This window comes from Epinephelus lanceolatus, chromosome 17, assembly GCF_041903045.1.
Source record: "Epinephelus lanceolatus isolate andai-2023 chromosome 17, ASM4190304v1, whole genome shotgun sequence".
Classification (NCBI taxonomy): domain Eukaryota; kingdom Metazoa; phylum Chordata; class Actinopteri; order Perciformes; family Serranidae; genus Epinephelus; species Epinephelus lanceolatus.
Genome location: NC_135750.1, coordinates 43,081,441 through 43,142,388, shown reverse-complemented (window position 1 = coordinate 43,142,388; position 60,948 = coordinate 43,081,441). Strand labels below are relative to the sequence as shown.

Below are 60,948 nucleotides of genomic sequence, written 5' to 3'. Positions count from 1 at the left end.
CTGGACTTTGCATTGCTGCAGCACACCCACATCACACTTTTCTCTGCCCTTTTCTCTATAACAATGACAATAAACTATTGAATTGAATTGCCACAACCCAGCCTTTGTTATGAAATTTAAAGTTAAAGTAGAGGAGGCTGACAGGTTTTCCCACTTGCTGCTCGTGATTGTGGTTTGACCAGTCTATCTATAGTGGTTTGTGATCTGGACCTGGTCTAATGTGCTCTGGATGGAAAAAAAAGCAGTAAAATCAACCTTTTTTGCATTTTCACAAATAGAATGAGGGTTTCACAAATCAGAAACTGTGTTTTAATGAGTCTCTGGAGTCTCCATGTTAATCTAGTCCAGATTTGACTAGTCTAAGTATATTGTTGTTGCTTTTTGTATTACAGTAAAATGAATAAAACTCAGGATTATTATACCCTTTGACATCTCCTGTCATACTGGAGTATTAGTTTCGTAAGACTTTTTAATACAGAGCAAACAAGACCACAGCAAATAGGCAGAAATAGCAAGACTGAAAAGCAGTTTACCATGAGTAAGGACAATAAGAAAAATATGCTACAGTTAAAATGGTCAAAATATAGGACAATTGAACTCTACTGATCATTGTCAATTAAATTTCCCCATATTTGTTCAATTTTTCAGTTCATAAATTAGCTTTAAACTGACTGAATACTGCCATCTACAGGCGTTATGCGACATTTAAGGTGGATCGAGAAATTCCAATCGGAAGCTGTGAATCGGAAGCCAACTTCAGCCTTGTGACAAGATCACAGTAGATCTACCAGAGCCTTCGAGAGCAATGGCAATGTTACAGAGTCAAAGTTATGTTTTACATTGTGGCAACAAGCGCATAATCCTTGGGACTCCAAGGCAACCATAATAAACAACAGCCTACTATCAGTATCAGACAGTAAATTAAGTATGCGCTAGGCTGAATAACTTCCGGGGCACAGAAATGAGAGAGATTAAATATCAAAATCGGCATCGAGACCGTTTTTTAAATGTTCTACTTTTGACCTGCGCACTAAATGAAATATTTGAAAAAGAAGTCGAAATCTGTTTTTTGTTGGACATTGAAAAACAAATAATGAAATAACAAATCGTTTTTCATTTTATTGTTTTTTCATTCTTAGTTGAAATTCAAATGAACGACTGGTACACGGGGGCGGCACGGTGATGTGGTGGTTAGCACTGTCGCTTCACAGCAAGAAGGTTCCCCGTTCGATGCCGGGTGTGGGAGCCCTTCTGTGCTGAGTTTGCATGTTCTCCCCATGTCAGCGTGGGTTCTCTCCAGGCACTCCAGCTTCCTCCCACAGTCCAAAGACATGCAGATTGGGGATTAGGTTAATTGATAACTCTAAATTGTCTGTGTGAGTGTGAGCGTGCACGGTTGTCTGTCTCTATGTGTCAGTCCTGCGATAGTCTGGCGACCTGTTCGCCAGTGTTCCATGCTTTGACAGGCTGTGACACTGTATCCAGCTTTCCTGGACATGGAAAGAAGGCAGCATGGTCAACGTGGAAGTCGCTGCCAGAACTGACAGATGCACTACTGATGCTGGCAAGTGGACCAAAGGAGATCCCAGATGATGCAATGAGCATTACTGAGAGGTTTGTCAAACTTCTCATGCTAAACAGAGTCGGAGAAATACTGATTTGCAACATTAAACTTATGATGTGTGGTCGATATACATTTCTTGTTGTTCATATGTTTGAGAGACTTCATTAACTTTAAAAATTTTAACAAGAAAAAAGGAAAAAACAAAAAAGAAAACCTTTTAAATGGGGATAATTTTGCAAATGTAGATCTGTGTATATGTAATTTCCCTGGCAGGATCATGAGGTTTGCCATAAAATTCAATGAATTAACATTGCTTTCAGATGGAAAAAAAAAAACATCTTTGAGACTTTACAGAATAACCAGTATTCCTTAAAATAGCCTATATATACCCAAATCTGTCCAAAACAGAATAGAATGTGAACAACTATAAAACAAATGTACCAATGTTTAAGGTTCATCATTGCAAAATACATTTTTTTTTAATCAGAGTCAGCAAATCTTGACACCATTGCATTAGACGGATAGAAACTATGCCAAATTTTAAAATGAATGTCTCTAATCTCTTTGAAATACAGAATTTGAAGGGGCAAAGCTTTCTGCCATTCAGTGTCACATATTTGTGATGTTCCAGACATGGGCGTTGATATAGACAGTGCAGGCAGTGCTGTTTCACTGAGGCCCATGGGGTGACCCGTACAAGAAACTGGTTAAAGGCCTCGCTCTCTCTAGAGCAGAGAATGGGCCCTTGCAAGTGACTCAGTTTGCCACCTCAGAAATACACCTGTGTTCAAAGAAGAACTCATGTTAAACTACAAATGCTGTCATTTGCTATATATGCCCCCAAGAAGGCAAACCCATCATCAATGTTTCTTTTTTTCTTTTGTGAAATAGTCAGTAGCAATCTATAACAAAATTATATGTTCATTTTACAGAAACTTTAAAAACTATAAACTATTTAAAAAAAACCTAATGAATAATTTCTCATTTTACTTGGTATTTGTCATATACAGATTTTTAGTGATGATTGCAAGGTAATATGTTGATGTCGTCTAATGTCTGTCTGTATTTGATGCTGTTTTATGCTTTGAAAAGTCATGTACAAAATATATTTTCCATACAATGAGTGCCTGCTGATAGAATTTGGATAATTTGAGGTAGTTTGGTGATGTTGTAAGCGCATGACAATAAGAACTTGAAAATTTCTTAAAGATATAATGTGGGGAAAAAAATCCAATAAAGACTCAGGAGATTCTAACCACATTCCAAACATTTAATCTGAAAGGTGTTGATCATATCCTCAAAATCCAATAACTCAGTCCCGCCTTCTGCCCTCTGAGTGCACAGATAACTTTTTTTTTTTAATCATTTAGCATGATAGCTTCTCTTTGAGGCGTCACTTCCGTGTCCTCCCTAGCAAAGCAAGATGGCGGCCGTCGTAGAAAGAGTTGATGGATGTGTTGGGTCCTTGGAGTCTGACACGGTGTCACCGAGACAGCCCAGCCCTCCTCCGGACCAGCCGCACCAGAACAACCCGCTGTTAGGACTGCCCATTGTGGCCATCGAGACTATTCTCAATTTTCTGTCTTACGATGAAATCAGCCTGCTGCGCTCGGTAAGAACAAAAACAAGCCAAGTAGAAGGTGAACAAAGCTAATGCTAGTAACATGCACTTGTTATCTTTGGACACTATAAACGTAAAATCTCGGTAGAAACAATTGTGGACAGTATTTAAAGGCCCTGTTGAAAGTGTGTCCAGCCGTCTAATTGCAGCCATGGCCCGCAGTGCTCATTGCGCTGTTGTTAGCTAACGTTAATGAGCAGGACATCCCTGCTAAGCAGACCCAAGAGTAACGTTATACGATACATCGCGAACACAGGAAGAGATCAGTGTTAATTAGAGAAAGGATTAACCGAGCTGTTAAACTCTGGATGGGTTTTACTCTTGTTAGATACAGTTCACACATTGACTGTCTCTATTAGATATGTAACGTTACTGTACTGAGATTATCCTGAAATCATTCAGTGGCCGGTTTACACAGTCGCTGTGCCTTTCACTTCCGCTCCTCTAACAGTGCACCCTCTTTATCCTGGTAACGTTACAGGCAGAGTTAAGAGGTTGTGTCAACGCTTCATACACGGTCACGTGACTTTTGTTGGCGCTTTTGGGTTCCCTTTTATATTTTTTTGCCATGCAAAATTTTCAGCCTTAGTTTGTGCCTCACATGTTATCCTTTTGTGGCGTGGGCAGATTAAAAGCAAATGGAGCCCTGGAAACAGACAGGTAATGGGCCCCATGTTGCTTTAGTCCCAGCTGGAGATGAGGATGTGCTATTAGACTTCATCCTGTCCTGCTACAGTAGATCCACGCTGACGCTCCTCATTACAGAAAATATAAAAACAGCTCCATAGCATTTGATACAAAATATTAAAAGAAAGCTCTGATGCAGTCTTATTTTCTTCACTCAGCACTATGTTTCTCTCAAACATGTTTTAAGTGTTTTACTAGTTTCAATTAGGGGTGGGCAATATATTGAATATTCTCGATGTATTGTGGCTTATTCCACGTGTAATGTATAAAATGATGATATCACAAACATCAAATATAAATGATCATGTTGGTTTTTTAAGCCACTGGCATCAGACTTGCTTTGGCATTTCAGTTCTCTAGCTCTCTCCTGCAACTCTCTCCCTCTCACAGACACACAAAGCAAGACTCATAAATATGATACACATGAACAGTGTTGGGTAAGGATTACTTTAAAAGTAATCAAAGTACGTTACTGCGTTACTTTTTTAAAAAGTAACCAGTTACTTTACTGCGTTACTCCCTGAGTAAAGTAACTCAGTTACTTTAAAAGTACTTCCAACGTTACTCCCTGAGAAAAGTAACTCAAGCACTTTTAAAGTACTTTTGAGTATTCTACATTTCCTATTGGGCAATGGACCACAGGGCGCTAAGCCTACATTTTTTTTGTCTCCAAAATTAAAGTTATGGACCACTTGCCCTTCACTGAGATCCAATTCTCCCATCACAGCCGTCACTTTGACCAGTAGAAACACAAAACGATCTGCTGTCGTAGACAACTGTATGACAACAACACCCCAGCATTTTTAATATTTCCTCTAGGGATGTTACCACACAGAGTAAAAGGGGGAAATGATGGTGTGAAACAGCAGAGGCACTTTGTCAACCCACTGAGTTAACGTTACTGTCATTAGTATCAAGCTAGCAAACAATGGTACATCCTCACGGTCGGACATGAAGTAATAACATTAACAAATAGCGGCGGGGCTTTTACTCACCGCAACTGCAGAGGCTCCCAGCTTCATTTGAAACAAACTACATTATAGACGGTCCGTTATTTATTAATCCCTCTGTGTGTTTATATATTTACTTTTTATCCGCTCCGTTGTCTTTGTAAAGTTAACATATCGCACCGTCATTTCAAACTCAACACTTGTTTCAAATTAAAAGCCCCTTATAACCTCGGCTGAGAGAATCCCTCCATTTTCTAAATAGACTTTTATTCTGAAACATTTGTCAGAACTTCCTGTGGAAGATACAGTAGCTTGATAGTTTACATATGGCGCTTCAAATGTAGCTCCTGCCATCTGCAACAACATGTTGGCTGGCACATGAACAGACACAGTTCTGGCAGTGAATCAAATAATAGTCAAAGTAATAAAAACAGGACAAGAATAACCCGATGACATCACACACGCCGTGAAAGACGACTTGGGATAATTGGTGAGTACCAGCGTGTAGCGTGTACCAGGCATAATGCAAGTCCTGAGTCTGAAATATGTCTGTCAGCGAGTCCTACTCCATCTATTTAGATTCCACCGTAGACAACGGCAGCATTTCTCCGACCACGTAGCGAGCCACAAGCTCCGTGGCTTCTTTCAGACTGACAGGTTTAACATCTCCGTTATTAGAACCAAACGACAGCCGTTGCTGTTTCGGAGCTGAAGGACCAGCGTTCTAAAAGTAACGGAAGTAACTGATGTCTTGTTTGAAAATGTACTTAAGTATTTGATTACTCAAACAGCAAACTAACGCGTTAGGTTACTCGTTAGTCATTTTACGACCATGGAGCACCACTGCCACTTGATGATAATATTAATATATGAGCTGAAGAGCTGTTAGTTTGTTTCCAGCTTACAGTGAATAAACCACCACGTTAAAAGGTGCAGTGCCAACAACTTAACTTTATGCTAACTGCTAACATCTGACTGTTGACTGGAAGTATCAAGCTCACGGCAAAAACTTCAACACTTCCAGCCCAAGGCGAGCTGGGTGCAGTGGTTCCGCTTTGATTTATTCAATTATAACAATACTTTATTTAACATACATACAACATATTTAACAGTATTTTATTCAACTTTATTACAACAGTACTTTATTATAACCATGTTTTATTTAACTTAATTATGACAGTAGCTACTTTATTTAACTTTATTGTAACTAGTTCATTTAATAATTTTATATTTTAGTAGTCTGCAGTACTATGGGGGAGATTTCAAAATATCATGATATATATCATGCATTGTGTTAAAGCCTAAAAATATCACAACAATATTTTTAAGCCATATCGCCCAGCCCTAGTTTCACTGTATACTTACTGTGCTGACAAAAGTAATATGTATCAGTGGTACATCAGACAATCTCAGATGAGAGTTTAATTTCAAAGGATCAGGTTAAAAAGTGATAGGGACACCCCTACTTCTGAATCCTGAGACTATAAAGTCCCTTCAAACAGACTGTTGCTCAGGGGTCCCTGGCTCAGTGCCTGGTATGCTTGGGATTTTGCTTGAGAGACTGTTGCATTGATTTTTGAGTCATAGCAATGAGAGGGAGACGTGCATAATCTTCAACAGGTCTCCTCTTTTATCCAACAAGTGGTGTACACTATATTAGACTTTCAGCCAGTACTCTGATATTTGATCCAAACAAACTTTGTGGATGGAAATGGGTTAAACGTCATGTTCACTGTACACTGGTGGAAAGAGTTCTGCTGTGGGAGATGTCTTTAGGACCACAGAAAACTTTGTTAAAACAGCAGCCTCCCAAGTGTAATAAAAAAAATGTAAAGGTGTCAACTGTTAAAATGGTGATACTAGAGACTGGAGGTACTGTCCTCTATCCAAACTACTGGGTAAAAAAAAAAAAAAGAACTCCACCAGCTCCACAGGAGCTCTGCTGCTGGAAGCTGTAGTACTTGTGTTTCACCATGTAAATCAGGGGTAGGCAACCTGTGGCTCGGGAGCCACATGTGGCTCTTTAGCCCCTGTCCAGTGGCTCCTTGAGACTTTGAGAAAAGAATTCTATGGAAATTGATTCTATGAATCCAAATGTTGCTGAACCTCGATAGCAGTGGCTGGTTAGCTATGGATGCCAAATCCAAAAAAGTAAATTGAATAAAATAGAGAACGTAGTAGTGCGTGGACAGATTTGTTTGCTCTCACTGCCAGCTCTGCAAAATTTAAGTACCAAATAATCATAGATAGTGCCCTGCAGAGTGGCCACCTTGTGGTAAAACATATTAACAAATGCTTATTTAGACCATAAGTATAAGCTAATTTAGACATAATAGGCTATGTTACCTTGATTATAAAGCTCAAACATGTTTTGCAGCTCCACACAGATTTTTTCCAATTATTTTTGGTCAAAAATGGCTCTTTTAATGGCAAAAGTTGCAGACCCCTGATGTAAATACTCATGAAGCAGAGTACCTACTGTTTGCCTGTGTTGTCCATCTTCTCCAGGTGTGTAAACGCATGGACATGATCTGCCAGCGTGTCTTAAATCAGGGCTTCCTGAAGGTGGAACGTTACCACAGTCTGTGCCAGAGGCAAGTCAAAGCCCAGCTGCCCAGGTCAGTATTACAGCTAGGTTCCAAAATTCTATGAATATTCAAGGTGGAAAATTTCCATGGGAATTTATTGGAATAAAAAGAAAATAATTGTGTTATTTCCCCAGCCTGTATTTTCCCGGTCATATGCAGATAGAAACAATCTTTTGTCATATCATAAGCAGATATAATTGTAAACCCTTCTAACGCTGCCTTCCATTTACCTTGGAAGTCAGAGGTAAGACTGACATCACACCATGTTCCAGTACAACAAGTTGGAAAACCAAGATGGTGTTAGTAATACCAGTTCAAGCCAGGTTAGCTATTGTTACCAGTACCAGTTGATAACAATGCATTATGCAGTATTTTGCACATACAAACACTGCAGCAGTATGTCCACAGTTAGAGAGTGTGTACTGTGTGTATGACCAAAAAAAAAAAGTTTCCCTATTAAAAGGTACGATTTTTATATTGAAAAATTAATTGGGGGGGGGCACAAGGTCTGCAGTCAGCTGTGGGTCTCTTGACCCCCTGTGGTCAGTGATGGTATTACTGCGGGGTAAGTGGAAGATTTTTGAAATAAATGAGTGTATATAGACTTCCTCAATGTGTGACCAGCACCAATTTCTCAAAACTCAGGTTGACGACAGTTAAACAAGTTTTGTGCTGAGCTTACAGCTTGTCTGTATTGGCTGTGTTGAGAAAGCAGCAAAACAATAGCAGCTTCAGTCCTCTCTACACTGGATGTGTTCTGCCACAGCACTGCTGTGCATTTACAGCATAGACTGTACTGTAGCGTACAGCCTAGTACAACAGTGAAAATAAACAGTCATGAAGCCTGAAAGAATGCTTTGGGTCGCAGATATAAATGGAAAATAAAAGCTGATGTGTGGCCAGCATACACAGCTGTGCTGATTAAGACTAAATACCTGTTCAATTTGATATACATGAGACAGATGACTAAAAAAAAACCTAGCTGAGTCACCTCTTTAAACTCTTCATCCTCTTCAAACAGAAGTGAAGAACATTAACTGGCTGACTGCTGAGTTTATAATTCAGTTTAGTGCTGGGCGGTATGACCAAAAGTTTCTAACACGGGTTTTTTTTTTTTTTTTTTTTTTTTAAATTTTGCTTTTTGCATGACTGGACTTTTATATAGGTTCACAGGGGCATCTTCTACTGTCAGGACTACATACAATACCTGTAAAAACATTTTAATGCTATCACATATATATGCACACACACACATATAATATATATGTGTGTGTGTGTGTGTGTGCGTATGTGTGTGCGCTGTGATTGCTGTTCCACTGGCTCTACTGACGGCATCGCATCTGACCACTGTAATCGCGGCAAACTAACGTGATGTCAATAACAGCGGCCCGGCAAACTAACGCTACGTCTGTTTTTTTGTAAAGCCTTAAAACTTCCAAAAATCGGACACAGCTCCACTCTTGTGCACATGTTCTTCTGATGCATCTCTGGTCTCTCTTTCTTCATCTTCCACCTCTCTTATCTGATCTTCTAAATGTTCTATAGCAACAGAGCCTCTTCCAGCTGTTCACAGACTGTTATGCTAACTGGCTCACTGGCAAGCTATACACAACATGCCGTTCCACAGTGTAATTCTGTAACTGTACAATTATTAACGGTCCAAATAGTTTATGTGTCACATGTAACAGTTTTCCCTGTTACAGAGAGTTAAGCCCCTTTTACACTGCCAGATTTTCGTCGAATGTTGGGCCGTTTTGCAGGCAAGCTGCGAGCGTTTAGACACACAGAGCCTGGGAGGGGCTGTTGATGACTTGTGGGAGGAGCGTTTGATGATGCCGCACGTGCGGGGCCACTGGTGGTGGACTAACTAGGAAACAGCTGATAGCAGGTATGAGCAGCTAGTAGCAAGAGGAGAACGCAAACCTGAAAGACACTGTAAAGATGAGCAACTTGGGAGACAAGGAATTGCGCGCCCTCCTTGCCCTTGCAAACGAAGAGGCCATTAACCGTCAAATGACAGGAACGGTGAGGGATGGGCCAACTTAAGAGGGAATCGCCGAAGGACTGACCAGCTGCAGCTTCCCTCGGAGTATGTCACTGTTTATGTCCAACGCTGAGCTACACATTCTGTTACTTGCTCACGCCCCCCACTGCCCTGAAAAAGGCACATTCTGTTATCACATTCATTTCGCTGCACTTCCCAATTTTGTTTTATACTGCCAATGCTGAAAAAAGACTGATTGGGCTTTCCTGCAAATTTGCACAATTCCTATTTAAAAAGGGCTTTTGTGTGGGTTATTATTGTTTTGTTCTTAAGTTCTAACCATTAGTAAGAAGGATATGCAGTTGATAGGGTTCCTTTCTCTGATTTGACAATAGCTTTTTATTACCATAGCGCTTTTTTCCCATTTACTGACCACTCTGGCAACTGTCTCAGCTATGCAGTGGTATGATAGTATATGAAAAATACATATCATGTGGAAAATCAGTACTGGTATCGTGAATGAACAGGTGTACCGCCCAGCACTAATTCAGATGCATTCAACAAGCTATGTGGGTTGAATGTGTCTTTCAAGGCTTATCACAAAGGGGTCCAATATGTGATACAGGTTCAGAACTAGGGATGCACCGAATATTCGGTAACCGAATATATTCGGCCGAATATTGCAAAAAAACACACATTCGGTATTCGGTAGAATAAGTTAAAAGCAAGGCTGAATAATAGCGGCGTGTTTTGATAACGCAATCAAACAGCGTGCTGTGACGGGCGGAATAAAATGTCGGCAGTGTGGCAATCCGTCCATAACGGCACTGGCATTTGCGACTAAAAATAGTTTTGAGCGAGCAAAGTAGGCTTAAACCATTCAGCACGCTGTGCGAGCAGCCTACAGATTTCAACCAGCAGCAGAAACGAAAGGCAAATCCCACCGATTGTGGGTTGAACGGGGGTCACAGACACAGACAGTAACGTTAATGTATTCCTGTCAAATACGGCGGCTATTGGCTTACCCGGCGACGGAGAAGTCGGTTCCAATAATATCCTCTTCTTAGTGTCATGACTGCCCAAAAGTACCTGAACAGCCGAGCCAGCCGACCACAGGTATGTGACGTGTCAGAGGAGAAACGAGCCTTTCACATTTCTGTCTTTCTGGCAGTAACAGCCCACAAACCTCACCACACTTTAGGGACCGTTCATTACTTATGAAGGGACTGTCAGGGGAGGAGGGTGGCTGGTTGATTTTTATTTTATTTATTTATTTTACTTTGATCCCCCCTATGTTAAGCACTTATTGATGCTGTTTTTGAAGTATGAATAAGTCAGTAAGTAATTTATTCCACTGAAATATCATTGATGTATTATAGAAAAGTCATTTATCTTTTCATAAATGACAAAAGGCACATTTGCCTCATTTTTGCTGTGGTATCGTGATACTACTCAGAACCATGATATTTTCATTGGTATCACACAGTGGGTCCCAATTTTGGTACCGTGACAACACTAATCTGGAGGGGGTTCATCTGCAAAAACTAATGGAAAAACTAAACAATGATGTCCGGTATTCGGTACTCGGTATTCGGCCAAGTGTTTAATAATATTCGGCTTCGGCCACAAATTTTCATTTCGGTGCATCCCTATTCAGAACCAGTGGTATAGAGGAAGTTTGTCTGACTGACCGCTGCCTCAGCTGATGTCATAGTCAGCCTCACCTTAGCTCCAATCTGTGAGCTTTCTGATTACCCTACAGTGGCTTTGAACTCTTAGCTTGATTTGAGGCTCTACAGAAACCTTTATGACTATTTTAATTCTGCATGATTGAATTATATATAAATGAGATATTTGATTTCAGCTGCTTATTTACTATCCCAAAAACTGCACTTAACTGCTTTTAAAGTCTGTCTTAACAAACCCAGATTGCACCGAAATGATTGGTTCTGTTATTTAGAAGTGTGCATAGCAACAACAGCTTCAGCTCTCACAGAAAGTTTGTAAAGTCAGACTGCCTTTAGTCAGGCTGGCAATACATACATGCATCTCAGTTTTTGACCACATCTGATCAAAAAACTTGTTAGACTTTACAGCAGAACGTAAATGGAACCAGTAAAACAAAATTGAAGAGTCAACTACTTAACCAGCTGAGAATGTTTCGGGTACCCTCTTAATTCTCACATCTACTCATTAAAGAGAGAATCACAATTCCTCAAATTAGTTTACCCACCCAGTTAAAGCTGATAAGAAGCATGGGTTGTGACCCTCTTTTCATTAGTAGAACATGAACATGCCCTTCACTGTGATAAAGCTCCAGAAAAAAATTTAAATTGCCCAGAACCAAGGCTACAAGTAAGTTGTGATGCACAGGTATAAATGATGGGAAACATAACTTGTCATAAAAGTTCTCAGTTAGGGACGTAGGTCTTCACCTGTATGTTCACCACAATTTGTCTCCAGGCGAGAGTCAGAGAGGAGAAACCATTCACTGGCCCGTCACGCTGACATCCTGGCTGCTGTAGAGACACGCCTTTCTCTGCTCAACATGACCTTCATGAAATACGTCGACTCCAACCTCTGCTGCTTCATCCCTGGAAAGGTTAGCTCAGCTGCCTTTGAAACACAAAGCAGCAGCACTGGCAGTGCTTCATTGAAAGACTTCCTTTCAGTACAGAAGGAAGCTTTCATTTTATGCCATGCCACGATGTGATGTCTCAGTTATACTCACAGACATTCCACCCTGAGTTTCAGTCCTGTGTTAAAGATAATAATTCTGTCTCTATCCTATGAAGAAGATCTGATCTAAATTTTGATCTAAGGAATGTTTGTGTTTATATCCTCTCACCATGACCATTTCCTACTAATGTACGGTACTCAATTCTACAGTTGTTATATTTGTTACAAACAGAAATGTTGAACACACAACAATGCTATATCATTATAATGTTCTGTACTGGTGATAGCTGTGGCCAGAAACAATGTTTTTTTGAGTTGTGTGTCCATTCATCCATCTGTTTGTCTGTCAGTCCGTCCAGTTCTCGTGAATGCAGTATCTCAGGAATGCTTTGAGGGATTTTTTTCAAATTTGGCTCAAACCTCAATTTAGGCCCAATCCCAATTCCTATCTTAACCCTCAATCTTAATTTTCAAGCTCAACCCTCAATCTCACTAGGGCTATCTTGTGACTTTAAAATGGGACACCCCTCAAAGGCAAATACGTCTTAAGACTGTCGGGGGCAGCAATATGCCAAAATTCCGTCCAGTCTGTCAATTCAAAGAAGAAGAAATATATGTCATCAGTAGTCGTCGATAAAAAGACGTGGCGAGTTTTTTTTTTTTTTTTTTCCCAACACTTTATTTCAATTCTTGTACAAAACAAGCAGTGACAGACATGAACAGAACAAATATGCCAGGGTTAAGAGGAAAGAAAAAGAAATAAAATAACAAATAAATAAATAAAAAAGTTCAGCAGCTCAAACAATTAAATTGTTTACATATTTTCAGAGTCTTTATAGCTTTGGAGTTTGTGGAGTGCTGAATGGTTTCTAAGTATTGCTGCATTTCATTCATAAAAATTTTGAACAAGGATTTTCTGTTACAACATTTACTCTTATGAATATGGAATTTTGCTAAGATAATAAATAGATTAATGATATAGAATTGTTTTTGTTATGAAATGCTGACATCATAAAATCCAAACAGCAGATCTTTGTACAGTAATGAAAATACAACATAAATGTTGCAATGAATACAGGGTTCCCGTGGGTCCTTAAAATGTCTTAAATTAAAATTCGGGTAATTAAGGTCTTAAATTTACCGTGAATTTGCTGTAGGTATTAAATTTTCAGCCGGTGCGTTTAATGCCTATGGGAAAGCACAGTGGCCCACCGTAAAACATATAATAGTGTGTATTTGTGTGATTAATTTAGTATGGTGCCTATATGGTACGGTGTCTTAAATGAGTCTCCGCGATTAATAGCTGTTTTACGGTACGTCTGCTACAGACGCTGACGTCGGGCATCCGCATTTCGCGGATATCGAGGTGAGCGGTTGAAGATGCAGAGATGGGGAAATGTAAATTTAACGAGAAGTGGATGGAGGAGGACGTATTTAGAACAGTGTTGGGCAAGTTACATCCAAAATATAATACATTATATATTATTAGTTACTGTCATTTGAAAGTAATTAGTTACATTACAATATTACTATCTCTGAATTGTAATGCGTTACACTACTTTTGCATTACTTTTGAGTTACAAAATAGACGCAGAAATATATGACTAAGCATTTAAAATGCTAAAATGCAGATTGATGTAGCTGATTATTTACATTCAGTGGAGGGTGATGTAACATAATGACTGTGAAGGCCCCTAAAGCTACTAACAATTTAATATAATAGGCACAGTAAAGGCTCATGGCGCAATACAATAAGTAACAATGACTGTTAGAATCATACAAGCAGACAAAGGATCAAAGTCTGTAAGTTATGATAGAGATGCTGCAAATATTTAAAGTCTTGGCCTATTCATATGAAACAAATTAGAGCTAGAGCCCACTATAACATAACCTATAGCCTTATGATATGACAAAAACACAATCTCTTTTTCTTTTAGTTTCTATTGTTTTATTCTCTTTTAATTCAAACAACACAAAGATGCCATGCACTGAATGGACATAACTTCTGCTTTATGAAAAATCAAAAAGTGCTTTTGGAGGACTAGACCTCAAGAAACATGGCTCAGTCATTTCAGTCCAACAAAAATTAACATGTAATTTAAACATAACCTACAACTGCTAATCAATAAAACACAGGCCAGAGAAACCAGGCAATTTGCCAAAAAAATGGCTAAAACGTAGGCTACCACAGAAAGGCTGGTAAAACTGCAGTCACTTATAGCTAGAACTCTAGCTAAAGCATATATTTCAATACTGAAAATAAAATAAAAGTGCATGGGCCTATTAGACAAATAGGAAATACAGCTCAGTCATTTCACTCCCAACTTCACAAAAAAATGTAAGATTGGATAAATAAATATACATAAAATTGAAAATAAAAAATGAATGCTTAACAGGAAACCTGTTGTTGCCTATACAACAGAGGTAGCATGCAGCCTAGAAGGCTGGTAAAGGAAACAGAACTATAAAGGCAGTTATGACCTGGACATAGCCTACTTGTGGTTCTAGGGTGCGGTTGGGGGGACTAGCCTATTCCACCACCCACTTGACTGAAATATCTGTTGAAGCGCATCAGGAGAAGGTGCTGAAAGCGTCCATCACTAAGACGGTTGCGTTTTGGGGTGAGCACAAGATTCCCAAGACTGAAAAGTCTTTCTACTGGTGCACTGGATGGTGTTGGGGTGTTATAGCGGAGTGCAATTTTTTTAATCCTTGGAAACGTGCAGGCTTTCCATCACAGGGGTAGAACTGAGATAAGACATTACCTCTGTTTCCACTGACATGGGTGCATTAGCTGTGGCACTGGGCTGTACATCAAAAGAAAAGAAGTCAACCTCGCTGGAGGCAACAGCAGCAGGTTGAGGGGGATCGGGCATCAGGGCTGTAGGCTCTTCTGTTGTTAGGGAGCGGCACTCCGTTGTGAGGAGGAACTTGATGTGGTCTCTTCTGGCTTCTTCTTTTACCCAGCGCATCTTGAACTTTGGCAGCGAGACAGCAGCCAGAAGTGCATCCTTGTAATCAGTCGTCGCAGCAAATCGAGTTTTGATTGTTCCCACAATAACTTCAGGCAGCCCAGTGGTCATTTGTGAGAGGCCCTGTGTCATTACTAAGGTTTTGGCCATCAAAACTTCGAGTGTTGGTTGAAGTGTTCCAAAAAAGCAAGTGTCCTCACCCTGTAGAATGTCCAATGCAACTGTGAAAGGCTTCATAATGTAACAATATTCCTTGAGAAATTGGTATTCCCTGTCATTCATACATTTAATCTGAAGCTGTGTGCATAGGCTATTGATGTCAGTGAGGGGCATTTCTATGACACGGGCATAGGCGTTATAGAATGAGTTCCACCATGTTGCTGTGGGGACAATCAACTTTCTTTCACTGACCTCTTCCAGGCACTCTGATGCGATGGTGGAGCGGCTGGCCCTTGTCCACAGTGCTGAGCATTTAGCTGTAGCACTACGATACACAGCCCTTGATTCTGGATTAGATACCAGCCAATTAACAACCTCATTGTTTGCAATGAGATTAAGTGTATGGGCTGCACATCTATGGTGGGGAGGCAGTACACATTGTCCGTGCTGCGCATCATCGGCAGTAAGCAGCACACTATGAAGGTCTGTAAACTCCACCTCACCATCGCCCTCCTCCTCCTCCTCCTCCTCCAACTCCACTTGATGCTGCTGATGCTCCTTGAACGCCTTTACAAAGTTGCTCCCATTGTCCGTCACACGTGCAGTCACTTTATTGTAGGTCAGTCCATATTGAGAGAAAATGTCTTCTAGCTCTGTTGCAATTGCGTCATACGTTTGTCGACCCCTAAATCTTTTACAAGCTATTGCAGCCTTCTATCGTGTCAAGGTATCTGCATCAATCCAGTGCACAGTGACCCCCATGAAACTTTTGTTGTTGGCACTCCATATGTCTGCTGTTGTTGACACATACTGCTGGGCTTCGAGTGTTTTCTTCAGCTCCTTCTCCATGACAGCATATGCCTTGTCCAAATCTTTGGCGAATGTTTTTCTGTCAGGCAGTACATGCTGAAAAATTAAGAAAATAGCTAGATGTTAAACTCATGCTGTGTTTAAATTGGTCAGACTATATTCGGATACCCGTTAAAAAAAAAAAAAAAAAATGAACATGAGGTGCACAGATTCTCTTCTCCTCAACAGCATGGACTCGCCATTTAGGTTGTTATTTAAAATAATAACAAGGTAGATGGCCGCATGGCCCACTCTCTATGACAACGTTAGCTTACCTTGTCATTGCTGGTGTTCACGGGGATTTTGCTGACAAGCTTTCTGAACGCTGGCGATTCTACTGTTGATAGGGAGTGCATGTCTTCCACAATATATTCTGCCACCAGTCTCCTCACTTCTCTGGCTTCAAGAACCATGGCAGACCGAGAGAAACTTAACTTTTGTTGCTTTGTCTGTCCCGTATGCTCGTCCTCTTTTTTCTTTCTCTTCTCCGCAGGTGCATCTCTCTCTCTCAGCTTAGTGTTAGCGTGGCACCGGTCCAGGTGTTTCTTTAAGTTACTCGTGCTATTTTTTGATGTCGAGAGTTCCCTCGGTGTCACACACAGATTGCATTTTACAATTATGTTTTTCTCCTTCTCTCTGAGGAACTGAAAATACTGGGGGAATGTCCATCGCGCAAATGTAGAGTCCAGCGTCGTGTCTGTTGTCATCTCAGCCTCAGCGAATTTCAGCAACAGGAAATAACTCTTACTTGCGGCTTTTTTTCCGTTGTCGGAATGTCTCGCGAGTCGCGGTGTTGGAGAATTCTTAAAAAAACAACAGCTAATCGGGTTAAAATGCATTGTAACACGCGTTACTTAGATTGTAACGGGTAAAATATTACCGAAAATTTATTAGTAATGCGTTATATTACTGCGTTACAGCAAATAGTAATAATTACTGTAATTGCATTACTTTTGTAACGTGTTACTCCCAACACTGGTTTAAGAGGTGGTTGGCACTGGCAAACAACAACGAGGCAATGTGCACATTTTGTAAGAAGACTTTTTCTTTAGGGACCATGGGGCTCAAAGCCATAGAGTCTCACATGAAAGGAGTAAAGCACCAGCGGTACATGGCAGCAGTTAGCAATAGCGGGGCCAGGCTAATCCCTGCATTTTTTCCAGCGCGACCGAAGGACGTTACAAGTTCAGACGCCACCTTTCAGTTGGCTATGACGAGATTCATTTCACCGCCAGACACCCAAAAGGCAGAGCTACTGTGGGTTCTGCATACTGTGGCGAGGCACAATTTGTTAAGATCTAACGAGGACATATGAGACATCTTTGCTGCCATGTTCCCTGATTCCCAGCTTGCCAAGTTATTCACCTGTGGTGAAAATAAAACTGCATATGTCGCCAAATATGGTATGGCTTCATTCATCAAAAAGGAGCTATCGCGCAGCGTGAGTTAGAAGCCATAAGTTGTCATGGTTGACGAAAGCATGAATGAAACGACAAAGAGCAAACAAATGGACCGTCATTTGCGGTTCTGGACTACTGATGAGACTGGCACACATCATGTCATCTCCGTTACTAAGGGTCGGAGTTCATGGGTCACTCCAGAGCCGAGGACATCTTGGGTCATTTCAGTGTAAGTAACCTTACGATTGTGTTTGAAATCACATATATTATTCATACTAAAAGTCCATTCTCACTGAGGGCGAATATCCGTGTGGATTATTCTCGCGGAAAAATATAAAAGTTGATTTTATGGGTTCTTATGGAAGTTTGCACACTGGGGCGGAACTTTCATGCGGTGAAAAAAGTTTCCGCCCAGACTTTGATCCCCCGTGGAATTCGCCGGCGGAACTACACTCTGGGCCAATGGTTTGTTTATAGTCGCGTAGACCCGGGAGAGTCCGAAATCCAGTCAGGCAGGACAGTATGGGAGAAAGGTTGATAAACTTCGTTTCACAGCACCCCGTCCTTTTTGATAAAAGATGGGATGATTTTATGAACAATGAATTAAAGGACGTCTGGCAGTCCTTTGTCCAGCTTGGTGGCTGCGGTGAGAGTGGTAAGTGCTAAAGAAAGTTGATGTTGATGCTTGTTAAACGTTAGCTTGCTAGCTCGATGCTGCTGCTGCTACTCTCGTCCATGTTCACCCACACCCGTTCACGCAGCGCGGACTTGGAACACAACAACGCGAAATTTCGCACCGCGTCCGTACCGCGCCTGTGTGTATGGTTTGAGCACGGAAAAGCGTTGCGCAAATATTCCGCCAATCCGTTTCGCATTTCTGTATCGCGGCAGTGAGAATGACCCTTAAGTATGGTGTAAAATTGAGCAATGTTAATGCAGTCCAAAGCTCCTATACTAGCGGTGTAAACACCAACACTCCCCTGGTGCTCAGTGCTCCCAATCCGGACAGAGTTGGCAGAGGACTGGTTATGTGCTATATTTAGGTCACAGGTCTATGGTCACTTTGACAATCTAACAGGTAACAACACATTAGTTCAGAGTTTAAGGGGTGTAACTGTTGGTAGATGTGGTTTATTATGTGTAAATATGCCAAATTGTGGTTTTATGGGTTGTTGTTGACGGTTGGGCAAATCTAGCAGCTAATGTAGTCTATCACTTGTTGCCACAGCAACAGTAAACATTCACGTAAGGGTTAATGAGCTGTAAATAGAGATATAGAATCAAGCTATGTTGTAAATACACATTAGATATGTTGTATTTTAGCACAAAATATATGATTTTACCAGTTAGTAAACCTATAGAAAATCATTAGTTTAATTTGCAAAATTTACCATTAAATTTATAGGCCACACACACAGAAAGACCACAGTGGCCATAGACTGACTTGAATAGAGCACATAACCAGTACTGTTACTATCTGCCAATAAATTAATATAAATAAATTGATATTTATATATTATTTTTGGGTCTTAAATTATGTTCTTTGAGGTCTTAAAAAGGTCATAAAAAGCATTAAATTTTACTTTTAAAATGGTGCAAGAACCCTGGAATATACTCGACAAAATCTTTCCAAAAAGTGACAGTATAGGGGCAGCAAAACAAATGTACAGTTACCAAACAATAATCTTCGACAATGCCGTCTGCAGCTGTGCTGACTTCATATTGAAACAGAATGCTTGATCACTAGGGGAACAGTTGCCGTTGTGACCGAGAGTTATGTTATGAATATGAACAGTTCACAACTTACAAATTACTCACTCCCATAGTTTTTTGGAGCCTGCTTGCTTTTTGTAAACTTATCTTCATTGGTGGCCCTGAAATGAATCAGGGCTTGTGTTTTGTCTGGTGGCCCTGAAATGGAACAGAGATAACAACATTACTTTCTTTTATTTTTTGGGCTACCTGTCAGATTTTCGTTAAGTTATTAGTTTAGTTTCATGTAGTATTGCAAGTATTATCACAATGAATACTGTAGTCAACATCCAGCAGAACTGGTGAGGATGTTTACACGGTCACACAAGTGTTATCTGGTGACTTTCATCCATGTTAACGTTTCACTCTTTGGGTTATAAGTTGATATTCAACCAAATAACCTGTACCACAACAACCGACGTAACTTATTCAGCGGAAAGTCACCAGATAATACGATCACTAACGTTAACCTGCAGCTGTAACGTTATCAGCTGCAGACTCTACGGCTACAGGAGGTGACACCGTCCGGTCATCTTACAAAAATGTTGATGCAAACATTTCACGTATATTAAAACAACTTAACAACTACATTATCACTGAGAAAAATTTTGTAACTGAATGACAGCATACTTGGTTATCAGAGAACCGGGGTTACATGCGGCGGGGCAGGCAAGCCGTCGCCCGCGACCAAAAATATGTGTGTTACGCTACAAAGAGGTCTATAGTCCATAAAATGATGTTAAACTAAGATAATGCAATGGTTATCATAATTTTAAAACAACTATTAACGAGGGAAATACTCACATTGATAACGCCATCTTGCATTGACTGAATTGTCTGTACTCGGCCGGGTTCGGCTGAGCTCAGCGGATGATACGCAAAGGATTCTGGGATAGCACTTATTGCCAAGGGTGGTCCTGGAAAATCTTAAAAGTGAGGGCCATACAGCCCTTTTTTTTGACCCTCCACTCAACACTCTGAGAATCGGGACAGCATTAGCACTTCGCGGGAGCACGGATTGAGGGTTAAGATAGGAATTGGGATTGGGCCTTAGACTTAACTCCAAAATCTGGTTAGATTTTGGGGGTCAAAGGTTGCTGTCATCTTGTTTGTGTCATCAAGAACAGCTCACAATTATTCATTTTTTCCCCTTCAAATTTTGGCACAAACGTCCACCGATGGTTGAAGGTCAAAGGTCAAGGTCACTGTGACCTTACAAAACATGTTTGGACAGAACTCAAGAATCCATACATTAATTCTAACAAAATTTCACACAAATTTCTAATAGGATTGAATGTTAAAGTGATGGCATTTTGTATCCAAAAGGTCAAAGGTCAGCTTCACTGTGACATCATAATGTTCTGCAAAAACACTTTTCTGGCCATTACTCAATGTCATATCTCAGGAACAGGGGAGGAGACATTTGGTCAGATGCTTGATGGTGACACAAATCTTGGGTGACCCCCTTGAAACTGTGCTGATTGTATAAATCGTCTGTGATGGGGGAACAGTGTGTGTGAAGTATCCATGTTTTCACAGACATGGATGTAAACTGTAAGAAAAACTTGACTGGTGCATGTAGGCATACAACCACGGGGCAGTAATACTAGTTTAAATAGGGAAATTGAATTTTAGCCCATTTTAATATAAGTCAAATGAGAGGGAATTATTTTCACCAAACATTATGACTGGAGAGTTACAAGTTACACTGTGTAATTTACGTGGTTGTTTATTAGCAAATATAAACTATTGCTTTCATAAATATATATTTGCTAAAGTGTAATGCAATTCACATACAAATGGAAGCTTTCTCATAGGCTTAGAATGATTTCTCTATATGTACACAGGCAGGGCTGGAGGCTGCCTTCTTGCGTCGCCATATTTGAATACAGTGGCTGAAAGGGATATACGCTCTTCGCCTTTTGCGTTTACCTAGAACTTGCCGTCACTGGAGACAGAGAAGGTGAAGCTCAATCCGGGGCGCTTCTGCGTGAACCTGCTTTGTACTTTTATGATCCTGTCGCACTTTAAATGGAGGACCACACATATGTTTTGCCCCGTAAGAGGGAAACCACGCCACCAAATGAAAGAAAAAGATCAGATAAGCGAGGATGGGACAAAATGCGAGTGAATATCGGCGTTGCTTATTCCAGGTGGAAAAAACTCCTGTGGAAGAACACTGTGGGGAACACATATATTATAATTGTACCAACCTATATTTGCTGCACTGTGCCGTGACTATCACATAAAACGTGTTATTTTAGCATTACTGTGCTAATGTTTGCCAAAACAAACAAACAAACACTCCTAACATAACATTATATCATAGATAACCTATATCTCACTGGTAAGCTATAACATATCGTAGCGCCCGCCAGGACGTGTGGAAAGGATGACGCAGTTATTTGGCAAACCACCGTTTATTACTGAACAGTACAGGTTACTGTTGGCCGTAACTACGCCAAAACGACCAACAAACAAGAACTTAGCTGTAACTCCAACTGTGCACTCCTGCTCTCTCCTCCAGCTCGCTCATACACACACCAGCACCCGCACTCACACAGCTCTCATCCCCGTCACACTCGCCCCCCGCCCCCCTACCTATACTCATTCAATCTCAAACATGCCATTAACTCACAGAACATTGACATTATAACAGAACATTTACTGCAGGGTCGCTACAATATCATAACATGGTTTAGATTCCTAAATAAATATTCACCTCATCGCTAGATAGGCCTACTCCTGAAAAACCTGAAAAACTCGTGGATGATGCCATCTCTGTCTGCGCAAGGCTTTCTGTCCTACGAGGCCACCATCACTTACCCGACGGGAGGGGTGAGGGGGTGAGCGAGTGAGCACGAGTGAGCCCTGCAATCTAGAATTTGACCGCTGATGTCACTGTTACTTACCATTTTTACACACTGAGGCTTTAAAGCCTAATGATGACTAATGATAACAGCAGCAGCAGGAGGTCAGACTTAATGGACTGTGCAAAATAGGAAAGGGGGACTGTGGTACAGAGTGAGGAGTCTGATGAGGTGTTTTAAGTTGATTAAAATTATGAAGCATCCGATAGGTTTACAAAATACTTTGGTAGAATTTTGAGATCAAGACTTATTGTGTTGTACTCGGGCTTGAATTGATCAACTACTGATCAATATGTAAATAATTTGCTTTAAATATCTCTCTGCCCTCTTCTTTCAGTTTGTAGTCAATATAGTAACTCATTATCTCAATGAAAGTTACTAAAACAAATGTATGTGAACACAAAAAGGCAATTTATTATTTTAGCTGCTAAAACATATGCTTGACCAGTGTTTTTTTTGTCGACCAGTCCATTTGGCTGATGTGTCACAAAAGCCCCTTTTCCACCAACTTTTCCAGGAACTTTTATTATCAGGAATTTTTTTACCTGGGTAAAAGAATTCCTGGTAATCTGTGTTGTTTGTGTTTCCACTGCACCTCACAAAGTTCCGGAAAATTTATTTAAATCAGGCTCATGACGTAGATGATTCGGTGTGAGCCCTGTATTTGGCTCCGCCAGCTTATTGGCTGGTGTAGAGAGTTGGGCTATTTGTCTCAGCCAGCAGCTAAGTTTAAAAGTATTTTAAGGTAAATGTCAAACTAAGTTAGTCTACATACAGACAGCTGTCATTTGAACTTATTGCGTTCAGCGTTCTTCAGCAAACAGCCCTGCCCCTCAAGAATTCCAGGTAATATGAAAAGTCCTACCCCCCTACCAGATAGTTTCTTCAGGGAAAGTTTGGGATTGAGAGAAAAAAATTTTCCCTCAGGCAATTTTGGTGTAAACGCGGCAAGGCTTTTCAGAATCTTCGGTAAATGATAAAAGTTCTTGCGGTGGAAAAGGGGCTAATGTTAATTTCAGACACTGGTCTTTTTAGTATTGTTTCAGTTGTTTGAGTTGTGTTTTTTCTGGTTTCCTGTCTTGTTTGCAATGTCACATGCTGTTGTGTTTTGTCAGGTGATAGATGAGATTTATCGCGTGCTACGCTATGTGAACTCCACTAGAGCCCCCCAGCGAGCTCATGAGGTGCTGCAGGAGTTGAGGGATATCTCCTCCATGGCCATGGAGTACTTTGATGAGAAGATTGTACCCATCCTGAAGAAGAAGCTCCCGGGAGCCGACCTGTCCGGCCGCCTCATTGGCTCTACACCAGGTAATGGACATGTGTCTCTCCTGGCTCATAAAGTTAGAGTTCAAATAAAAAATTCACCAGAGCAGCTCTCATCACTTCTGTTCTCTATGAAACAATCACATTATGTAATAAAAAATGGCAGATATTGTGCTTTGAATCAAGATTTAAATAGGAAAAATGATTGTGGCAGAACGTAGATGAACATGAATGGTCCAAAGCTTGATCGTGAAATCAAGGTTTTGACACTGATGATTGGATATTAAATGCCTATTCAGCACTTGATGCTTATTTATACATTTGACATTGGTTCCAATATAAATAACTAGAGTGGCCTCTTGAAAGCCGGAAATTCGAATTGTCGGTCGGAGACCCCCAAGTCAACTGAGACTGCTTCAAGTTGAGTAGTCTTTCTTATGCCTCCGCACCGGCGATAGCTGAGGCTGAAGGCAGTATGTTTTCAGGTTATCCATCTGTCTCTACATATGTACGTAGCCCATGATATCTGAAGAAAGAAACTTTCCACTGTAGGGCTCTGAGATAACATTATCTTCTTTCTTCTGCTTGAAAGTAAATTTACAGCTCACAGATACTTAATTCCACCCTTCTCTTCCGGCTTTCTTACAGTGCAGACGCTCTGCTGCTTGCGCTCCGCTTTGATACATTCTTTTGTGGATATACTTGTTTTTTCCTGCTAAACGCTACAGAAAGTAGATCCTGGATACTTATAAAGCATTGGTACCTTAATTTGTGAGAGATACAGAGGACTACTGCCATATTTTCACCACTTTCACAACTTTAGTACTGTGTGAGCAGGGCTGAGGCACAGTGCAAGCCTGAGTGGAGCCGACTTGTGAAGCAACCTGTAGCAACTTAGCTTGGTTTGCTAAGCCAATGGCTACATCCAGCCCTCCCGATGAAAACCAGCAACTTGTTAAGAAAGAGAGGATCATTGCCAACCTCAAGGAAGACATCCAAAGGCTGTCAGCGGAACTTAAGTCCCTGGACGTGGCTCACGAGCAGTCTCTACAGATCGCCCCGTTAAAAGCTGCTCTTCAGGACACAGTAGCCTGGGATCCTACCTCCTCTCCTCCGCAGCCCAGCAGTTCAACACCCCGTCCCCGTGTTACGGAGTGAAAAAAGGACCTGGCTCTGCGTCGGTCTCTCATCCCACCTCACCTTTTCCACCAGATTTGAGTCTCTGTCATCGCGGGTCGAAGCGCCAGACTCCGATGAGCTCAAGGATGATGCAGCCCGTCCCACGTCTCCCCAGTCCGGGAGTCATCCTGTGCCAGCAGGTCCCCTCCCGGCAGCTCCCCTCCCGGCTAACAGCTGGCAGCCTCCCCGCGCGGACAGCTCTGTGTCCCCCCTCGCACACACCATGGAAACAGAGCGGCAACAGAGGAAACAGAGTCGCTTAACTCATAAAGGTGAGACTATGAAACTGAGCAATAACAAAGTTAACGGGTCACAAGCCAATGCCAGGCCAAGAGCCAGAGAGCATTCTGCCAGCAACAAAGCTAAGAGGATAGACACTATTCTGATTAGGGATTTTATAACGAGGCAGGTGGAAATGGCCAGGACTGAAAATCTAACTGTGAATAACACATCAGTCAGAGAGGTGGCAGCTATGCTACCAGACATTATGTCTACACGGCCACATATTAAGAAGATTGTTATTCATGCTGGCTCATTTGACATCCTCACGAATAAATCTGGGTCTGAGACCCTAAAGAAAGACTTTTTGTTTTTATTGGAAACACTTAAAAAACTTCACTCAGGAGTGTCTTTCATCTCTGGACCTATCCCAACACTCGGCAGAGGTTGTGAGTCCTTCAGCAGACTCCTTGGCTTAAGCACCTGGCTGTCATCAGCCTGCCTCGAGCAACAGGTTGGATTTATTGACAATTTTAATATTTTTTGGAACATAAAAAGCCGCTTCATGTCAGACGGAATTCACCCAAACAACCTTGGCTCCAGATATCTTGGCTGCAACATACATCATACCATCAAGTCATCTTATCAGAACATATTTGCACTGATAAGCAGGAAGGTCAGCACACAGGGAGCAGACAGACAGACAGTTACTGCTCCAAAAACAACAACCGCTTCCCATGATGATGACGTCATGGTCTGTGACTCTGTCCTCCACATTACAAGAAACCTGCAGAGATTGTCTCTGTCCCAGCAAGAATGTCAAGAAAAGAAGAGATGGGACAGTCCCCATGCCGCTTTCCCTCTTATGCCGGCAATTTCACTCAGCCGGCGGCATGGCGAAAATAAAAACAACTGCAGAAAATCAAGGACAGTCAAGCCATCAAATCTGATATGTATCTCATGTCAAACACAGTCTGTCTCTAAACTTATGCCAGATAACGTTTCACAACTAGCACTTCTAAATATCAGGTCTCTGGCTGGCAAATCCTTCTTAATCAATGATTTTATTAACAAGCACAAACGTGATTTTATGTTTTTAACTGAAACTTGGCTAGGTCAGGAAAATAGTGCAGCAGTTTTAATTGAGACAGCCCCTCCAAATTTTATTTTCTTTAGTGAAGCAAGAATACATAAGAGAGGAGGCGGAGTTGCCACTCTGTTCAAGGACAGCTTCCAGTGTAAGCAAATGTTTTATGGTCAGTTTGACTCCTTTAAATATGTTGCCACTCAGTTAAAATCCCCCTGTCGAGCAATTTTAGTGACCATCTACAGACCCCTCAAATATGATGCAAGGTTTTTTGATGAGTTTGCCAAATTGCTGTCTATTGTGTGCAAGGATTTTGACTGTGTTGTTTTAGTGGGAGATTTTAACATTCATGTTGATAATCTTACAGATGGGTGTGCTAAGGAACTGTTAAATATTCTGGATAACTTTGGGTTTTCTCAGCATGTCACAGAACCAACACATAACAGAGGACACATATTAGATCTAATTATTTCCAAAGGTCTTAATATCTCTGAGGTTGTGGTGAACGATGTCGCTTTATCTGACCATTACTGTGTTTCATTCAAAATGACCACCCTTGCTAATCCTATGAAAAGTGAAGCAGAGGTGATCAGAAAGCGTTATATAAATGATAACACCTGTGCATTATTCACCCAGGGTTTTACACCATCACAAACCCTGCCCTCAGCTCTAGTTGATGACCTTGTAAGCAGTTTTAGTTCCAATGTTATGACTGTTATTGATTCTATCTCCCCAATTAAGACCAAAGTTATGTCAGGTAGGAAAAAGGCACCCTTTGAGAAACGCCACACTGGTTAAAGAATACAAAAGAGTATGTAGACAAGCTGAACGCAGGTGGCGAAAAAACAAACTCCAGGTATATTACGACATTTATAAAGAGAGTCTTCACAACTATAACCAGGGACTGAAGAATGCAAGGCAATCATATTTTTCAGAGATTATCAATAGAAACAGTAATAATGCCCGCACACTTTTTTCTGTAGTGGACAGACTGACCAACCCCACAGCATCACTCCCTCCTGAACTACTGTCTAACAAGTCATGTAATGACTTTGCAGCCTTCTTCACAAACAAAATATTACAGATAAGACAGGCAGTGTGCAGCTCCAGCCAGTGTCAGAAATTAGCAAGGGCCACAGGCCATTTGGCCCGCAATTTATCCAAGAATGCCCCTAAAAGCCATGTTCCAGGGGCCAAAATTGCCCCCAAGTTTTCGAAACAACTATATGTATTTATATTTTTAACGGTATTACAATCTGACATTAAAGTATAATTTTATTTTCATTAAATTAATTTACCGTCATATCTACAACTCATTTTCCAGACATAATCAACGAGATTGCACTGATTACGTGAGAGTAATCTGACAGAGAAGGGGAGGGGGCTTTGCTGTACCATAAGTATAAATTAACCATTTCTTGGGTGATCTGTGTCTACACAATGACAAATTAATGAAAAATTAAGGTAGAATGAATGTTAAATTTTAAATTAACCTTCTTCCAGGATTGCATCTAATAAATTGATTGTAATTTGGCCTTTTTATCAATAAAAGTAACTGTAATGTGGTGAAACATTAGTACTGCTATCAGTATAATTAATGGTTAAATCATCACATTTAAACTGGTTGAATTATAGGAAATCTGAGTGATATTTTGCAACCATAACTTTATGTAACCCATTATTTGTTTCATTTATAGTGGTTTCTACTGAAGAGTGAAGACACTATCTTAGTTGATTTTGCTTTTCATGTGCTTATTGTTAGAACATAATTACAATTTTTTGATGGCCCCCCCCCCATTTTTTAGACCGCGGGGGGCCAAAATTGCCCCCAAAATATTTTGTTAATTTCATACCCTGGCTCCAGCTCGGGAATGATAACACTTGTGCCTTCCTGTCCTCCGGTTAATCTAGGACATTTTAGCCTCCTAGATTACACAACTCTAACAGAAACGGTTTCAAAATTAAAGCCCACAACATGCTGCCGTGATATTCTGCCTTCAAACTTTTTTAAACCATTTTTAACTTCATAGCTCCAGATGTACTGCAGATAATAAATACTTCTCTTAAAGCAGGCCAGTTTCCCCAGGCCTTGAAAACTGCAGTAATAAAACCTCTCCTAAAAAAATCAAATCTGGACGCCACAACAATTAGTAACAATAGGCCAATATCAAATCTGCCATTTTTAGGGAAAATCATTGAAAGGGTTGTCTTTCAGCAAATCCATACTTTTATGATGCACAACAATCTTTTTAACACATTTCAGTCTGGATTTTGGCGACATCACAGCACTGAGACTGTACTTATCAAAGTCTTAAATGATATTCATCAGAATAATGATGCATGCAAATCCTCTGTCCTGGTATTACTAGATCTCAGTGCTGCATTTGATACAGTTGATCATAATATACTACTTAGCAGATTGGAAAAATGGGTGGGACTCACCGGCACTGTGCTACAATGGTTCAAATCTTACTTACAAGATAGGGAATTTTTTGTGTCAATTGGTAACCATGAAGCTGAGCGAACTACGATCACATGTGGGGTTCCTCAAGGGTCCATTCTCGGACCACTTCTATTCAACATCTATATGCTACCCCTAGCCCAGATTATGGACATTTGAACATTATTATGAACATCACAACATCTCCTATCATACGTATGCCGACGACACACAACTCTATATCTCAGTGTCATCATACGACTACAGTCCCTTACTTTCATTGAGTACCTGTATTCATCAAATCAATGACTGGATGTGCCAGAATTTTCTCCAGGTAAATCCAGAAAAGACAGAGGTATTAATTTTTGGCCCTAGAAATGAAAGGGCAAAGATCAGCGCCCACCTTGGCTCTATGTCATTGACAGCTACAAATCAAGCCAGAAATCTTGGTGTTATTATTGACTCAGACCTGAACTTCAACAGCCATTTAAAGTTTATTACTAAATCTGCCTATTACCACCTGAAAAATATAGCTAGAATTAAGGGGTTTCTGTCTAAACAAGACATGGAAAAACTTATTCATGCATTCATTTTTAGTAGGTTGGATTATTGCAATGGCTTATTTACAGACCTTAACAAAAAATCAATCAGACAGCTGCAGCTGATTCAGAACGCTGCCGCCAGAGCCCTTACAAGCACCAGCAAACTAGACCATATTACACCGGTCATTAAATCACTACACTGGCTTCCTGTGAGTCAAAGAATAGATTCTAAAATCTTACTGCTGGTCTACAAAGCCCTAAATAGTCTCGGACCAAAATACATGCATCTACTGGTTCCCTACGAAGCATCCAGACCCCTTAGGTCATCTGGAACAGGTTTGTTGTGTGTTACAAGAACAAGAACCAAGCAAGGTGAGGCAGCATTCAGTTATTATACTCCTCACCTGTGGAACAAACTTCCTGTAGATCTGAGGTCTGCTCAAACTGTCAGCTCCTTTAAATCAGGACTAAAAACACCATTGTTTACTGAAGCGCACTCTTAGATTAAATACTTATCTGCTGTATTCTACTGCCCGTACTTTTTAACTACACACTGCTGATTTATGCCTTTTATTATTCTACTTCTTTTCTTATCCTGACTGTTCAATGTATTGAGCCTGTTTTTATTTTATATTACTGTATTTTATTATTATCACTATCATTCTCAATTTCTATTTCCTTTTTTAATCGACTGTTTTTATTGTTTTAAATTGTGTCTTGTTGCTTTTAATGTCTCTGTAAAGCACTTTGAATTACCTTGTGTTGAATTTTGCTATACAAATAAACTTGCCTTGCCTTGCCTTGCCTTGCCTTGCTTTAATACAACACAGACTCTGGCTTTTGTTTGATATCTCGTGTCGGAAAAAAATATTGTTGCACATTTCCGACCTGTTGTTAACATCATTAGCTTGTTTACGATATTACTCAAATGTTGCTGTCACACTGAATTTCCCGCGGAACCCACTCAAACTTTGAAACTTTATATAGTGAAACAAAAGAATTGTTGAATGTCCTAAATTGTATTTAACGGCTTAATCTGAGTTGAGTGACATAATTCGGAGACGGGTACAGCCCTACAAATAACTAAAGTAGGGACAGTAGCTTTAGACAGTTTTCAGATCGCTTCACTTTTTGCACACTTTTGTTGTAGGTTTAATTTCAAATAGATAAAATTGCAGTTTTGCCCACCAATATGCATATATTAAGCCAAAATACAAAAAGTGAAAACATGTTTTTAGAATGTGTTGCAAATGTATTAAAAATTGTATTGAAGAATGGAAATAACTCATTTACAGAAGCCATTACAAAGTCTTTTAAACATTTCCTCAATGTTCCTCAACATAGAAACACAGGAGTCTCATAAATCATTTAACCATACTGCAGGTTTACATTCTGAACTCGTTTGAAGTTTTTTCAACTTTGTTTATGAAAAACCATGTTATTTCTGTTAGTTTGAAATGGCTGGCTCTAAATACTGTAATACCCAGTGACCATATCTATGGTTGCTGTGGTATATGTAATTTTGTCATGTCATGTATATTTAAAGTTGTTGCCTGTCTGTCAGCTCTGCACCATTTATGCTAACTGGTGATATTTGAGTTTATTTGCAAATATCAGCTGTACTTTTTGTGATTAATATCGGATAACAAGACTTCAAGACACTCGTCAGGATAAGAAAATCAACTCACTGCTATGTGAACTCTCCTCCTGCTGACTCTGCTAACTGGCCCATGGAGGTTTTCAAATTTAAACATCAGAGAAAACATCAGGGAAAAAGTGGAAAAGATGAGCTCCAGCTACAATCTCAACTCCATGGACAAGTAAGACCATCTCTGCATCTGTCTCAGAGAAGGCACACAGGCATAGGTGGAGAGATCAAACACCAGCTAAGATTCCAGTCACAAAGATGATCCCTGCCAAGCATCCTGCTAGCCAATGTACAGGCGTTGGATCAGGGGTGTCAAACATACGGCCTGTGGAACAACTGGCCCACCAAAGGGTTGGTATTTCTGACAAACTGTAGCTCACACTGAACATCTACTTTTACGTTCATTGTTTACTGCTAACCTGACATTTAGCTCACCTTCCTGTCCCATGTGCAGACACACTAGCCGTTTCTCAATACACAAGTTCAGCAGTTTGGACTTGTGGACTTGGCAAGTCCGCGCGAGAGTCCGGACTTCCCAAGAACGGGAGAACGGGAGTACGGGAGTACAGTCTTTTCTGCTTTTGGAACAGCAGCGAACTTGATGATGTCACCACCTCCGCTCGCCTTGGCTGTTGTACTGTGTTGTATACATGCATTTAGAATAAAACAATATAAACACAAGCCCAGCCCTGCGTCTTTTCAAAGACATTGTATGAAATTAATGTGTATATGTTTTTAATGTTTCAACATATATAACTGACACATAAAAACATACAAATAGCCAAAATAGTTTCATAAAATGTCTTATAAAACCTTTTCCCCGCAGCTTGATCATATTTAATCTATAGCCTATCCAATTCCCGCACCTGGCCTCCGATAATAATCAAAAGTCAGGTGCGGGGGGAAAGTTTGTGGAGAGTTGTTGGTTATTGTGATCATGAGCACTGGCGAGATGGAAATCAAAAATCAATAACGGACATGGATCGGAGAAGGCGTCTTGGTGCATGTTATTGCAGCAGGATTGCTGTACCTGCAGGCTGAGGAGGAGGCTGCCCAGCTGAGGAGGCAGATCCGAGAAAGACAGCGGAGAATGAGGCGGAGGATGGTGATGAGACAAATGAAATGAATGATAGTGGTGCAGCTTAACTAGACATTCCATAACAATTGTGCATTTTGTGATAAAAGCATCAAATTTGGTACACGTATAGCCAAAGACATATAGAAAAGAATTAGATGTGGAGCCATCATGGATTTTCAATATGGCGGCCAATTTTCAACATGGCCGCCATTGACAACTGTTTTTAGATCAAACTTCATATTAACGATAGATATTATGTGATAGAAGCATCACATGAATTTTCAATATGGTGGCCATTCAAAATGGGATGAGAACCAGCCATGTCCCCCAGCGCTATCTGAAGGGGGAGGCCTTCGCTTCGGAATGAAGAGTGATCTTCTTTCATGCCTGGAAGATGTTCATAGTGCATATTCTGATGGCCCCAAGGTTATCTGCACTATTGTAGATGGGGCAGCCATCATCCAGATGCTCAAACCAACATCTGTAAAGACCTTCGATGAGTACGCCCAAGAGATTTTCATTCCATATCTCAACAGAAAATTTGGACATGTGACCAGGCTTGATCTGGTGTGGGACCGCTACTTGTCTGAGTCCTTGAAAGCTGCCACAAGAGCAAAGCGTGGGGAAGGCGTGCAGAGACGTGTGGTAGGCTCTGCACCCATTCCCAGGGACTGGCAAAGCTTTCTCAGAGTTGACAGCAATAAGACTGAATTGTTCACCTTACTCTCAGATGCTCTGCTTGTGGAGTTTGTGCAGGACAATAAACAGCTTGTTGTCACAAATGGTGTAGAAGTCCTCAGCAAGCCACCACTTCAAGATCTGTCCTCAACTGCTCCATGCAACGGCACCGAAAGCAGGGGGGCCAGGGGGCCATTGGCCCCCCCACTTTTACCCTCCTGCCACATTATTTTTAAGCCGAATCAAAGGTCCCTATATTACATTACTTACAGTAAAAAAGACTTTCACTCTTCACTTCCACTTATACGGTAGGTAAAATACAGAGAGGGGCCATAGACAGAAAGATACAGCCTTCAGCAGGCACTCAATTGTGTGCACCTGTTACTGCCTCACCAGCCCGGTAAAGCCTCGAGCATCCTCGGCAGGCTCCGGGTAGACTCTCAGCCGTCTGGCTCTATCCAACAGCACCTAGCAGTAATCCCCACTAACCCTGGCACCGTATTGTAAGAACTCCCCAGTTATAAAAAATAGAAATAAATCAAAAAGCGAGCCAAATTATAGGCCTATCTGGTTCGCAGTCAAACATTTCTAGCGGTGGTGTGTTTTATTTTTTTCTCAATGGCCCCTCTGCGGCTCCGTAGTACACAAACATAAAAAAATAAAATCTGAATTTAAACTCAATTTGTCTGACTTACATTTATCTCTTTCATATCATGAATGCATAGATCTATGCTTTTGATGTGATATGCAGCCTGCCTGACAACATAGGCTACAGAGGCCCTGGACCTGCTGCGCTCAGAGGTGGAGCGGCGTTTTGATCAGGAGGGACTCCGTGTGGCTGCAGGGTGAGAGCAGGCACTTCTTGAGGCGGCTCAGGGGGAACGAGAGCGGCTAATAGAGCTTAGATCGGGCCCAAAAAATCCAGCCCGACCCGGCCCGAACCCATGCATGTTATGTCCGGGACGGGATTTAAATTATGACGGGATTTTAATTATGATTTAAACCCATCATTTTTCAGTAAGTTGGCTGTTATAATTAAGAGTATTAAACCACAATTCTTGTTATTTGAATGACAGAGATATAGGATCTTAATGAATGGCGCAACACGAAAGCATGATTATGTAATAAAACAGGTGTTTATTTTAGGATCGAGGTGGTGAAGGGCTGTGCGCACACAATGTTCCAACAGGGGACAGCCCTCCATTCCGAAACACCACCGTTCCGAACCAGCCCCACTCCGAAATTGATTTTCAATCAAGTTTGAGAATTGTATTGCGGAGTTCTGCACAGGAGTGGCCGGATCTTTGCTCTCAAACCACAAAAAAATGTGATGGCACAACAGTCTCCTTCAGTACATAATTCTGTGCTTTCTTTTGATTTTCACATTGGCTAGTCATCCTGTTTAATTTGTCTTCTGATTAAATCAGAAACTTTAAACAGTAATTAATTGTACAAAACAGGGGAAACAAACGTTGACAAAAACGGTTCCATAATTCATGTTAAATTCAAAAGATAATGAAAAAACAGCTAGGCCTGTATAAAAATATGTAAAAAAAAAAAAAAAAAAAAAAAAGAATATCGAATACCAAACTTTCATAATGAATACCTTTCCATAGAAACGAATATTCAAATATCCAAATATTTGGGTAGGCTACAGCTCTATCCACAAAGGGTTCAAAGTGTTCAGGTTTCATGCAAACATTCTTCACCATCTTTTTAATGAGAGAGGACGAGCGTGTAACTTGCTGCAAGATACTGCTGCTTTCACTAAAACACACTGTTGCCGCTGTTGCGCAAGCTCACACTCAACTCAGGCTGTACTTCAATCCCTGATCACTACGCACCTGTAACTAGTCCCTATTATTAACTGGACATTACACAGGTAGCCACGCCCACACAGTGACAAGCCCCAGATGCACAGCACTTTTTGGCCCCCCCACTTCTGAAATGAATCCGGCGCACCTGGCTCCATGTACACACGAGGAAGCTGATAGTCGCATGTTATTACATGTGGCCCATGCAGCAAGAAATGACCATCAGAAAATAATAACAAATAACAAACTGTTGATACTGATGTTGTGGTGCTGGCTGTGGCAGTTGCTCAGGGTCTCCAGCCAGAAGACGAGCTTTGGTTGGCATTTGGAACTGGAAAGGGTTTTCGATACCTTGCAGCCCATGAAATTGCAGCAGGGCTGGGGCCTGAGAAGGCACGTGCACTTTCAGTGTTCCATGCATTGACGGGCTGTGACACTGTATCAAGCTTGGCTGGCCATGGGAAGAAGACTGCCTGGGCTGTATGGACTGTCTTTCCAGAGCTTACACATGCCCTGTTAAAACTATCCTCTGCCCCAGATGACATACCACAGGAGGTAATGGCTACGATCAAGAGGTTTGTTATACTGCTCTATGACTGAACCAGCCCATGCACAGAAATAGACACTGCAAGGAGGAAGTTATTTGTGAAGAGGCACAATGTGCTGTCAATCCCTCCGACAAAGGCTGCCCTAGAGGAGCATGTGAAGAGAACAGTTTACCAAGGAGGGCATGTGTGGGGCCAGATGCTGGTGTCCACACCAGAACTACCTTCACCATATAGATGGGGCTGGTCTAAGACATCTGAGGGCTACTATGCACCCTTCTGGACATGCCTACCAGATGCAGGCCAGGCCAGCTATGAACTTGTCTCCTGCCAATGTAAGAAGGGTTGTGTTAGGAAGTGCAAGTGCAAAAAAGCTGCCTTAGAGTGCACAGCTCTCTGTTACTGTGAAGGGGAGTGCTGAATAGACTTTCCCGCACTGGGCCTACTTAAACAGTTATTGTTATCACATACTTTGAGTCTTGAATTGCTTCTGAACAATTCTGAAGTTCATAATTTGAATTCAGATTCATAAAAAATATATGAATTGACACAAAGATCATCCAAATCAGACGAGTCTATGCAGCTGTATTGCAACTACCATTTTGTGGGAGTTTGCTGCCATCTTGAAAAATGTCTTATCCAAATGATAGTTCCCAAGTGCTATGTACGGTAGATAAATTCAACTTATATCCTCAATATCACATAATAGCCATCGTTATAATAATATGAAAATTGATCTTAAAACAGTTGTCAATGGCAGCCATCTTGAAAAATGGCCGCCGTATTAAAAATCCATGATGACTCCATATCTAATTTTTTTCTACATGTCTTTGGCTATAACCGTACCAAATGTGATGCTTCTATCACATAATATCTATCGTCAATATGAAGTTTGATCTAAAAACAGTTGTCAGTGGTGGCCATGTTGAAAATTGGCCGCCATATTGAAAATTCAGGGTGGCTCCACATCTATTTTTTTTCTCCATGTCTTCGGCTATAAGTGTACCAAATTTGACACTTCATCACAAAATGCACAATTGTTATGGTAATCTGCACCACTGTCAATGAAAAGTTTAAAGTACTCATTATGGAGAGTGACCCAATTTCAAGTGTTGTTATCATCATATACATTCTTAGTTACTGTCTATGCTTTCTATCTACATTTTTATGGAGACTTGACAGTTTACTTGGTACACCTAGAAAAAACAAAAGCAGTTTAATATTGTATTAAGTCTAACATTTTATTAAAGTGTTGAGTTGTAGATTGTGGTGCTGTTGAACTGTACTGGATTATACTGACAGCAGTTTCTCATTTAGTCTATCCTCACCAATATAAATGGGATTAAACAGGTCAGATGTTAAGAGGAAAATTTTATTCAGCCACACTTCAGACATCAGGTATACAATTCATATTAGATAATCAATATTTAAAATACTGTTGAATAAATACTACAATACAATTAATCTTTAAATACAATAAATTAATTACAATAAATTCTTAAATTAAAATCATTATTGAATGGTAAAAACACATAAATAAGCAAAAGAATACATACAAAGAACAATTACATTAACAATGTTACAACATCTAATAATATAATAATATATCTTATATACTGAGACTGAATATTGCCCATTAGACATTCCCCAAACGAACTACATTTCATATTTAACCACTACAGAGATATCAGTGACGAATTTAAAAGGACTACCCGAGAGAGGCTGCTCTCGGTGGGGCAGCCTGAGCGCTCATACACATATGTTTATTATCTATGAGCGCTGACACCGCTGTCATCTAGCGGACCTCACATTCAAGTGGGCTCTGTATTAATACATCAACCACGGGTTTGAAGTTTAAACTACGCATGAAAACACTACGTTCCATGACAACACAACAGTAACATATCGGTAATTATGGCTTACAATTGTGCGCCTTTCCCTCACTTGCCATTTCTGAAGATTGTTGCGAAATGCATGCTGGGATACCTGGCTGTCTGAAGTCCACACAAGTCTGCTCCGATGCATCCGCGGTAAAAGGGGTGTGGCAAGAACACATCCGGGCATTTGTACTGAACTTGGCTAGATGTGAACTTTGAATTGGAACAGTACTTGGGCTGTGACTGATGACATGTCACAAGTCCACAAGAACACAAGTCCGCACAAGAACGCATATTGAGAAACAGCTGCTGTCTCTCCAGAGTCCGAAATGAACTTTTTGACTTACCGGCCAAGTTGACTGGTGGATGAAAAAACCACCAGCCAAGCATGTTTTTTTACCAGCCAAAATAATAAGTTGCCTTTTTATGTCACATATACAATAGTTTCGGTCCATTTCATTGAAATAATATTGTATTATGTTTACTACAAACCTTAAGAATAAGTCAGAGCAAAATCTGAAGTAAAATGATTATAATATATTGAGCAACACCACAGCCTCAGTATGTGAATAAGTTCCATCTGGTAAGCAGTGATGCAGTGTATATGTCTAGGGCTTTTATCGTGAAAGGGAAGAACAGAAAAAGTGAAGCTAATGCGCTGCAATTGACAGTTTGGGAGGCAAGAAAGAGTTTACCGTCTTGGTTAAACTGTGGGGCCTCCATGTTATTTTATTACAGGCATAAGTATGGGCACAATGCTAGCAAACTGGCGGCAAGTATTATTTTATTGGATCAGTCAATGTCCCATACAGTGCTGCAAACTCGTAGTGCTCGAGACAGTGAGTTACGCGGCACCATTTCGATGCACGCACTTGTGTGTGTCTGTGACAGACAGGGACAGCACAGGAGCAGGTTATAGGTTATTGTGCATGATGTTACTAGTCTGGCCCCCTTGAGATTAAATTTGCTCTGATTGTGACCCATTAACTAAAATGAGTTTGACAGCCCTGTGTTGGATAATAGACTGGACGATCCTGGCGCCTATCTAAGTTTTCAGCAGGATATCAACAACTTCAGTGTGCTTTGTTTCACTGAAAGTTGGCTAAATCCTGAAATACTTAAAAGCACCATTCATACAGGTGACTCTTTTTCCATATACCAATGAGACAGAACAGAAACGGGGGGGAGCCTTGGGCTTTATAGTGAATAAGAACTGATGTGACAGTCAGAATATTAAAATGCTATCCTGTTCCCGCACACCTGAAGTTATTCAGTTAAATGCAGACCTCACTTTTACCAAGAGAATTCACATCGGTCATTAACACATGTTCACTCCAAGTGAATATTGAGGCTTCCCTGTCAGATTTCTGAACCTGAACTGATCACAGACTGATAATCCTGATGCTGTGCTCATTGTTGCCAGAGACTCTAACCAGGCATAACCTTAAGAAAGTTATGCCTGACCTCCATCAACATATTGACTGTGGCACAAGGGGAATAAGGACTCTGGATCACTGCTGTATGCCGTTAAGAGGCAGCTACAGAGCAGAATTGCTACCTCCATTTGGTATGAGTGACTATGTGGCCATCCTGTTGAGATCAAAGTATGTAAACAAAATACGGTACATCCCCCCCAGTGAAGTAAGAGGTCAGGAAACGGTCAGGCCAGTCAGAGGTTGCCCTCCCGTCCGCACTACATGATGCAGTCTGGAGCAAGTTCTAGGACACCACTGCCAACATCACTGGTAACAACAATGAACTCACTGAGTCTGTGGTGGATTTAATCTGTAAAACTACAAAAGCAGCCTGTACCAAAAACCACAATTAAGTCATTCCACAATCAGAAACCATGGATTAGTAGAACCATCCAGGATGCCATAAACAAACACACTGCAGTTTACAAATTAGGACTACAGTCTGGAGACATAGACAATTCTAAAGCAACAGCCTGCAATGTGCATCACTGACACCTGTCTCCCTTTCTGAGCATGATGTCAGAAGGGCTTTCAAATGTGTGAACACCAAGAGAGCAGCAGGACCAGACAACAATTAGACTAACACACCCAGATAATGTGATTGGGAGTCGAATTACTCCTGGACCCAGACTGGCCCGAGGTGCTCTGCGCATGCTCCACAGTTTCTGCCCTGGGCTTTGACCCGGTAGTCGAATAGCATTAGTTGCATAACAGAAGAAGAGAAGATAAAGAAAAAGTAAAGCATTAGGGTATCGGCGCCGATCACGTTATTTTTACAAAATCGGTATCGGTAATAAAAGATCGGAGGAATCAAAACAACAATGGCCAGGTTTTGTAATCTATGTTCACTGTTGCCTCTGCTTTCGAATATATAAAGTGTGGCGATCCTGTATATTTTATAAATATATTTTTTTTTATAAGACAGTCAGCTGATGGCTTGCTCACCTCCAGACACTGAGGTACCTCCAGACACACCCACCGGTGCTATCGGCAAGTGGGATGGCTTGATCAGCTGAGCCCAGGTAGGCCGACCCCTACATTATGCCACTCCTGGCAGTATGGTGAGAGTCGCTGGCGAGTGAGAAATGAGCCAGAAGTCCTCTGCGTATTGGGCCTACCACGGCATTTTATACCACTCAAAGTCCGCGAAATAGCTGCGCTTCCCTGTGGAATATCATCCATCCGGCCACTGGCCTCACCTCAGAGATTACGCCACGGATATCAAGGGATCCTACGGAGCCTCCATGCCCGAAACAACACCGGAGTGTTACGGCATTCACACACGATCCCGTGAGTTGGCAAAAGCCGGGGGTTACTTTCTGTTTCATTATTCTTAATTTGGAACCTTCATGCCGGGTTGATTTATTGTTTTGAAACTGAAATGAGTCAGAGCAAACAGTGGATTTTCTTTACCTCCTTGTTTATGGGAAAACCTGGGGTGGAGTTTTCTTTTGTTTAGCGAACTGTGTGGATTGAACTGAATTGAACTGTGATATGTTATTTGGAAATCCCGGAGTGGAGTTTTTGGTTTGAACTGGATTGAACTGACTGAACAGAATGGAGCATTTCTTTTCTTTGGTGGAAAGAATATATACTTTCTTGAAACTGATTACAGTTGTATTTGTATTTTTGTATAGTATAGTATAACTCTTTTGTTCTACAGAAACCAGGTAAAAACAATTTAATTTTGATGTTCAGGGACCTGTTTTATGGGTTTTATGGATTCTTTGTGGGGTTTGACTGAGTAAAAGAAAAATATTTGTTTCATGTGTCAAACCGCTACAAAAGATATAGACCTATTTTGTTTGTTGAAGACAAGAAGATATTGAATTTGTTTACATTTTGTGCTGCTGAACCACCGATAAGCTTTTTGGATACTATTTAATTAAAAACAAACCTTATGGGACAACTTGGATGCATTCCTTTTTTTTGTCTTTCTTAATGCTTTGCAAAGTATCGGATCGGATTCGGTATCGGACTCTGTTTCAAAAATAAAGGACTCGTATCGGATCGGATGCAAAAAAATGTGATCGGGACATCCCTATAAAACATACAGCATGTATGAAATGTACAGAGCTTTAAAGTTGTCCACCATGGTACCAATTAAGGTAAATAGGTAAATGTAACTAACTTGTGTGTCATTTGTTTGGTCTGTGATGTAATATCAACTGGAAGAAGATCCAATACTAACAAGCTAAAAGCGGGCATATCACCACCTAATGTAGCAGAGTCAGACATACTTAGGTCAATAAATGGATTCCCCTCCCGTGCTTGTTACAAATTCAGCTTTGGTAGAATACTAGAATAATAAAATCAGTTGCTTTTTCAGTCCACTTGATACATGTTACTGCAATGAAAATGAAAATGAAATGACAAAACAAGACATTTATTATGGAATTCATTAATTGGAAACAAATATGTAATATATTTCTCACAAATCATTGTCAACATAATGTACCAATACCAATGTTTAATGTTAAATTTAACGTGTGTTTTAATCTGTAATTTACAACTGCAACTGTGTTTATTTATTCATTGTATTCATTTTATTATTCACTGTATTTGTATCATTGCATTTTTTATTGTATTCAGTATATTTTATTGTATTCTAAAGCCTGACCAGGGACAAAGACTGCAAATTAGCTGAAGCTAGAGGTCTTATATGCATCACATTTTCCCATTTTTTGTGGCAATATTGTATGTATCATCCCTGTTAAATAAACATTAAAATAAATAAATAAAATAATTGACAGACTAATCAGTAATACAATAATTTGTTTAAAGTTGTAGGCATGTTCTTGGTATGGTTTGGGTTCCCATAAAGCTGTGGTCACCACCCCTTACAAACAAAGATTCTCACGTTCAGTTTAAGCCAAAATAAAAGGTCTTGTCCTGCTGCATTTTTACTTGGCCCTGCAGAATCTCTTCTTATTTGTGTAGGAGTAAGTCCCTGACCTCTGAATCTCTGTCCTGTTTCCTCAGTGGCAGGTCCATCTACCTCCCTGACCACCATGTCCCTCCTGGCCAAGAACACACCATCCCGCTCTGAGATGACCAAGGTGCAGCAGCAGGTGAAGGTGAACGGGGCGTCAATGACAGTACTGCGAAGGGAGATGCAGGAAATTCGTGTCAAGCAGTTGGAGCAGCAGAAGCAGCTGCAGGATCAGGAACAGAAGCTGCTGGAACAGACCCAAGTGATCGGTGAGCAGAATGCCCGCCTTGCTGAGCTTGAACACAAGCTCCGCGAACTAATGGACAGTAGTGCTGCTGCCATGGGAGGACCCAGGCCCGGCACAGCTGTCCCCTCTACATCTAGCAGCGCTGCTGTGTCTTCCACTGTAGCTAGCACGTCTGGTACTGTGTTGGCAAGTGGCAGCTTGGCCGCAGCCTCTCTTACCAGAGAGCCAGAGGGTGAGGGAGGGTCATCACTCAAACGCACCAAAAAGAGCTCAGACCTTCCACGACAGTCCAAACGGCTCCGCAGCAAGAAATAAGAGAGACTGTGTGTCATGTAGTTGAAGTTTTGTTTTTGGTTTCGAGGTCTGACTGATCACACCTTCTCCCCAATGCCCCGCAGCACCACCCACCCCACCAAGACTCCTCATCTTTACCCCACCCATCCCCCCCATCTTAACATAGCCAGCTGCTCAGACCATTTCTTGAAGGTTACATTAAAATGACTGCATATCTTTTTAATGTAGATACTTTTCTAAGAGGCCTAAATGTTTCGGAAAAAATTGGTATGGCAAAACAGAAATTCAGATGGTCGGAAAATTTGGTCAACAAAAGTCATGGTTCATGTTATTAATGTAGTTCATGTTTCTGAAATCAAATTTACCAAGAGATTTTATTTTGGAAATGTACAGAATTAAAAGGGATATCACAGTGAAAATTCAGTCAGGACAGTCCTTTAATCATCAGTTAAAGTAATCCTAACCTATACAATAAACCTAACTGAAATGACATGTTAAGAGTAATCAATGACCTCATTTCCCTTCATTTCAATCACAGTTGCTTCTTCTTACTTTGGCTAAGTGCATTAAAAAAAAAAGAATCTAAAAAGTAAGAAGTAATTCATATTCCTTGTCAGTATCTTGGTTGGTCCAAAATGAACCTTCAGATCAGCTCAGTTTGATCTGACCAGTTTTTGAATCAACAGAAAGGGTAAGGATGGGGTCTTAAAGGGAAATTTCGGTTTATTTCAACCTGTCTCCTATCGTCCTAAATTTGTTTCAAGTGACTAGTGACATAAAAATAATAGTTAGCATGTTAGCCGTTAGCCTAGATACAGCCGGGGTACATAGTAGCGTCAGACCTGTTAAAATGTAAGTAAACGGGCAACCTTCAAGTGCAAAGTTAGTCCACTAAACAAGCTTTTTTCCCACAAAGACCGCCTCATATCGTTAGGATAAATGTCAGAGAACATATAGAAAACGACATGTAAACGTGTTGTCTTACCTTACTGGTGTGGTGCCATGTTTTTTTACCATTTAGCTCTGCTTTCCAAAGCGCGGCCGAAATATTGCGAGAACAAGCAGCGATCTCATACCGTGCCTGAAATCTCGCGAGAACAAGTAGCAACAGCTGGAAGGCAGAACCAGACAGTAGCCTGAAAAGTTCATTCATTTATTTTATGAAAGATTTATAGAATAATAGCTGACTTTTTGCCAGACTTCGACTTTGTGGAGGAGGAATTTGATTTTGCAGAGTTTGATGGCCGCCCTTATTTATTTGAGCCAGAATACACTGACGAAGAGCTTTGTGAAATTGAAGAACGGAGGAGGAGGGAGAGAGAGGCGCAACAGGTAGAGGACGAGAGAGGAGGAATGGCTGCTGCAAGGCTGCGTAGCTCTGGAGATTGGTGGTGTACCTGTGAATGCTGTGCCCCAGTGCCCACAGAAGAGGAATGCCTCTGTTGCAAGGAATGGGACTGGTTGCAGCCTTATTTTCAAGGTCTGGATGTGACCGAGGACGAGACACCTCCACCTGGAATAGTATCCAGCTGGGCTTGCGAGATATATTTCGGCCGCGCTTTGGAAAGCAGAGCTAAATGGTAAACAAACATGGCACCACACCAGTAAGGTAAGACAACACGTTTACATGTCATTTTCTATATGTTCTCTGACATTTATCCTAACGATATGAGGCGGTCTTTGTGGAAAAAAAGCTTGTTTAGTGGACTAACTTTGCACTTGAAGGTTGCCCGTTCACTTACGTTTTAACAGGTCTGACGCTACTATGCACTCCGGCTGTATCTAGGCTAACGGCTAACATGCTAACTATTATTTTTATGTCACTAGTCACTTGAAACAAATTTAGGACGATAGGAGACAGGTTAAAATAAACCGAAATTTCCCGAAGAAGGATAAAGGCAGTGTTCCGGTTGCACCTGCTGACTCTGTGAAGCTTTCCAACAGTAAAACAGTGATTTACATCTGTCATATGGTCATAGCAGTGTTTTTACATATTTCAGCCTATTTAATACAAATAAGCTCAGTACAGCTTAACACTTAAAGCAGCTGTGCGGAACTTTCTGTTTTTGTTGATTATAGCGCCCCTTTTGGTCGAAGCGGTATGACACCCATAGCCTGGTGCCTTCAGCTTCATTCGTAAAATCTCGACTGCAACCGGCAATTACCGCATGCATTTGTTTTGGAGAGCGAGAGGAAAATCATAAATGTTCTGGTGTAGCTCTGAATTTCTTATAAACTGAGGACAACTGCCTGCTGTATATTGTGTTCATGGTCACAGTCACAGATAATTTTGTGGCGTTTGTTGTAACGTTACTAGACAAAAGTGGTTCACATCAGCTAACGTTACATTTAGCTTGCTTATAACTTCCATGTCGTTATATGTTGAAGTGAAACAACGTGTATATTCTCTAAATAAAAACAAAAATTACATACCTATCGATTAGGAAAAGGGCCAACTGGGGATCAGTTTTAAAACCTTTCAAATCTCTCAGCTCTCTCCACTTGGTGAATGCCCGACTGAGGTTTACATGCGTTTGGGCTCGAGTGCTATCACTGTCCCGTTTAGCCTTCTTCTGTTCTTCTGTTCTTTTTCTTTTAGATGGTGCTCCTTCTTTATCCGCCATGACAACGAAAGTACAACCAAGTCCTTATAGATACATCTGGTAAAACTGTTGTGTTCAGCAATGCCCGTTGCGTACCGCATACTTGAAGAACACTCTCTGTAAACACGGCTCTTCTTCTTCTCTCAATTTATTGGCGGATTGCAAACAACTTCCAGGTGCATACCACCACCTACTGTACAAGAGTGTGCAATGTGTCCGAAATCATTCACTACTCCCTACTACATGTCATTTAGCCTGTTTCTTAAATCCTACTGGTAAACACGGCTCCTTCTTCTATGGTTTAATGGCTGCAGGCCGCTGCGGGCGTGCAGACTTACTTCCGCCTCCGGGTGCCGTATTCTGGTTTGCTGACGTCCGCTGTGTCCGACCCGACCGAGGCTACGCTAAATAGCCATATAGAGAAAGGCTTTTTAGTCGCTGTTGGGTTCAAATAAATATGCAGATCTTCAAGGGGGGGGTGATACAAACTAGGGATAGTTTTATAAATGGTAAAAAGTTCAGCACAGCTGCTTTAACAAAGTACACTGAGTGTTACAGTATTTTAAATGTGTTGTTTCTACTTCCTGAACAGACATTTATTATTGCCTTTCATTTGCCTTTAATTCACTGCTGAACTTGCATGTCATGACTTTCTTTGATTTTCAAACTATGAAAAGACATGGCAGCTGTTCCTGGAAACATGTATGAAATTCTCCTCCTCTCTCTGCCTAAAGCAGTTTTATCAAAATCAGAGAAATAGACCATGCAGCTGCACAATCATGCTTCTTTTTATAATTACAATTCCTATTTGAAATCCTTGTTCTTAAGTCTGACAAATAACCTAAACACAGTTACCTGCTAGCTTTCCAAAACTTTCAGTCACATCCCACAGTCTTCATAAGCATTATGACATGACAACTGAGCAACCTCATCTGCTAATGAGGATCTTGTGATTGTTGTTGAAAGCTTTTGGTAAAGCTTGTATGTGGACCTTGAGTCAAGAGTATTTTGTCACATTGGAATTAGTAGTTTTAAGGATGTTGGATGTGGTTAAAAGCTCTGGGAAAATAAGCTATTATGTGGACATTTATTTTTATTTTTTCATCAAACTTCTTTGTCAGTTTTTAGAGACTGCGAGTCAGATCACCAAGTATTTCCATGACCAAGTTTCAGATTTCTCCAGCACGTACCTCCTGGAATCAAACATTCACTTAAAGGCAATAAGTGAAATCGTTTCACTGCTAGGTTCGCTGTTGTGCACTGCCTGTAGAGCAAAACAAAGTGTGTCATGAGCGCCCCCCCCCCCCTCCCACACACACACACACACACACACACTCACACTTTCTATCCACACACACTATCACATCCACACGGTCCCGGTGTTTCTTCCGCAGGCTCCGTTTCACTCAGCTTCACTCAGCTGCCCGATATACCCACTGCTTCTTCCCACATTAACCTGAATAACAAACCAGGGCTCGGTGCTCCGGTTGGATCCAAACGGAGAGCCGCTAGCTGGGAAGCTAGTGGTGGCTAACTGGCTGTGTTAGCAGCTGAGTGAAGTGGAGCATGAGGAGGAAGCACCGGTTAGCCCCCGCTTTCACTGCAGGCAGATTCACTCGCCACAGGGGTGAGGAAATAAAACCTAAACAGCCAGCTTAGTTTATCAGTTAGCAATGTCTTTCACTCACTCTCGGTCTCTGCTGTGTTTAGCTATTTCCCTGTTTGCTTTCCTGTTAGCGTTAGCACTACTCGGCTACCACGCTAACGCTCCAACTCCAACTGAGCCGGGAGCTGGGCTCACAGTCTCACGGAGAAGAGTTGGAACCTTAGCATGGCAGCCCATTATTGCTAACGTCCCCACACTTCTCCGCCAGGCTCAGTGAGTCGGAGCCGAGAAGCGTGGGGACGTTAGCGTTAGCACCAGTTGGCTGCCATGCTAACGTTCCGGGAGCCTGCTTCTCGGCTCCGGCGAGCTCTAGCGTGGAGCCTGGTGGGCTCACGGAGAAGAGAGGAATGTTAGCGTTAGCTCCCAGAGTTAGCACTAGAGTTACTACGGCTACTGGAGTAGCTTGCAGCTATGGAGCGCTTCTACCAGCTCTTCTAGTCACTGAGCCTCGCCTCCATTTCAGCAAATATATCACATTTATTACAGGTACCATCATCATTGAAGTAGGCAGGGGAATAGCTAAACACAGCCGCCAGGCTGCCCACCGGGCTACATTTTACAATGCTAATTGCAAATGTTAGCTGGGCTGCCGGGCTACTCACCTAACACAACCGAAACGCCTGACCCATTGCTGGGACCGACCGAGATTCACATGAACGTACATGAACGTACAGCCGGACCGGCTTGTAAACAATGGGCTGGAGATCAACACAGAGAGAGGATGTGTGATGCTATACTCCAGATGAAATTACACCTCTAGTTCTTCACATAGCAATTTTTTAATTCCTTCAATCTAGAAATGATGAATTTCGCTTATTGCTCCTTTAACGTTTCCCATGCTAATTGTTTGTAGTAGAAAGGTAGAAACAGGGAGGAAAAAAACACTTCTACGGTCCTGAAAGGTCAAAGCAGAATTTATGTAATTTTTTAAACGTATACTGTGTATGTATTGGCATTTAAAGGGTCTGTTCACCCAAATTACATATTTTCTTACTTCCTGTCTATTGCCATGCAGATTGTTTTGGTTTTTCTTGTCCATGTTCAGAGATCTCTGTCTCTGGGACTTCTGCCTCCACCCAAAACAAGGGATATGAATGGGATTCAGCCCAAGTGCATGGGTAGATACCACCAAATGGAAGTCAGAAGATATATTTTTGACCCTTTGAGTGATGTCACTTTAAAAAAAAAAAAAAAGTTGTAACACCAACTTTAAACAACATCACCCATTGCAATTAGTGTAAGGGAACTACCAGACCTTGTGACTGGTGTGCAGTGACGTTAGAGGGGTGCTAGACATGTTTGCATTTGTGCGCAACAGAATGGCTCAGAGTAAGATAAGTTCTCCCCCAGCTGTTGTTAAAAAAAAGCTCCCCTGTGCAGCGGTATTTTTCCTGTACAAACTCGTCTCTTGCCTTGTGAGGCTAGGTTAGCTCTGAGCCCATATTGTGGCTGCACTTTGTTTTCTTTGTTTGAAGCTCTTCTGTTTTTTGGGTGACCTGAACCACTCATGGCATGAACTTTTTGTAAAGAAACTTTGGAGGTGCAGTTCACGTCTTGGTGAACACTTGTATGACACTGGGCAGAAATACACAAGAACATGTAATGTAGTGGCTTAATTTGAGACTGCGTCTCAGTTTAGAAAATGTACTGTAAACTTCATGTACTCTAAAGTGTAGATTGTGAATTATTTCATGTATGTATACCAGGAAAACTATCTTTTGAGTTGGCCAACCTTAGACTAACTGTTCGGTTTTGTTGCACACATTGCTGTTACAAATGTACAAATCAAACCTATTAAAAACTCAATTTATCCACATTTCTCCATTTACACCCATTTAAGCTGTGTTTGTACAGGCCGTCTTCTGCATCCTCACTCTGTTTAACTGTAGTAGACAATATGCATTTTGAACATTTTAGGTTTTAAAGGGGTACTCTCACTATTTTGTCTTACGCTTTTGTGAAGTCTGAGGACTTGTGAGAGACACATTAAATCAAGGCTGTCTCCAAAGTCACTCACTTCTCGCTATGTAGTCCACTATATAGTGAGTTTGCCATTTTGTAGAGCTGTCTGAATGTATAGTGGGAATTATTATTCCTTATACAATGTACCGCAAAAAGTAGTGCACAACCGATGGTCACTCACCAAGCAATATGTCCCATCATGCATTACACCAAAGGAACAGAAAGACTATATGGGACAGAAAGAAGAGAGAGCAACTCGACTACCTGCTGTACATGTTTAATTTAAAATTAAATTATAATTAAAATTGAAGTTTGTTTCTTTGCCATGTAATAAACTGTCAGTTTAATGTGAAGACGTCGGTCCCCGAAGCTTAAAGCAACACAATGGAGTTTTTGAGCCCTCAAAACATAGATATATCCAAGATCCTTGTGATGGTACATGAACTCACAATAGGTTGGATGACACCTCCTTCATTGCTTGAGAGTGTTTGTTTCACTTGCACTATGCAGATTCGGGGTTTGGGTAGGAACCCAGACACAAAAAAGACTACAAAATTTGGCTGCTTTACGGCATACGTCATATCCCCCTCCTCGTCATATCCCTCTCCTCTCTTTAGAGTCGCGTAGCCGAACCGAGGTGAACGAAGTTAGACATGGTTGTCATGGCTGAAGCGACAAAGAAAAGGAAGAAGGTGAAGGTGTTGTCCGAGGAGACAAAGAAAAGAAAATGGGAGAGCGATAAAACAAGCTCGAACAAGGATTAATATTGGCCCAGCTTTCACATGCTGGCAAGAGCTGAAAGAGGAGGAGGGCTGCCTGACCGATGGTGACCTGGCGCTGCTACTGCTGTTACCCCCTCTACTTAGGAGACTCACTGTCTGCAGGTCGGCTGACTCAGGTACATTTTAAGATAAAGTGTTAGCCTACATACAGACAGCTTTCATTTTAGTTTGTCTTTAACAGTTTGCTGTTAGCATTGTGAGCGCGATGTATTTGTGTCGACTGCGATCCTAAATCATAATAGTGGTGAATGAGAGACTGCGGACAGAGTAGATTGAAATATGGCTTTCTACACGCTGATCACATGTATTGATAAAGTATTGGCTTGGCTGGCAAAGGTTTTATTGCACTTACTTACAGTAACAAGCGTAGCTGTCGTCAAATAGAGTAATCTTGAAGTTATATTCCCCTCATCTGCACCGCAGCCTCTCTGCTGTTTTCTGACTTCACTCGGAGTTTGTGTGTCTGTGTGTGCGCCTGCACGTGCTGTGAGGAGGAGGAGGAGGAGGAGGTGAGCCCTGACATTCAGAGAGCAACTCATTTCTGAGTTTCGGCCTAATCATGTATGTACAAAATGCTATAAGGCTACTTTACCTGTTCTGAAGACATGATGATCGCGCATTACACGGCCAGCTTCAGGAAGTTCAGCGGTATTGTTGGCTTGTCAACAAATGCACGCGCAGAAAGATATTTGCGACCGTTGTAACAGACAATACCGTTTTTGTCTGTAGGGGGACCCCATGAGATAAAACGAACAATCCTACATTGTGTTGCTTTAAAATAAATAAGCAATTGATCTTTTCTAGTGCTTAACAGTTACTATACAGAGCAGGGCTAATAATGTTTTAATTGTGCGACAGCAATGACATAATTAACGGCACTGATATTTTAGATTTAGTCTTAGTCTTGAGATGAAAATTCTTATTAGTTTTTAGTCACATTTTAGTCATTTTAATCCTTTATAGTTTTAGTCAATACAAATTTAAAACATTTTAGTCAACTTTTAGTAAATATTTATATATATATATTTTCTATATGTTTTTTAATCTTTAAACCAATCCAGTGAGACTAACTCTGAAATTAGAATCAAGGTGACAGGGTGTATAAAAATTTCCTTCAGACAATTTTTTTTCTACAACTACAAGTCATTTCGACACACTTAAAAACTGTCATTTCTCCAGCAGTTTTTGACAGTTTTAAGGGGTGATTTACACACTTACTCATTTTACACACTTACTGATCATCATTTGAAAAGCTCAACATCTCTCTATTTTTATTTACTTTGACACCACAAATAACTAATCTGAGACAATTAGGATTTGTACCCAGGTTCACTGTAAACTCTGACTAATTGATCTCACTGTTAAGGGCAGTGAGCTGGCGGTGCTTTGAGCTAAATGCTAACACTCACGCAAAACAGGTATAATATTGGTGCATTCCATTTGTACTGGGAAGTCGGAATCTTTGAGTTTCCAGTTTGAAATGTCAAATGGAACGACTCCTTAAGTCAGAGGAACCTCACCAACCCTGACTTCAAAGTCCAATATGGCTGCCCCACTCATCACCACGAGTGAAAGAGTTTATTAGCACTTGTGTCTTATTTGTGTCTCCATAAAACTGTCATGCACACAGTCCTGTCCAACTTCAATTTGTGGACATGTTCAATCAATCAATTTTATTTATGAAGCCCAATATCACAAATCACAATTTGCCTCACAGGGCTTTACAGCATACGACATCCCTCTGTCCTTTGGACCCTCCCAGCGGATAAGGAAAAACTCCCCAAAAAACCCCTTTAACGGGGGAAAAAAACGGTAGAAACCTCAGGAAGAGCAACTGAGGAGGGATCCCTCTTCCAGGATGGACAGACGTGCAATAGATGTCGTACAGAACAGATCAGCATAATAAATTAACAGTAATCCGTATGACACAATGAGACAGAAAGAGAGAGAGAGAGAGAGAGAGAGATGCAGGTAATGACAATAGCTTACAACAACATTATTGAAAGTAATAATATTATAGTTATAGTTCTGGCTACTGTGGTACAATGTGTTGAAAGTATGTATTAATATCTGGCAGTATACATGTGTGACAATAATCATATGTGTATAATAACAGTAGAAGTATGACTAATGAGTAATGATGGCAGCAGCAGCAGGAGGCATCTGGCAGGACCACGGCAGCAGCACAACCACACACGTCACGCTGTCCAGGCACCGCTGCGATATGAGTTAACCTGAGAGACAGTGGAGCACAAAGGCTCCGGAGAAGAAGCCGAGTTAGTGACATCCAGAATGGCCGAGTTAGCGAGATGCAGTAATAGAATATGAGAGAGAGAGAAGGAGAGAAGGTGCCCGGTGTATTATAGGGGGTCCTCCAGCAGACTAGGCCTAAGTCAGCCTAACTAGGGGCTGGTACAGGGCAAGCCTGAGTCAGCCCTAACTATAAGCTTTATCAAAGAGGAAAGTCTTAAGTCTAGTCTTAAATATGGAGACGGTGTCTGCCTCCCAGACCGTAACAGGAAGATGATTCCACAGGAGAGGAGCCTGATAGCTGAAGGCTCTGGCTCCTGATCTACTTTTGGAGACTTTAGGGACCAGGAGTAACCCTGCGTTCTCAGAGCGCAGTGTTCTGGTGGGATAATACGGCACTATGAACTCTCTAAGATATGACGGTGCTTGACCATTTAGAGCTTTATAAGTTAACAGTAGGATTTTAAATTCAATTCTGGATTTTACAGGGAGCCAGTGCAGAGAAGCTAAAACAGGAGAAATATGATCTCGTTTCTTAGTTCCTGTTAGTACACGTGCTGCTGCATTCTGAATTAGCTGGAGAGTTTTTAAGGACTTACTAGAGCTACCTGATAATAGAGAGTTACAGTAATCCAGCCTTGAGGTAACAAAAGCGTGGACCAATTTTTCTGTATCTTTTCGGGTCAGGATAGGCCTAATTTTCGCAATATTACGCAGATGAAAAAATGCAGTCCATGAGGCTTGTTTTAAATGAGAATTAAAAGACAAATCTTGATCAAATATTACTCCGAGGTTTCTTACGGTAGTGCTAGAGGCCAGAGCAATGCCATCTAGAGAAACTATGTCATCAGATAAAGAGTCTCTGAGTTGTTTGGGGCCAAGAACAATAACTTCAGTTTTGTCTGAATTTAACATCAGGAAATTGGTGCTCATCCAGGTTTTTATGTCCTTAAGGCAGTTATGGAGTTTAGTTAACTGATTACTTTCTTCTGGCTTCATCAATAAATACAACTGTGTATCATCCGCATAACAATGGAAATTTATAGAGTGATTTCTAATGATGTTACCTAAAGGAAGCATATATAGAGTAAATAGGATTGGTCCGAGCACAGAACCTTGCAGAACTCCAAAACAAACTTTAGTACATAAGGATGATTCATTCTGAACGTCAACAAACTGAAAACGATCAGATAAATAAGATTTAAACCAGCTTAGTGCATTACCTTTTAGGCCAATTAAGTGATCCAGTCTCTGCAGTAGAATTTGATGGTCAATAGTGTCAAACGCCGCACTAAGATCTAATAAAACAAGTACAGAGACGAGTCCTTTGTCTGAAGCAATCAGAAGGTCATTTGTAATTTTAACTAGTGCTGTCTCAGTGCTATGATGCACTCTAAATCTTGACTGAAATTCCTCAAATAAATTATTATCATGGAGAAAATCACACAGCTGGTCTGCGACTACTTTCTCAAGGATCTTTGACATAAAGGGAAGATTAGATATTGGTCTATAGTTGGCTAACACCTCTGGATCCAGGGTGGGCTTTTTTAGTAGAGGTTTAATTACAGCTACCTTAAAAGACTGTGGTACATAGCCTGTTAATAAGGATATGTTGATCATATCTAATATATGAGTGTTAACTAAAGGTAAGACCTCCTTAAGTAACCTAGTTGGGATGGGGTCTAATTGACACGTTAATGATTTAGATGAAGAAATCACTGCGGCCAATTGTTGAAGAGAAATTGGGGAGAAGCAGTCTAAATATATATTAGGTCTTACAGCTGTGTTTGAGGTTAGATAGGTACTATCTGAGGACAGGAGGTCATGAATTTTGCCTCTAATAGTTAGAATTTTGTCATTAAAAAAGCTCATAAAATCATTACTGCTAAGGGCTAAAGGAATACAAGGCTCAATAGAGCTTTGACTCTCAATCAGCCTGGCTAAAGTGCTGAAAAGAAACCTGGGGTTGTTCTTATTGTCTTCTATTAATGCTGAGTAATAGTTTGCTCTGGCATTGCCGAGGACCCTCTTATAAGTTTTGAGACTGTCTGCCCAGATTAAACGAGATTCTTCCAGTTTGGTTAATCGCCAATTCCTTTCAAATTTTCGCGATATTTGTTTTAACTTACGGGTTTGAGAGTTATACCAAGGAGCGAACTTTCTTTGCTTTGTTAACTTCATTTTAAGAGGAGCTACAGAGTCGAGTGTTGTTCGCAGCGAGCCTATGGTGCTATCGACAAAATGATCAATTCGGGAGGGGTTAAAGTCGGTTGCTTCCGGCTTTCTTACAGTGCAGACGCTCTGCTGCTTGTAAAAGATACAGAGGACTACTGCCATATTTTCACCACTGTTTCACCACTTTAGTACTGTGTGAGCAGGGCTGAGGCACAGTGCAAGCCTTTTGCTGTGTCTGTGACTGGAAACCTGTGATTAGGACAAGGACAAGATGGCAAAATCTGTGAGCTGCACAGAGTGTGAGTGACTAACCGAGACAATAAGGCAGCTTCAAAAGAAGAATGAAACGCTACAACAAATTCGTGAGAGTGAGCAATTCATTGACTCTGTGGCAGCTAACATACAAGGTGCTGATGGACAGACTTTTATATATGGAAATACAACAAATGTGGAGCATACCATCACTGACTTGGCTGACACAATCACATGGATATGTCCTAACACCACTGGATCAGCTGCAGAGGCTCCCAAACTGGCCTTCCCTAACGACCCTTCCTACTGGCACAGGACTGGTGCTCAACCAAAAGCATCAACTCCAGCCAGGACTTGGGCTGATGTCACTAGACGCAAAGGCAAATCCAGCAGGAAATCAGTCAAGAGAGCCCCAACGTTCACCCCTCCGCTTGAACTCTCTCTACAGAACAGGTTTGATGCACTGGCTCCAAATGAAATGTGTGACAATACCAACTACACTGAACCCAGGGAGGCCAATCACACTTGTGGTATTAAGGCTATCCAAAATGCAAGCAATAGCCCCAAAACCACTGCTAGACCCAGGGCCAGAAAAAAACTATGCTAACTCCACACCTGAGAAGCCAAGGGCCAGTAGAAGTATCGCTAACACCACACCTGATCAGCCAGACACCATCCTGATCGGGGACTCAATAACCAAACATGTAAGAATGGCAAAGACTGAAAATCTAACAGTGTCTGACACGTCTGTCAGGGAGCTAACCGAGCTGTTGCCAGTGATCCTCTCTACACACCCAAGTAACATGAGGATTATCATCCATGCTGGTTCTTTTGACATTCTACGAAGAAAAACTGGCTCTGAGATCCTGAAAAAAGACTTTTCCCTGCTCCTGGAGAAACTGAGTGAATGTCAGTCACAAAATGTGTTCATTTCTGGCCCCATTCCAACCCTGGGGAAAGGAATCGAGTCTTTTACCAGACTCCTTGCCCTGAATACATGGCTGACATCGGCATGCTTCACTCATGGGATAAAGTTTATTGACAATTTTAACATCTTTTGGAACTGTAAGGATCGCTTTCAGCGTGATGGGATTCATCCGAACATCACTGGATGCAGACTACTCGGGGCCAACCTACGTCATGCTCTTGGAATGCCACACCAAAACAAGAATGGACAGATAAGAGCCAAGGACAAGTACGGGGCACAGAGACAGACAGCCTGCATCTCTCCCCCTTCACCTGACTCTTTGCTCCACATCACCCAAGGCATTCAGAGGATGTCCCTGTCCCAGTCAGGGATTCAACAACCCCCCTCCTGCCCTTCACCACAACCACCAAGGAGCCAACGTAAACGTAACGAAATTGAAAAGTATCAGCCAGAGTCATCTCCAAGGTCTGTCATTCCTGTTTTGACTAGCATCAGGAAAAACAATGTGTACTCGAAGCACACAGCTACTCTATCTAATCTGACTCCAGTTATGCCTCAGCCAGAGACTGTGTCAGACAATGTTAGTACACTAAACTTGGCTTTATTAAATATCAGATCTCTGGCTGGCAAGTCACTATTAATTAATGATTTTATTATCAAGAGAAACCTTGATTTTATGTTTTTAACTGAAACTTGGTTAAATGAAAACAACAGTGCAGCAGTACTTATTGAATCAGCCCCCCCAAACTTCCATTTTATCAGCTCAGTTAGAGAACTTAGGAAAGGAGGCGGAGTAACCACTTTATCTAAGGATGTTTACCAGTGCAAACAGTTGTCATATGGGAAGTTTGAGTCTTTTGAATATGTTGCACTGCAGTTGAGATCCTCCTGTCAAGCAGTATTAGTAACCATTTACAGGCCCCCATAGTGCACACTTTGTTGATGACTTTTCTAAACTATTGTCTGTTGTTTGTATTGATTTTGACTGTGTTGTTATAGTGGGTGATTTTAATATTCATATTGATAATCCCAAAGATGGCAGTGCGAAAGAACTTTTCTACATCCTGGACAACTTTGAACTTTCCCAGCATCTAACAGAGCCAACACACAATAAGGGACATATTTTAGATCTAATTATATCCAAAGGGCTCAACATTTCTGAGGTTGTGGTGACTGATGTTGCCTTTTCTGATCATTACTGTATTTTCTTTAAAATGGCCATCTCCGCTGATACCAGTAAAATTACAAGAGAGGTAATCAGAAAACGCTATATCAACGAAAACACCTGTACACTATTCACCCAGGATTTTATACCCATACCAGCTCTGCCCTCAGTCTCTGTCAATGATCCGGTTCATAGTTTCAGCTCTAAAGCTATGAATATTATGGACAATATTGCCCCCATGAAGGTCAAAGTTGTCTCTGGTAAGAAAAAACCACCATGGAGGAACGCCACACAGGTAAAAGCTCAAAAAAGCGAATGTAGAAAAGCAGAACGCAGGTGGCGAAAAACCAAACTCCAGGTTCATTATGACATTTATAAGGAAAGTCTGCACATCTATAACGTGGAGCTAAAAAGGGCGCGGCAGTCCTTTTTCTCAGAGATTATCAACAAAAATAACAACAATGCACAGACTTTATTTACTTTTGTTGACAGACTGACAAACCCATCAGCGTCAGTCCCTCCTGAACTGCTCCACCTTGATCCACCAAGGCATGCAATGACTTTGCTTCTTTTTTCACAGACAAGATTTTAAAGATAAGACAGACAGTCTGTAACTCCAACACAGTGGCTATTTCACCTATGCCTCATAAGACTACTCCAGTTAATTTGGCACTTTTTCACCCATTAAATTATGCTACTTTGACATAGTTAGAAACCTTAGGTCCACTACCTGCTGCCTTGACAGTCTGCCTGCAAGCTTTTTTAAAGATGTTTTTAACTGCATAGCATCAGATATACTACAGATAGTCAACTGTTCTCTTCAGTCAGGCCTTTTTCCGACGGCCCTGAAGACTGCAGTCATTAAACCTCTTTTAAAAAAGCCTAATCTGGATGCCTCAGTAATAAATAACTACAGGCCCATATCAAACCTACCATTTTTAGGAAAGATCATTGAAAAGGTTGTTCTTCAGCAACTTAGCACCTTCTTGGAGCAAAACAATTCCTTTGATGCCTTTCAGTCTGGATTTCGAGCACATCACAGCACTGAGACTGCACTTGTAAAAGTTTTAAATGACATTCATCTGAGCAGTGATGCATCAAAGATTTCGGTTCTGGTATTACTGGACCTCAGTGCTGCATTCGACACAGTTGACCATAAGATACCGCTCAACAGACTAGAAAAGTTTGTGGGACTTTCTGGCACTGTGCTAAATTGGTTTAAATCTTATTTACAAGACAGGGATTTCTTTGTGTCACTTGGCAATTATGAATCTGTGCGAACAAAAATTACATGTGGAGTTCCTCAAGGGTCCATTCTTGGGCCTCTTCTGTTCAACATCTATATGCTTCCTCTTGCTCAGTGTAAAGGACAAAGCTGGCAGTCAAGAGGAGACTCAGGTGGTTTTTTTAAAAAAAGGCTTTTATTTTACCCAAATACTGAAAAAAAGGTACAAATGACAAAATATATAACTAAAGTTCTGGGCCCATAAAAGAGGTCAAATAAGGTCAACTCAACTAAATTAACCAAACCAAAAATACCAAAACTAAATTTTTAATAAAGAGAAACAAACAATATAACTAAATGGAAAAATAACAGTTTCTCCCTATGAGGTGGCAGGAATTGGTACGGCCCAATTGGCCACCTGTATTTATCAGTTTCAGTTCCTGGGGCACATCCTTTGCTCGAGCGTGGCCAGATGTCCTTCAGGAGCAGCACCTCCACACTGGTAACTCAAGAAATGAAAATTAGAACAATTTAAAGAAACTAGTGACTGTATAAAAGTTAACCAAATGTGCACACTACAAATAGAAACTAATGTACTGTCAAAACTGAAAAATAAAATGAGTATGATGTATGAAACAAAATCCAATGTGTTGTCATTTATTTGTTTGTAATGTGAGATGTAATTAAGATAAGCTAAATGAGGAAAAAATGAACTACAAATGTAAAAGAAACCAAAGTGTGAGTGCCACAAGGGGACAGACCTTAATGCAGCTGTGTGGCTGCAAGTGCGGCCATCACACTCAGATTATGGAATATCATAACATCTCCTACCATACTTATGCAGATGACACACAACTTTACATAACAGTGTCACCAGATGACTACAGTCCCCTACATCTGCTAAATAAGTGCATTGACGAAATCAATATGTGGATGTGCCAGAATTTTCTACAACTAAACACAGACAAAACTGAGGTAGTTGTTTTCGGCCCCAAAGAACAAAGTTCAATACTCAGTGCTCACCTTGACGCCATGACACTAAAACCTACAAATCAAGCCAGAAATCTTGGTGTAGTTCTGGACTCAGACCTAAATTTCAATAGTCACATTAAGACAATTACTAAATCAGCCTACTACCACCTTAAAAACATAGCAAAAATAAAAGAACTTCTGTCTAAACAAGATACAGAAAAACTTGTTCATGCTTTCATTTTCAGCAGGCTGGACTATTGTAACGGTGTCTTCACAGGCCTGAGTAAAAAATCAATCAGACAACTGCAGCTCATCCAGAACGCTGCTGCCAGAGTCCTCACCAACACCAAGAGAGTGGAGCACATTACACCAGTGCTTAAGTCACTGCACTGGCTTCCTGTGTGTCAAAGGATAGACTTTAAAATCTTGTTACTTGTCTATAAAGCACTAAATGGTCTCGGGCCTAAATACATCTCTGATATACTTGTACGTTATGAAGCATCCAGACCCCTCAGATCATCTGGAACAGGTTTACTCAGTGTTCCCAGGATCAAAACCAAACAAGGTGAAGCAGCCTTTAGTTTCTATGCTCCCCGCCTGTGGAACAAACTTCCAGAATATCTGAGGTCGGCTGAAACTGTCAGCTCATTTAAATCAGGGCTTAAAACATTACTATTTACTGCAGCTTACCAGTGACCTAGATATCTAACTTATTGTTAGGATAATCTGTAGCTATTGTTTTTATATTTGTCTGCTGTTGCTTTTGCTTTATGTTTGCTTTTTAAATGCATTTTCTGCACTGTTTTTAACTATTTATTGTCTTGCTTTTAGCTTTTATTTTTAATGATTAGGGATGGGCAGCACAAGCAAAAAAACTATTCGAAAATCATGGCAACTATTCGACGAATTTTCGAATAATCCCCACTGCACCTCATTTTCGTTTATTTTGTCGAAGTTGTTCCACACGGAACTTTTTGATGACTGTAGTAGTCTCTGCATGTTTCTCCTGTTTGTAAAAGAGCATCAAACTAGCTGGTAGCCCATCTCACACCGCTGTAGCAATCCTATACTGCCCTCGTGCCGTTAGGAGCTGAATTGCATGTCAAATAAAGGGGGGAAATAAGACGGCGAATAGTAGTAGTCGCATTAAAAAATCGATTTTTCAAATTAAAACAACTATTCGAAAATTCGAAAATCGTGACCCATCCCTATTAATGATCTATTGTTCCTTTAATGTTCTATTTTAATGTATTTCTCTTGTAAAGCACATTGAATTGCCTTGTGTATGAATGGTGCTATATAAAAAAAATTGCCTTGCCACGCAATAGGAGAGAATGAACCCGAACCGTCATCTGCGAGGAAAAGAAGACGCAACTTCACTCCTTGTGATGCACTCTCTGCGGCGCTTTTCCTCCTGATGATATATCTCCCCAACGATGGCAGCAGTAGCACCGAATCCCATTCTGTGCATTAAGCCTCTCTTCTCGCCCGCTCAGCATCAAACACATGGAGTTCCTCATCTGTATGCTCTGGCTCAAACAGATATGGCTCTGGGTCTGTGTCCGCTACAAGAAACTCTTCAAAATCACGTTCAAAGTCGTCCATCGCAGATACTATAGTCCGGAGATATTGCTAGGCTAAATAAACAGCTGAGCTCTGTTTACCGGCTACGCTGTCAGTCAGTGTGCGGGCTGGAGATTGGTGGACCACTCGGTATGGTAAACGAGTATGTGTGTATGAAGTGTGTCTGTTACGCTAGAAGAGTCAGAGTTTGGGACGGAGTCTTTTACCCCCTGGAGTGTTACCGGAGTTTTTGGAGTGCTCAAATAAACTGGCCTTTTTCCCGAACGCTCCTCTGGTCTCCTGCTCGTGAGGGATTCATTACAATATCGTAACATGGTTTAGATTTCTAAATAAACATTTACCTCGTCGCTAGATAGACATACTCCTGAAAAACTTGTGCGCAAGGCTTTTTGTCCCTACGAGGCCACCGTCATTTACCCGACGGGAGGGGTGAGCGAGTGAGCCCTGCAATCTAGAATTTGACCACTGATGTCACTGTTTTCAACCCATTTTACACACTGGCCCTTTAACAGACTAGAGTTAAAAATGGCTGCAACTCCTCAACTGTGTTTACTAACACAGCTTTAGACGATAGAGACCTGATATTTAACAGTCCGCATTTATTTCTCCTGTTTTGTCTTTCTGTCACAGAAGAGGTTTTAATTTTTATGAGGTTGTTATGCACAACTCCTCTTTGTTTAATTTTAGGTTTAAATAATTTAGGTGGTCGGGGGACAGACACCGTTTGTATAAAACTATGAAAACTATGGCTGGGTAACTGAACTAGAAGCTCAGAGAGGAGTATAGGACTGCGACTCTGAGTCCAGGTTCCTAGAAATGAGAGCAGCTCCATCCAAAGTGGGATGAATGCCATCCCTCCTAATAAGACCAGGTTTTCCCCAGAAAGTTTGCCAATTATTAACGAAACCCACATCGTTTGCTGGACACCACCTGGACAGCCAGCGATTAAATGACATGCGGCTAAACATGTCATCATTGTTCAGATTTGGGAGGGGTCCAGAGAAAACTACGGAGTCTGACATCGTTTTTGCATATTCACACACACCGAGGCAGTATTAATTTTAGTGACCTCCGATTGGCGTAACCGGGTGTCATTGCCGTTGACGTGAATAACAATCTTACTGAATCTATGTTTAGCTTTAGCCAGCAGTTTTAAATTTGATTCAGTGTCGCCTGCTCTGGCCCCAGGGATACATTTGACTATGGCCGCTGGTGTTGCTAACTTCACATTTCTCAGAATAGAGCTGCCAATAACCAGAGTTTTATCCTCAGGGGGTGTGTCGCTGAGTGGGGAAAAGCGGTTGGAAACGTGAACAGGCTGGTGGTGAGCCATGGGCTTCGGCTTGGAGCTGTGCCTCTGGCGAACCGTAACCCAACCTCCTGGGTGAACGGAGTTACCGGAGGACACCTAGCAGAGGCTAAGGCTATGCTATGTGGCTCCGCACCGGCTACAGGGGGCTGGCTTACTACCGCAGCTACTGAATGGTTTTCCATGGTGCGGAGCCGCGCTTCTAATTCACTAAGCCTCGCCTCCAACGCAGCAAATAGGCCACACTTGTTACAATTACCACTGTCACTAAAGGAGGCAGAGGCATGACTGAACATTTGGCACACCGAGCAAGAAAGAGCAGAGGGAGAAGCCATCGCTAACTGTAAAGCTAATGTAGCTACCAAGGCTAGTAACGTGCAAACAACAGCTAATCGATTAGCAGGAAAGTCGTAGAAAGAAGGAGAGCTATAAGTGCTTAAACAGAACCATTGTGGGTTAAGACTTGGAGTAGACGTTAAAGCAACATTAAAGCAACTGTAGTGAGAAAGCAGGCTAGTAGAATTCACCAGAGCAGTACAGAGACGCTGTCACAGAAACACCGGAAATGACACAACTCGCTTACCGCAATACGTCGGCACGTCAGCCACCTTCTTGTAGTTGTCTGCTGCTGTTGTGTGTGATGTTGCTGTAGTGTTTGTGCAAAATACAGCCTAATGCT

General features: G+C 41.2%; 1 protein-coding gene and 1 long non-coding RNA gene across 2 annotated transcripts; both read left to right on the top strand.

Moving 5' to 3' along the window:
* The first annotated feature begins 2,948 nt into the window (after nucleotides 1-2,948).
* Nucleotides 2,949-41,886, top strand: fbxo28 (F-box protein 28). Its single transcript, XM_033613210.2, has 5 exons — nucleotides 2,949-3,176; nucleotides 7,331-7,440; nucleotides 11,858-11,996; nucleotides 23,191-23,386; nucleotides 40,906-41,886. The coding sequence occupies exons 1-5, from the start codon at nucleotides 2,988-2,990 to the stop codon at nucleotides 41,415-41,417; spliced, it is 1,146 nt and encodes a 381-aa protein (XP_033469101.1). The 5' UTR covers nucleotides 2,949-2,987; the 3' UTR covers nucleotides 41,418-41,886.
* On the top strand, nucleotides 23,397-31,137 carry LOC117248278 (uncharacterized). Its single transcript, XR_004500899.2, has 2 exons — nucleotides 23,397-30,807; nucleotides 30,911-31,137. It is a non-coding gene; the product is annotated as an uncharacterized LOC117248278 (long non-coding RNA).
* Nucleotides 41,887-60,948: the final 19,062 nt, after the last annotated feature.

What these genes read in the sequence shown, in the direction of transcription:
- fbxo28 (XM_033613210.2), top strand. Translation starts at nt 2,988, where the DNA reads ATGGCGGCCGTCGTAGAAAGAGTTGATGGATGTGTTGGGTCCTTGGAG. An exon ending in AAATCAGCCTGCTGCGCTCG is followed by an intron (nt 3,177 to 7,330) that starts GTAAGAACAAAA and finishes CATCTTCTCCAG; the next exon opens with GTGTGTAAACGCATGGACAT. An exon ending in GTCAAAGCCCAGCTGCCCAG is followed by an intron (nt 7,441 to 11,857) that starts GTCAGTATTACA and finishes ATTTGTCTCCAG; the next exon opens with GCGAGAGTCAGAGAGGAGAA.